The sequence below is a fragment of the Euleptes europaea genome, chromosome 5 (assembly GCF_029931775.1).
Source record: "Euleptes europaea isolate rEulEur1 chromosome 5, rEulEur1.hap1, whole genome shotgun sequence".
Classification (NCBI taxonomy): domain Eukaryota; kingdom Metazoa; phylum Chordata; class Lepidosauria; order Squamata; family Sphaerodactylidae; genus Euleptes; species Euleptes europaea.
The window spans coordinates 101,965,711-102,026,658 of NC_079316.1; the positions used below are offsets into that span (position 1 = coordinate 101,965,711).

Below are 60,948 nucleotides of genomic sequence, written 5' to 3' on the forward strand. Positions count from 1 at the left end.
TGTTTCTTGTAGTGAGGGAGCTGCTTTGTCTCTTCATTACTAAGAAGTCACAGATGTGTGAAAAGTAGGCCACAGGTCGAAGGCTGCCTGCCCCCCTGCGTGGGCAAATTGAAAGTGACAGACGCCCCCTAAGCTCTGCTGGTAATTTGCCTCCATGTTAAATGCTTATGAAGCCCTAATTAAAATGAAAAGTTTTTGGGCCCTGCCAACAGAAAGTTATTTATGGTAGAAGCAGCCACCAGCAGTAATCGTGGCCCAACCTTGAACAAATAAAAGGTTTTTTTTTCATTCAAGAGTAGCGCCAGGCTGACAGGGGTCAAGGGGTCAAGCCCACTTAAACAAGAGGCCAAAGAGGGGCAAAATCAGGGTTCTTGTTAGCTCACAATCTTTGTTATGTATATTAACTGCTTAGGTGTCCAAATTGCTGTTTATTCCTTGGAGACCTAGTTGGTCTTTACTAATCGCTGAAGAAATGGCATCGAAGGGTTGCTACAACCGCTGCATTTTAGTATCGCCATGTTTCCCCCACTGTTCTCTTGAAAGATTATTTGAGTGCAGTTTGGCTGCCTTGCTTGCTTTTGTAAAACGTAACTTTGTAGACTGTCTTGCATTTAAAAGTGAGAGCATTTTCCCTGAGGGTATTTGTCCAGTGTTCAAAACCCTCAATATAATATGTAGATTGGTTTGTTAGAATGGGATGATCATTAATCCTTTGTTGCTATAGCAGTGACAGTTGAAAGTGATGTGTCCTTTCTTAGAAAATCAAGTGGATTCTTAAAAAAGGACCAGTGTATATTTGAAATAAGTGAACGATGCAAGTAACTGTAATTAGAACTACTGAGGTCTGTAACCCCCTGCCGAGGGTTTGGATGGGTGTGAAAGAGAGGGAATGTGTTAATTGCTGGATGCTCTAGAATATTTTCAGCAGTGCACGAAAGAGCAGTAACTTTTCTGGAAGTAGAATAGAGGTGCTGTAATTATTGCATTTAACATATAGCAACTGTAGAGCTGTGTTTGAAATACTTTAAACGTTTACTGCAATCAATATATCTAATATTGTCGAAGGCTTTCACCGTCAGAGTTCATTGGTTCTCGTAGGTTATCCGGGCTGTGTAACCGTGGTCTTGGTATTTTCTTTCCTGACATTTCGCCAGCAGCTGTGGCAGGCATCTTCAGAGGAGTAACACTGAAGGACACTTTGACACTGAGAGACACTGTCCTTCAGTGTTACTCCTCTGAAGATGCCGGCCACAGCTGCTGGCGAAACGTCAGGAAAGAAAATACCAAGACCACGGTTACACAGCCCGGATAACCTACAAGAACCAATATATCTAATGTTCAACATGGCCAAATCTGTGAATCCTCAAATCAAGAGACCGGAGCCATGAACATGCAAAAGAGATGTTTCTACAAATCTGAAAAAGCACCAGATTTGCAGAAAAATCTGGAATCTAAAACAAAAATATATTGCAGGTGTTAACCCACCCCATAATATAAGGAGTGCCTGTAGTGTTCAGAAACCAATGCCCTCTCAGTGGCTGTTGGTGTTGCCAGGCAACCACAACACTATTGGTAGCCTTCAAGCCTTGATTTTGTCAGTAAAAGGCAGGAAGAGTGGGGGGAGGGCCCTTTGCAGGACTGTTTTGGCCTTTGAGGGAGGATTCGTTGGGGCTAGGCTAAAAACAACTACCTGGCTACTTGATTCCATTTGACATGCGTGACTCAGCCAGAATTAGCTGCTTGCTGCTGTTCAACAGCAGCCACCTCACATAAGCCAGTGTGGTGTCATGGTTAGAGTTTCAGACTAGGATCTAGAGACCCAGGTTCAAATCCCCACTCTGCTTTGGAAGCTCACTGTGTGACCTTGGGCCAATCACACATTCTCAGCCCTAACATACTTGATAGGATTGTTTTGAGGATAAGATGGAAAAGAAGAGAATGTAAGCTGCTTTGGGTCCCCATTGTGGAGAAAAGTGGGGTATAAATGGAGTAAATATGGGTGTAAATGGGGCAGGTATAAGGTGGAAAGGAAAGAATGAAGCAAGGAAAAATGAGAATATGGGGGTTGCCAGGGAGATGGAAAGAGGAATGGTGGTGGGGAGGGGTTATACAGGGTCAAGTGAGATGTCTCCTGCAAGTCCTTGCTGGTTCCCAACTGCTCAGCAGGGCCTGGCAGCTGGCATCATGCAACTTGGCCATAGATGGCCATAAAAGGAAGCAGGGGAAAGGGGAAGGCTATGGGGCTTTCAGGGAAGAAAAAGAAGAAATAGTTGGGAGGAGACAAACCCCCCCCCCCATTCGTTGCAGGTCCTTTGCTTGTATTGAATGTGTGTGTGTAAAGTGCCGTCAAGTCGCAGCCGACTTATGGCGACCCCTTTATGGGGTTTTCAAGGCAAGAGACTAACAGAGGTGGTTTGCCAGTGCCTAATACTGACATTTTAATTGCATAATAATCAGCTCTAAACCTGTAAATTTTAAAATGATGCATAATTATAAAATTGGTTAAAAGAACAATTAGTGGACTATAATTTAGTCATGTTAACATACTTGTGTGAATGCAAGTGTTAGGTTTTTTTTGTTTTTGTTTTTTTGCATCTGGTTCCCATGAGATGCTCTTCCAGTTTAAGAATCTGACAGTTGGTCCATCTGTTCAAATATTTAATTTCATTTATTTTTCAGAAAACAAGTTGGAATAATCACTGCTTCAACTGGCCTCCAAATCTGCTATCTGATTTCACTAAACAATCCAGCTTAAAACTTGGCACACAGCAGGGCAGTGTTGGCCAAGGGTGGCAGTGCGGAGGAAGGATATAAATGTGAACAATGACTGGTCTGCAAGTGTACATCAGAGTGCTGGGCTTCTGTGTCCTCGCTGTTTCTCAAATTCAAGGTAAAATCACACTTCTGTAACTTGATTTTTGTTTTATATTTTTAAATGGATAACATGAATGTGTCTAGCCAACGTGTTGTTATAGTTGTTGACTTTTTGAATTGCAGACTGAAATAGATGTTCTCTGTTAACATGTGAACATAAATGAGGACTTGTATAGATAAACAGAACTGTGTAACCTTTCACTTGGGTACTGTTTCACAATTTATTTTGCGGAGGAGGGGGGAGAGAATTTTCTGATTGTGCCACCTACAGTCCTCAAGCTACCACCTACTGATTGTTCCCCTACTGGAGGTAGCCCACCTGATTACCAGAGCCCTCATCTTTTCCATTGTAACTTCAGCTGTTTAGGACAGGCTCCCTGGGGAGGGGAGTGTTGCCTTTAGACACTTTCAGGAGGTAATGCAAGATCATCTTATTTGCCAGGGCTTTTAATGAGGTATAAACTTCGGCTGTCTTTGGGGGGGGGTTATTTGGAGTTTTATGTTGTTGGTATTAAATTGAATAAATAAAAATAAACCAGTACTTTAAGACTTGGTGCATGCCATCAAAGGCAGCCACCAGTTTTGCAAAAGGAATTGAAAGCATTGTGAGTTGAATGCCTCGGTGATTTTCAAACTCCTGACCTTTGAGATTTTTGCAATATACTGACTTGCTCCACATCTATATGACATTTTCCAGCATCAGTTTGAGAATGCCATGCATAAAATAACCAAATTTGATTTAGAATTTTTGTTATTTTTAGAAATTTTAGCAGGATTTAAAATAGTCATAACATTTTCTAAAAAATATATAAAATAATATCCACATGTTAACTTTACAAGGAAAATACAGGAAAACTGATTAGATTAATAAACTGCACAAAAGCATTCCTTCTATTTATAATTATGTCTGTTCCAGCATCTAATAAATGGAATCTACTTCTGGGCCGAACACATTGATGGCAAAAGGCAATTTCTGCAACAAAAATTGTATCTGTTAATATAACCATCGCTACTTATTGTACAACCTTAATCAACTATTTTATAATTGTCATGATTGCTGCCATTTTCCAGTGCCTACCCCAAACAATTTTTGTGACAGAAGATTTTTTAATATCAGTAAGCTAATAATAGCTTGAAAACCTATGATGACAAAAATCAGTAAAACAAGAAGCAGGTCATGTCCAAGTTTAATTAAAATAACTACAGAACTGAGAGCATTTGAAACTAGTAAAGGATATTAGGACAACTCTATTGAAGATCTATGAAATGCCAAACACTACCAACACTTAAATATATCATCTCAGAACATTCTGAGTAAACCTCACTGGAGTCAAATACTATTGACATGATATCTTATACTGTGCCTCTCTTGCAGACAAACTTGCAGACAAAGCAAAACATTCAAATGTGTTATATACATTATTCCAAATTTATCTAGATACAACAAACATGATGTCATTTTCCCATAATAATTTATGTTTTATCTTTCTTAATGCCTTAATGCAATATTAATGAATAAACTGATCCTTGGATCCTGCCTGCTGCTGGATCGTCCCTGGCTGTTCGCTGCTGCATGGAGAGGGTCTCACATGGCCTGCTTTCCCTGGCCTGGCCAAGGTGTCTCCACACTGTTTGCCCAGCCCTTGCAGAGCCCATCACAGCCTGTGGAGACCTGGTAGCAGGAGGAGGACATTGGCAGCAGCCACAGAGGGTTGTCCAGGTTTTGCAGTACCCACATGTAAGGTCTGAGTTCACCTGTCGAATCCCAATCACCAGACGTCCAGACAGGGTAGTCTAAGAAGCAGGTTTATTCAGGAAGCATAAAATGTATAGCAAAAACTTACAGGGAAAGGTACGAGGACTCTAATGGAGGGGAAACGGGCAGGTTGGAACATATACATCACAAAGGTACCAGGCTGAGCCTGGTTCCCATGATAGATTACAGTTATCATGCAAACGGAGAGCAAGCAGTCATAACAAACCTCTAAGCAACACAACCTTGGAGTCCAGCTGCGCTCCCAAGCCTGGAGCTCACATCACAGGAGGCCACCTAAAAGTGATGCCTTGCAATTGACCCCACAGGACTTGCTGCTTTGGATGAGGGCGGGGGCAGAGAGACCGCTCCCGGACAGTCTCATTGCTGCCAGCTCTCTGGCAGGGGCCCGCATTATCCTCTTGTGACCCAGCGGCAGGAGAAGGTTGACTGGTGTCAGTAGCAGCCATAGAGGGCTGCCCACAGCTCTACTGCCTCAGAGGCTGGTGAGGCAATGTTGATGCTTGTGGTGGTGACATTTCTCCCCCCCAGCTCCCCTACCCTCAGTGTTGTTGTGTCACCACCTCAGAGGGTTCTGAGGATAGGTAAGGCTGGTGGCAGTTCTGCGCAGGCACTGAGAGAGGTTTTTGTTTTTTTTTGTTTTTGCAGGGGGATTAAAACCCTCTTATCCGTTTTTGCTAAAAATGGTTTTCCCAGGTTTGTGGAAAAACCTCCTTTCTCTCCGTCTGGCCCTGATCCGTGGATTTAAGCATCTGCAGATCGGGGTAAAGTTAGCTATTACAATACATTATATTCCCACTACGACGGTTTTGTAAATTCAATTGTGGTCCCAATTTTTTTTAAAAAAAATCTGGTCCTGTGGTACCAAAGTATGATCTAGACTTCTGAATGTAAAGCTTTTCAAACCCAGAAGTTTTCACAGTATTTTGAGGTGTGTAGCATGAGAGCTGCTGAAAGGGAAGATTTGTCGTTGTGTCCTCAGTGCAGTTCGGCATAGTAAGTTTCCAGAAGCTTCAGAGCACCATCTCAAGCTGAGAGCGAGGCGGTTTCCCACCCAAACAGTCATGTGACGGAGGCGGGGAGAACGCTCCTTCCTCAGTTCTCTCTTCACCACCGTAGAGAGATGACTTGCTTCGTCAGAGCGCTTCTATTCTCTGAGAGGTTTTTCTTCATCAACATGGCATTGTTTAAAAAGTGCACGAATCTTTGGTTACTTTACAAAAGAAACGCATGTCATTTAGATCTCAACAACAAATTCTATTTGATTTAAATGCTGCTGGTTTGCAGGGCCAGTTGCAGGTTTTTGTAGGCCCTGGGCAAGAGCGTATAACTGGGCTCCACTCTGGGACCTGTCATTCCAGTCCCAAAACACTTCTGCTACTCCCAGGGGCCGTCATTCCATTCTGGGACCTGTCATTCCAGTCCCAAAAAACTCCAGGGGGGCTATCATTCCATTCTGTGGGCTGTCATTCCACCTCCAGAGCAGTCTGTCTGGGCCCAGAGACTTTCCAAAATCCATTCTGCATTACTATTGTAACTTTTTTTGTGCTGTGTTCTATTTCAATGCAGCCGATACAAGTCAGTGGCATTCCTGGCTCCCTCTATATCCAGTGGACCTTCAGACCTGTCCCATTGCTTCCAGTGGGCAATCCTGTCCTTCATTTTAGTACATCCTGTGGTAAATACATGAAATCCTCCCAAGAGTACAGGGGGGGGGAGGCAAGGGGGAGTAGAGAGGAGCAGGGAAGGAGGCAACCCCTCCCCCCTCCTGCAGTTAAATTCCTCCAAACTCTCTCCTGCACTGGCAAGAAGCAACTACTGTGAGTGGGCACACTAGCATCTCTCATTGGTCAACTGGTGCCCACCTATACCCATCCATGATGCCAGCTATGCTGAATGGTATCAGTTGCAAATAACTTTTGTCCATGTCTAGTTTTACACAGTGGGGATTAACAGAAAATATTTGAATTTAACAAATAATTTGGTGTATCTGATATTTCTGGCGAGAGAAGAAAGACAGAAAAATAAACCAGTTAAACGTAAAATTGCTACGGTGTGCTTAAAGAGTTAAGTGGTAAACTAGCTTCCAACTTTGTGTTGGCATATAGATAAATTTGCTAGCTGTATGCATATGCACACACTGTCAGTTAGAGGAGTCCGTTAGTTTTTCTTGGCAAGGACATAGGTATAAATATGGTTGGTTCAAGACAACTTTTTCACTCAGTGTTGCTAAGTTCCCGTTTTTACTGCAGTCTTAGTCCCATGTGGTGTTAGTCCATACAGGTCCCAAGATCCCCAGGACAGCCTTTTAGACAGTCAAAGTGGACTCCTTCCTCCCTTTTTCACCAGTGGAAAAGGTGGTCAGATCCATGCCTCTTTGAGTTACGTGAGTATAGTAGCAACATCATTTTCTAGTATAGACTCAAGTCACTAAAAAATTCCAAAGCTATGAGCTGAGACATTGAGAAGTCAAGGGAAATTTGCAGACATTGAGGACATGGTGATGAGAAAATCTGCATCTCATATAAAATGGTTGATGGATTAATATATTGTTTCAATCATGTAATTTCTAATTTCAGACATGTAGTCTGTAATTATAACTATGGAGAATTTTTGTAATTCTTTTCATTATTGTTGGTTATTCTGCAGCTTTTATCTAAATATTTGGGACTTTTCCAGTGATAGCTGTCTTTCAATGCCAAATTTGCCTTAGTGCATCAGTTCTAGCTAATGATGCAGTTGTGTATCACGTTGCTGTTTCTAATGCATAGGAAGCCGCAACAGGAAGTTGTTGAGATGACTGGAAGGACAGGCATTCTTTTAAAAACATGAATTGCTTCCTGTATAATTCAGTTAGATTGGTTTCATTACTAACCCAACTGAGTCCTGTTTTGAAAAGACAGTGGGTTGGATCTAGCCAGCTTTTCTACTCAGTCTTGCCCAGTTCTCCTTGCCACAACTTCGGTCCCACATGGTTTTTGCACACGCACATCCCATGATCCCCAAGATAACCTTTCTTGGAGCTCAAATGGGACCTCTCTTTTCTTTTTCACCTGCAGAAAAGCTGGTTGAAGCGAACCCAGCAGGCTTTTTTAATGAGCCTGCAAATTATGACATGCGTTGCTCACACAGATATGAATAGCTGCAAAACTCTACAGAATTTTTGAACAGAAATAAATGTAGTTAAAATCATGCCATTAATGTTAAATGCATAATTTTTAAACAAATCAACACTCTGGGTGTTCAATGGGAACGGTTCCACGCATTTCATATTAGGCCTCTGAATCCCACCAAGAAAAAGGTATTAATACTCTTACATCTGAGGCAGCAGTAGAACACTTTAAAAATGTTCACATTTATCCTTGGGATCTAAAAAAATCCAGGTTTTCCTTTAGAGTTATTAAGTGGAAGGGAGCAGGGAAAATGTGTGCTTAACCGTTTTCTCCTTCAGATTGTGGATACTGTAATTTTAATATGCTTGACTGTTTGCTGTAACAGCTTGGATCCGATGCTGAGCCCACCACAGACGATAATTAAAGCGGTGTTATGAATTTTGATTTATAAATATTTAAGCGTTACAGGAAGCTCAGATCGATGGGAGATATATTTAGGTACTTAGGAGTCTGAGAAGTCGCCTGGTTTGCTGTGGGATCAAGAAAGAATCCATATTAGGGTCGCGCCCTACTGATACGTGGGCTGTGCTTTGCCCTTTACTAAAAGGAACACTAATTTTCATTCAGCACTTAGTACGTTTGTGGGACTTAGCTTTTAAGTGGCATCTTATATCTATGGTACACATCCTTGGTTTTCAAACAGTAGTCTAGGACCCAGAAGCAGATTTTGACATGCCCCATTAAAGTGAATCATGAGCCCAGGAGAGAGAGGGTCATGATTGTGGATAAGTTGCCATACAAAGTTTATTTTTGTGCTGAGCATAAAGGCCACGGTGGCTTGTTTAGCTCCTTGTTGGTACTGTTCCTTAAGATAAGGGATAATTCCAAGCGACATTGTGTTCCAAACTGCAGCAAATACTGGGCTTCTTGAACAATCCCAGCACCCTTAAAATACGGGGTGGATGCCTCCCCACACACACACACACACACACACACACTCAATCGCACTGAAGACCTGTTAATTTCAAGCCTGCTTAAATGCTCAATTAATCCCACTGACTTCCTGCGTAGCAAGTACTGAGGCAGGCAGGAGAGGGGGATGTAAGCTAGAATGAGTATTACTGTGAGGCTTTAGGAGAATTTTCAGTTCTCACAGTGTATATTTCTTTGAATGTGCCTTCAAACATTTAATGAAAAGGTATTAGGAGAAAAATAGATCATTATGGGGAAAAGGGGTTCACCTAACCCTTTCCTCTAAAGCGGAAAATCTTGTCAACAGAGTATGGCCACAGAGCATTGATGATTTTAGCTGTCATTGACTTGTCTGTGCCTAGCAAGATATGCATGCAAGATTTGATAGAGGGAGCCATCCACACTTCGATTTCTATTAGCACATTGATATGGAGAAGTCCTGTTTTTTAAATCCAGTTTATTGCAGTGTTCAAGGCTCTTTATACCTGAAAATTGTATCCCTTATTTTTTCATTAATTGAAACTTGTTTGGCAGATGGAGAAAAGATTCTAGGATAGTACTTTACAACGATATTGGATTCATTTTCTCTAAATATCTGTCTGTCTGTCTAATCTATAATCTGTGTATATTACACACACGCAAATAGAGCCAGTACTGGTGTAGTGGTTAAGCTTTTCATATTATTCATGGTAATTGTGGCCTTAATGTCCTGATCACGCAATCCCAAAATCATATTGCAATAGCTTTGGTTTATCTAAGAATCCATGTTGGGGGTGTCCCCCTTAATAAGAGGGGTAGGACAACTATTACTCTTGGCTATTCATAGCATGTTCAACTTTGTTGAGGTATCCCTACCTATATCTTTTTTGCAAAACAATAGATAAAATGGGGGAAGTGTGTTAATTTTGGAGTCTCACAAAAAGCTCTGTAAAGCAGGCATCTTCAACCCAGAGCCTCAATCCTTTTTGGGAGGACCCGCTGACAGTGCGCGTGCATAGAGAGCAGAGGGGCCGTGCCTCGTAACCTCTCTATGCGCAGAGGAGGAACATGGCAAGGCAGGCCCCCACAGCAGTGATGAGGACTCCATCGCAGCACAGGCAGATATAGAAACACTCCCCCCTAACACACATCCTTTTCCTGTCAGGTGACTGACGTCACATGATTTCCTGTCACGTGCTGGCAATTCAGTATGTCCCATGCTGTCCCCTGCAGGATAAAGGTGGGTCCTTGCTCTGGAGAGGTTGCAGACCACTGTTGCGAAGGTTACGGGAATTATCTGCAGGTAAAACAAGGAAGATGGTGTGACCCAGTATGCATCATTAAGCTTCTTTGCAGTCTGATCCCAAAAATATACTTTGAATTCAACTCTGTTGAACTACAATGGGGCTTCTTATTGGTAAATAAGAGTCTCAAGTCAGAGCAACTCACAGTATGCAAGTGAGCAGTCAGATTTTCAGGGAAGGGGGAGTCAGAGCAGAGCAGTAACAGAGGTCTTTGGAGGGGCCACTGCTGCCTAAATTTCTACGTTCTCCGTGCAAGTTAATCGTTCAAAACCAACCATTATGTTCTTTTATCGCGCTGTGCAGGGAAGAATATAGACAGCATGCTGCTTGGGACAGGCATGAAGACGAATCCCAATCAGAACAAGCAGGAAGATGGAGTAACCCTGGCTCCGGAGGACACGTTGCCTTTTTTGGAGTGCTACTGCTCAGGGCACTGTCCAGAAGACGCAGTTAATAACACTTGCAAGTAAGTATAGCCAGAGGAGGAACTGTTTTATATTGATAATAAATGATAAAAATTACACTACGTTGTGTGTGTGAAGGGTCGTCAGCGACCCATCTCTGAGGTCAGACAGTTCCAACTGCTGTCTTGTGAAGAGTGTGGGACATGAATGTTTTAAACAAGTGTTGATCCCTGATCTCCACAAACTCTTGTGAGTCTAAGCTTCACAAGTAAATGGTCTGTCATTGACAAGGAAGTTAACTTCTCTGCCGCTCTTTGTCATTAGCTAGTGTGGAAAACCAGATACACAGATATGTGGGAGACCTTAGATGTGTTCATAAAATAAGAGATCTCAGAATCTTCCCTTGGTTCTTCCCTATTTCTCAGTTCCTCACTCCTTTCTTGTTTTTGTTTTACTCTTTTATTGTCAGTTTAAATGACTTCTTGAGGGTTTGATTTGGTCACTTTTGGTTGCCTTACAACTGCTGCTTTATAGTGCCCCCTAGTGTGCATATTGATGTAGTCTCTAAGTTCGGGTCATGTACTTGATAAAATCCCATTTTAAATGGAAAAACTGCACAATGATTCTGAAAACATGACAAGAATTAGGAAGTGAAAAATATCTACCGTTAAGAATAAAGTGCAATAAACACTAGCCCATAATAGACAACTAGTGATATTATTCCTCACAGTTTCCTCAATCCATATTATAGTTTTATCAATCAATAGGGATAAACAATATCTCAGTTTTCAGCATTCCATCAGCAAAAAGCCCCTCAAAATAGTTTTTTGTAGCCTCGGGAATGCTGAAAACTGATATTTATCCCTGTTGCTTGATGAAACTATAAAATGGATTGTGGAAGATGTGATTGATCAGTATTGCTAGTTGTCTATTATGGGCTAGGTTTTTTAGTATTTTTAATTGCTTGTTGCCCTGAATTTATACTCCCCATTCCAAAAACCGTAAAAATAAATAACAGTTAGTAGTACAAAAGCCTTAATTTTGTACAAGCAAAATGTCAAATATGTCAAGTACTTGAGAGCACTGCATACTTTACCATCTGAGAGGTAGGAAAAAACAAAAGTTGAAATTAGGAGACAACAGAAAAAATTATTTGGACAGAAGTAACCAGTCACCAAGGACTGTCAGTTTATTTGGATATCTGGTTATTTTTTAAAAAACAACAACAACATTTTTTACATAGAAAACACTGAACTCTTTTTTAATGTATTATCGAGGGGAAATAATACATTAGCAATGTGTGTTTGGGTCTGTACCATGAGAAGCTGTCCTTCAAATACATGGGCCCCCGGATCACGAAGGTAATTACCAGCATTTAGGATTGAAACCCTGAAGCAAATTGGAAGCCAGCGTAGTGGTTCAGTTGTTGGTGTTGTATGCTCAGATTGTCCTATCCTATCCCAGTAGTTGCACCAGCTGGTGTTGTATGCTCAGATTGTCCTATCCTATCCCAGTAGTTGCACCAGCTGAATCTTTTGAGTTGTTATGAAGGGCAGATGTTACACTAATCTGGCCTAATGGTCACAGTTGCCTGGATCAGCGTGGCCAGATTGGCTGAGTTGAGCAAGGAGGATAATTTCTTAGCCAACTGAAGGTGGAAAAACCAATCTCTGCTAGAGTTTGTATCTTTTTCTCCAAAGAGCAACTGCAATTCTGAAAGCACCCAAGAGCTCTTGAAATGTTCAGATTTGTTTTTTTTTAAGATAGTTTTAGGCCATTTGAAACAGGAAAGTTAGCCCCATTTCAAACATCAGCTCTACCAACCAGCATCACCTTTGTCTTGACTGGATTCAGTTTTAGCTTGTTTCTGCCCCCCCCCCCGCCCTCCCTGCATCCACTTGATCATTGCATCCAGGTAATAGTTTAAAACAGAGGCAGCTGTATCTAGGGACTCTACTTCAGCCTATGATAACACCTAGCCTCACATTTCCAGAAGATCATGTTTAGTGTCATCATTTAATATTTAGCTAAACTACATGGGTGACAGAATAGAACCCAGAGGCACACCACAGTTTGAGGGGTCCAGCAACTGGTTCAGCATCTCCAATGGAAATTCTTTGACCAGTGGGTCTTATCCTGACAAGACTTAAGCAGCCATGCGGGTCAAGGATCTGGTCTGAATGTGGTGTCCTCTGCAATCCTAAGGTCCCTGTTTACTTCAGTCAAGGAGAGCAAAACTATTCAGGACTCCAAACCACCCTTAATAATTTTGCAGGACAAGGTTTAGCCAGCTCACCAGAGGCAGAGAAGAAAACTTCCTTCACCACCGTCACTGCCTCCTGTAACATGTGCTGGGTCTAATTCAGCATTAATCTTCCCCCTGCTCTGTTCTTCTAGAAGTCTCCCAACTCCATTTTTAAACCATGGCTGGAGATCTCCTGCAGGGATGGAGTCATCTCTGTCTAGGTCCTCTGTCAGCTTGGTGTCCTGAGCCCCAGCCAGGAGTTCTGTAGAGTCACTAGTGCCTCTTAAAACTGGTGACTGCAGCCATGTGAACGGTGTGATGCCAGCTAACTGAAGGGAAGTATGTTCCGTGGACATCAGTGGTATGGGCTTCCGAATAAACATGGCTAGGCTCAGGCTGCAGAAATGGTTTGTTTGCATTCGTAGGCACTATGTTTTAGTGATGTGTTTATATTTGAATAAATGGCAGCTCAGTCTAAATGTAGATCTTGGCATGTATTGGAGACCTTTATTTACATGTGCTTAGGAGAATTTAAAAACCTGTTACAGTTGACTTCTGAAATCTTTGAAGAGTATTGCAGGTATGATGCAATGAAAAGGGTAGACATTCTGGGGGGAAAATGAGTTGAAATCTCCTTAAACTGATTCTCAGTCACGGTCAGGTATTTTATTGTTATTGTGGTAGGCAGTGAAGCGCCGGTTTTCCATGGCAAAATACACTCTCACACAACATGCGGTGCATGTCCCAATCATCTTCACTGTGTGTTTGCAGAGAATGGGAACATGTTTTCTTATTTCCAGGATGCCTAAGAAGGGACTTTCTATGTTAGCAAAACATTCCAAACCACATTCTGTCTGCTGTGAACCAGTCCTTCAGGCTCCCTAGAGTGCCATTTACTCTTCAGAGTTGCTCGAGTCCAGTGTTTCTGTTGAGCCGGAAGGAGCAATAGAAGAATCTATCTTAATAAATAGGTTGGTTGTTGAATGCAGGCCAACTAAAATCAAGTTGCCTAATTTCAGAACTAATGGACATTGCTTTGCCATCATTGAAGAAGATGAAAATGGAGAAACTATGCTTGCTTCAGGCTGCATGAAGTATGAAGGTGCAGACTTCCAGTGCAAGGTACCCCCACCTGTCTTTCAGTGATTTTCAAGGAGAGAGAGAGAGAAGTGCTTGTTTAGTCTGAGCATAAATCTTTTCATCGGGGTATTCATGTAGCAACTGCTAGAATGCTGTGTTACAAATGCCCAGCTATAGTTCCTGATCACTTAAATAAGACTGCACAGCGGGGAGGCTGCAGAATTCTCCCAAAAGGCTTTTCTCAAGAATTAGCTGATTTTAGAGTGGAGGTTTGTTGGGGGGGGGGGTTTGAGGGAGATGGCTTTTCTTTGATTTAATTTGGCAGCTTAAAGAAAGAGAGACACTTGAAGTAAGCCTGAGCACCTTCTTTCCCCTTTTAAATTCCTAACCCTTGACTGATAAAACAGCACTCACTTGCACTAAAGTTTGAGTATGGACTGCATTTGTACCAACCTGCAAGTCACAGAAGCACTATAGACTGAATAGCCACGATAAGACATTGTACTGTATGTTAAGACTGTGGTGTCTTGAACACAACTGTGTGCTCTAGATTTTATGGTATGTAAAAACCCTTGAAGTGAAGATGATTGGGAAATTGGAAAACATATATTCATACTGTTCCTAATAATAATACTTTGTTCTTACATACCACCTTCAAGCATTGAGAGTACTTCCCCATATGTGATCCTTACATAGGATTACATTCCATGCAGTCTAACTGGAAGGAAACCGTGGTTTATCGTTTCAAATGCTGCTGAGAGTTGCACAAAATCAACAAGGGCATATTCCCCCTTGTCACCCTCTTGGCAAAGATCTTGTCATGATAACCTAGGGTGCTTTGGTCCCAAACCAGGCCTGAGTTCAGATTGAAACAGATTGTCGACATCCATCTCGTTCAAGACAGCCAGAAAATACGTAGCCACCATGTGCTCAAGCACCTTGCCCTGAAAAGGAATATTACCCACTAGCCAGTGGTCATTTAAATCACTTAGATCTAGGGGTGCCCTTTGGAGGAGGAGTTTCACAACTTCCTCCTCCAAAGTCGCTGGAACTACCCCTTCCTTTGGACGGGCATTTATAACCTCCTGGACTCACTTGGCCAGGATAAGGTAAGGTAATATCAGCCATAAAGGGCAGGCTTTCTATTTCAGAATTAACCTTTCCATACTGTGGCAGCTTCTGCCACTGCTGGGGAGTTCAGGGAATACCTGCGAGAGAGCAAAGTACAAGTAAACATTTTCTTTTTTGCTACAGGATTCTCGGAAAGCGCAGCTACGGCGGACAATTGAATGCTGTCGGACAGATCTCTGCAATCGAGATTTGCAACCCACATTACCTCCGCCTAGTCCAGGTACAACAGCTGCTATTTTTTCCTATGGGCAGGATTCACAGGAACACACTTGGTGCTTCTGTCTGTGCACTAGGACTTTTCACATAACCCTTCCCACCACACCGCCTTTGCTCTGATACTTAACCCCTGAAAAGCTGCAGGACCCTGCAGAGAAACCTCCTTCCCAACTCAAGAAGCTGCAGCCTGTCCAGCCTTGTCAAAGACGCTTTGGAGGATCACTGAGGGAAGCATCTTTAAAAGTTTATAAAGTTGCTAAGCAGCTGTATGGATCCCTGTGGGAGCCCTTCCTCATCCTCCTCCCACCCGAAACCTTAGGCTGACTTCAGTGACAAGATCGTGATGGGTAGCCGTGTTAATCTGTCTGTAGCGGTAGAAAAGAGCAAGGGTCCAGTAGCACCGTAAAGACTAACAAAATTTCTGGCAGGGTCTTAGCGTTCATGAGCTGTGGCTCATGAAAGCTCATACTCTGCCAGAAATTTTGTTAGTCTTTAAGGTGCTACCGGACCCTTGCTCTTTTCAATGAAAAGAGTCACTGAAGCCTAAGCAGTGATCCCTCCCCATAACTGTGACTTTTTCTTCCCAGATTTTAACTTTTATCATTTGATTCATATTTTTAAGAGTACAAATTCATGGCACGTCAATCAAAAAGAAGCGGGAGCATCATGAAACATACGTTTTCTTAATTTTCTTGTCTCTAGAACTGGTTTCCTTGCTGTCCGTGTGTTCAGCTAGAGAAACTAAACTATGTTGAATGAAGTAGGAACAGAACTGAGAAACTTCCTGGATTTCATAAATTAATGCCTTTTTTTATACTTGGCTTTTACAAATGGCTGGATTCTTTCACAAAAATACAGGCTTTTTTTTTTTTTAATAAAGGATTAGAAAATGACCCGAGGTTGCTTCTCAGAATCGACAAAATCTGTTTCAACTCAAGGCCAGAGTTGCCAGAGTCAGTTGAATTCACAAGATGCATTGAATGCAGGTCTCTTTTTCTCACATACACCAGAAGTCTGCTGACTGGGTGGGGGCACCCATTTGTCACTGTAAATTCAGGAGATGCCTGGTTGAGCAAAATGTTGGCAGGAATCATAAGAATGTTCCCAGTAGTGTTTAATAATATTGGAGAAAGAGGGAACTATCCCTGTTTAATATGAATATAAATTACTGATAAGCAATGATAATTGTATTTTTATTTAGATGGTCTTTTTGACGGCGGCATTCGCTGGATAGCTGTTCTAATTTCTATGGCAATCTGCATAATAGTTATGATCATCTTGTTTAGCTGTTTCTGCTACAGGTAAATAATTTATTTGGAGGTTTCCAGTTTTTCTATGCAACCAAATCTGCAGCGTTTTGATTTCTTATGAATTCCTTAAGCTCAAAATATTGTTGAAGGCTTTCACGGTCAGAGTTCATCAGTTCTTGTAGGTTATCCGGGCTGTGTGACCGTGGTCTTGGTATTTTATTTCCTGATGTTTCGCCAGCAGCTGTGGCAGGCATCTTCAGAGGAGTAACACTGAAGGACACTTTGACACTGAGAGACATTGTCCTTCAGTGTTAGTCCTCTGAAGATGCCTGCCACAGCTGCTGGCGAAAGGTCAGGAAATACTAAGACCACGGTCACACAGCCCGGATAACCTACAAGAACTGATCCTTAAGCTCAGTTTAACGTAGTTAGTTTTCCATCTCTGGCAAACATAAGGAAGCTGCTCAAGAATGAAACTCACTGGGCCAAGACAGACCTCAGTATGCAGGCTGTGCCCAGGAGCAATCTTCCAAGTTTGCACGGCCCGGTTGTAGAATATCCCATGTGTCACCTGGCTCTCTCTATCTGTGCACATGTTCTTGATATGCCCCTTTTTGAGATAGGTAAATTGAACTTACGTGCCACACATGACGCTCTTTGTCCAGGGAGAATAGTGCCGGACAGACTCTCTTGCGCCTACCACAGGTACTGCCTCTACACCAGAGGACTTTGGGAATTCCACCTTCTTTTAATATAGTATGAATGCAACAGGATGGGCTGGATCCAGCACAAAATTTCCACTTGTGCTAGAGTTCTTGCACGAACAGAGACACAAGAAAAAAGACCACGCTAGCTGCTTTCACAAAATTGTATCCCCATTTGCATTTCCATTTGTCTTGCACAACCGGGGGGGGGGGGGCTAGCTGTCGCCCAAGACAGCTAGCCCCCCCCCCCCATATATTATATATTGTGCAGCTGGACCTGCACTAAGCCAGTATATATTCCTGCTTGTGCATCACTGTGCATTGTGCATCCAAGCCAGTGTCTGACATATGTCTGATTTTTGGTAGTCTTTAACCCTGTAATTAAAGTTATCACTTGCCCTGTTGGCTAATCAGCCATTCTTTTTCCACTTGGGAATTTTGTTTATAAAACGTTTGCTTAGAAGGAAACAAAAAAAAAATCCTGCTCAGTCACTTATGGCACAGCTGCTTAAAAGCCTTAGGATGGATTATAGCAGTTGTGCCAACCCACAGTCATGAAATGTGGACAGTTGGCAGCGGCACAGTGATACTTCAATGGCATTGTGAGTGTATTTATTGGCACCAGGAGTTTAGCTTCAGAATGTGACAGCGCTGATTCAGATCCTGCCTTGTTCAACACGTGCATAGAAACAGGAAGACTTTGAGCTTCTGTGCTTGGCTCCCCAGTGTCTCATTCTGCAAAGAAGCCAGCACCAAAATAGAAGACTACTCATTTACTAATGAATGGACGTAGAATATGAAGTGGTTGATAACGATATTACATGAGATCTTACTTCAGATAGCCACCTTGGGCATTTTTAAGGGCATCTGTAGGGTATAAATATTTGAGAATGCAAAAAATAAAATGCGAGATTCCTCAGTTGTTTGTCCTTTTCTGTGTGTGGTAAACATTTGATGGGCTGAGTGGAAAGCTAGAGCATGACAGCAGTTATTTACTGGCAAAATTTGATACATCTTTAGTACCTGCTCAGCTGAGTGATACTCTTCTAGGCCCACTGAAGTCTAAGAAGGCTTAGAAGACCGCTCATCTTCAGATTGTATTGCAAATCCACTCATTGTGTGTGTATTGCAAATCCACTCGTGTGTGTGTGAGAGAGAGAGAGACTACTTGGCACTAATGATATGCTGTTTTACAGGCATTATTGTAAGTGGGTTGCAAAAAGACGGTGTTATAATCGTGATCTGGAGCAAGATGAAGCCTTTATTCCCGTTGGGGAGTCCCTAAAGGATCTTATTGACCAGTCACAGAGCTCAGGCAGTGGTTCAGGTCTTCCTTTATTGGTAAGCCAGTGGTTTAACTACATTCCTGCAGTAGAAAGTTCCTTAATTTAAAATGGGGTGGTGGTGGAAATTAAATCCTTTTAGCAAATCTAATATTAAATGGAGGTAATGCTAATTCCAGTGCAATTTAGTTTGCCACTGACAATTATTCCAAGGTGTGGTATGAATTTTAAAGTATTAGTGTCAATTCCACTGATACAAAATCAAAATTATTTCTGCTTAATCAAGTTATGATTTTGGGTCATAACTTGGGATTTTGAGTCATTTGGTGGAGTCCTATTGACTTCAGCGATAAAGAGATTTTAAAGATTTAAATGGGGAGGGGGGGAGGTCCTTCTTCATGAATTGTGTGAGTTCCCATCATCTCCTATGAAGTAACAGCTTCACAAAGGATTGTGTTACAATGGTAATGAAATCTCCTCACTCTTGAATACTAAGGGCTGCAAAAAAAAGTGTTATTAGAATCACTTAGTGATGTCATATTTCTTCTTAAGGTCCAGCGCACTATTGCCAAACAAATTCAGATGGTGCGACAAGTTGGGAAAGGGCGATACGGAGAAGTCTGGATGGGGAAATGGCGGGGTGAGAAAGTGGCAGTTAAAGTCTTTTTCACCACTGAGGAAGCCAGCTGGTTTCGAGAAACCGAGATTTACCAGACAGTTCTCATGCGCCATGAAAATATACTTGGTGAGTATATATTAAGGTCTGGAGTGTACATTTGCAGGAAAACAAATCTTTACTTTATTATCTGCTCCCCAGTTAAGGTTATGATGTGAAATCCTTCTGCTGTTTTTAGTTGAAGCATTCCCACTATCCTCAGAAGAGTAAGGAATCTGATATTTGTTGCCTGTGTAGTTTATTTATATTACTACTTTATATTCCACTTCTGTGCCAGAACAGGAACCATAGTAACGAAAACATAAAATAGCAGAACAAATGCTAAATATGTCGTATGACAGTGATAAAATCACCTGTTCACGTAATGTTTGTACTAAAAGCCTAGTGGAAATTTTGTTTATTATTTATACCTCATCTTTTTCCCAAGGGCCCCCTGAAGTGGCTTACATTGTTCTCTTCTCCGTTTTATTTTCACAACAACCCTTTGAGGTGGGTTAGGCTGAGAGTGTGTGATAGGCCCAGCAAGCTTCCATGGCAGAGTGGGGATTCGAATCTGGGTGACCCAGATAATAACCTGACACTCTTAACTGCTAAACCATGCTGGCTGTCATAAATGCTCAGTGACTTTGGAGCAGTCAGTCTCCCTTTCAGCCTTGCCTAGCTCAGAGTTGTTGTTCTGAGGAAGATGTCAGCGTGACTGGGTTTGCACATCTCTTGGAAGGAATTGCATGATGGAGAAGGCCACCAGCATGACTTCAGCCTACAGCATTAATCCACAACGTGGCTTTTATTTGTTGATTCACAGCCCTTGCATCTTACTAATCACGTTCCTCAATTCCGCAGGTTTTATAGCGGCAGATATTAAAGGCACAGGATCCTGGACCCAGCTGTACTTGATTACAGATTATCACGAAAATGGGTCTTTGTATGATTTCCTGAAGTGTACCACTCTTGACAACAGAGCTTTGCTCAGACTAGCGTACTCTGCTGCGTGTGGTCTGTGCCATTTGCACACAGAGATATACGGAACGCAAGGCAAGCCCGCAATCGCGCACAGAGATCTGAAGAGTAAAAACATCTTGATAAAGAGAAATGGGACTTGCTGCATTGCTGATTTGGGCCTGGCTGTCAAATTTAACAGGTAAATGGACTAACGATACCCGCTGCAGTGTTTCTGTATTCTTGGAAGAGGTATCGATATGAAATAAACATGATTGCCTCGTTTCTGTGGCTACCAGCACACCAAAGACCAACAAAGTCTGGTCATAAAACAACTTTCTTGAGAAAAACATGCTTCTGTATAGTGGACTTGGGAACTGCTGATCTAAAATGAAATTTGGTTGCCAACTAGCCTTAGATTGAAGATTGAGGACTTTTTAAAAAATCAAATTTATTTTCCGGCCTCCAAAGAAGGGGAGGACAAAAGTTAGTGTTCTTCTTGGTGCTGGGAAGGGCTATCAAGTTGCAGTAAACCCTGTATAGGGTTTTCAAGGCAAGAGACATTGGATATTGGTTGCCTTTGCAGGAGCAACCCTGGACTTCCTTGGTGATCTCCCATCCAAGTACTAACCAGGGCTGACTGTGTAGCTTCTGGGATCTGACAAGATCAGGCTAGCCTGGGCCATCCAAGTCAGGGCAGTGTTGTTTTTAGGCAGGGTCAAAGAAAAACAGCTTCAGTATGCAATCTTCAGTGTATTTAATATGCACTAATCAGAGAGATTAAACCAAGAACTATAAAATTGCATCGTATACACTGCTGTGAGTGAGTAGTGAAAGTCAAGTGTAATATAAATATGCTGTGTAGAACAATTTCTTTCATAAGATGTCCTCATTCAGAATGTTTAAAATACTCATATTGTTGTAGAGCAGTTTATTCTGATTAAATTCATATTAACGTTGGGCATTCTATAGTCATTTTCTGTTTCAGGAGCAAAGGAAACTTGTTGAGGGAAAAAACCTTAATTACCATATATACCCGTGTATAAGCCGACCCGCATATAAGCCGAGGGTCGGCTTATAACTCCTCCCCCCCCCCCCCGCAGGCTTACCTGACCGGCTCCTGGCGGCGAAAAGCGGCACGGACCCGGTGGGGGCGGCTTTCCTGCAGCCGCAGGAGGCCGCCCCCAGGCCGCTCCGGGCGGCGGAAAGCGGCACGGGCCCGGCAGCCTCCCAGGCAGGCCCTGCTGGCTGCTCCCCGGCCGCGGGAAGGGGTGCGGGCCGGCGGCGGGGGTGGGTGGCGGGGGCGGCCGCGAGTCCTGCCTGCTCCCAGGCAGGCCCCGCTGGCCGCTCCCAGGCCGCGGGAAGGGGCGCAGGCTGGCGGCGGGGGGGGGGGCGGCAGCGAGGCCTGCCTGCTCCCAGGCAGGCCCCGCTGGCCGCTCGCAGGCCACGGGAAGGCAAGCGGGGCGGGGGCGGCGGCGAGGCCTGCCTGCTCCCAGGCAGGCCCCGCTGGCTGCTTCCAGGCCGCAGGAAGGCGAGCGGGCCGGCGGGGGGGGGGCGGCAGGGGCGGCGGCGAGGCCTGCCTGCTCCCAGGCAGGCCCCGCTGGCCGCTCCCAGGCCGCGGGAAGGCGAGCGGGCCAGCGGCGAAAGTGGAAAGTTTTCCCTCCTCCCCCCTCCCCTACCCTACTGTATTGACCCGCGTATAAGCCGAGTTGGCTTTTTTCAGCCCTTTTTTTGGGCTGAAAAACTCAGCTTATACGCGAGTATATACGGTATGCTGCTTCTTACATGTTTTTTTCACCATTCAAACAATTTAATTTTTATTTTAATGTAGTGATACAAATGAAGTGGACGTCCCTTTAAATACGAGAGTGGGAACAAAACGTTACATGGCACCAGAAGTCCTTGATGAGAGTCTCAATAAAAATCATTTCCAGCCGTACATCATGGCTGACATCTATAGCTTTGGCTTGATAATCTGGGAAATGGCCCGGCGTTGTGTCACAGGAGGTAAAAATCACAAATCTTGGTCTTCAAACCCTGTAGTTGTGTTTCATGTATCCTAAGCCAATCAACTAAAAAACTCAATAAGGCAAAACTCAAATAAGCTTCATTTCCTTGTCCAAAGATGTTGGATATTGTCCTCCCATCCACTTTTAATTTGCGCTTGTGCCTTGCATTTTCTCTCTCCTTACTAGATTGTCTTCTGCTGATGAGAACAGACTAGCTCATGGCTTGTCAGCTTCACAGCCCGGGGTGGGGGTGGGGCAAAGGGTGTGCATGGTTGGAAGACTGATGGTTTTTGCTTCTTGGGCTCTCTCTCCTTCCCCAACTAAGATTTAACCTCTTCCATCCTCAAACTCCATCTCCTTTCACTCCTTTTGTGGTTCCCTAGAGCTGAGCTGAGCTTGGAGAGAAGGCGGGATAGAAATGTTATAGACTTTGCAGTGGGAAGAGAAGCCTCTCTAAAGCTAGCAGTATGACTTCAGTAAGAAACAGAGCATGGGTTTAAACATTTTCATCAGTAAGAAACAGACTGAGCATAGGTTTAAACATTTTCTGCTTTGCTAAAGAATCATTTTTTATTGTTTCAAAGACTTAAAGAAGTTTTAAAATAATGCAAAAGAAAGGTGTAGCAGGTATAGAATGATTCAGATCTGCTCAAAATGTGAACTGACGAGGGTCTTGTAAAGATGTAGAAGTAACGATATCTATAAGGTATGCCTGTTGTATGTTATATGTTCTGTTTTATGTATTTTGTTTTATGTAACTTTTATTATTAATTTTAATTTTTTTAAAAAAGAAACAGATTGAGTTTTGGAAAGGTGTTAGTCTACCGTCTGTACCACATGGCCTAACATTTTTCAACATTACCCATGATAAAAATTTAAACCCAACGTCACTTGCTTTTGCAGGTATTGTTGAAGAGTACCAATTACCATATTATGATATGGTGCCAAACGATCCTTCATATGAGGATATGAGAGAGGTGGTGTGCGTTAAGCGTCTGCGCCCAGTGGTATCTAATCGATGGAATGGTGATGAGGTAAATATTCCAAAAGAGATCAGAGGTTCCTGTTTCTCAGTTGAGAAAAGAGAGCTTCCCTTCCCGGGGGGCGGAGGATAATGTATCATTGTTTGGATGGGTTTTCCATTGGCTGTCAGTTGGCATTTCTCTACTCATCATGGGTCTAACCCCTCCATGGGGCTCATAGTTTTTGGCTTCCTGACCACACAGGCCTGCTGCCTTGGTGCTTGGCCTTTCATTCTCAGCTTCTGAGCAAAGTAATAAAGATTGTTGTTATTCACACAATCTGAAATCACTAAGATTCACACCCCAGTTGTGCAGTTGTACAGATTACAGAAAAGAGCCAAGTAAACACACAAGTTATAAATTGTGTAATTGTGTAAGCTGTACAATTTGTGATTGTAGTCTCTGGGATATTTTTAGCTCAGACTTTCAGTCATTGAGACCAAGTTTATATGCCTGGTCTCTTTAGTTGTGCCTGCAAATTGTATTGTAAATGTGGAGCAAGAGTATGAATTTTTCAGTTCATGATACATTTCTAGTATGTTTGTTGATAAAACCCCACACACACACAAAAACCCCATTAATTGAAGAACATAAGCTCTGAGAAGAATTGTTGCTACATATAGGGAAGCATAAAATCGATCAGGACAGGCGGTTAAAGTACTTAGGTATAACATTCCAAGCCTCCCAGACGTGGAAGTTGCACTTCAGAGCCACCATTATGGCAGCCCGTCAGACCATGGCGGCCATTTTAAAAAGTTTCTATTCTAAAGGTGGACATTTAGCCCTTCCCACAATCAAAGCATTTGTGGGAAAGGTGCTACCACAGCTCCTTTACGGGGTAGAGATTTGGGGGCAAAACCAGAAATTGTTTAAGGAACTGGAAGTAATCCAAAACAACTTCTTAAGGAAACTTCTCGGGCGACCTCAGTGTGGCCCAGCGGCATATTTTAGACTGGAAGTGGGCTTACCCTCAGTGGCTATGAGAATACACTTAAGACTCCTAAATTATTATTTAAAATTAACCAGGGTCCCAAAAGCACATTTGATTTTTTACAGGTACATGTTTTATTCAAAGGAGAATTTTTGGCATAAAGCTCTTCCCCCAATTTTAAGGCTTTACAATCTGCCCTCGTTGACGATTTTAAAATCCTGGGACCCACAAGAAATCAGGAAATGGGTAGGTGATAGGGAAGCAGCCCAAGACATATTGCAGACACAAAAAGCACAGTTTTCAAAGTGGTATTATTTATTCAAATTGAACAAAGCCCCTTTCAATAACCTTAATAAGTTAGTAGAACCGGAAATGAGGAGAGCCTTTGCAGTGGGTTTCCATCAGCAGTAATCCTAGGCAGATATGGAACTGTTCCATAGAGTCAAAGGTTTTGCCCCTGCTCTGATGGCCAGTTAGAAGACCTGCCACATATCCTCTTTCATTGTTCCCTGTATACTACAATACGACCTAGATTGATTCAGTGCATCCCACAGTACCTGGCTTCAGTAAGATTCTTGTTGGCATATGTAAATTTACCTGTGACACAGAGAGTGGCCTCTGTTTTCACCAAAGCATTCAAACTAAGGAAAAGTTTTTAACAGGCCTGATATAGGCAAACTATGGCTTGATATGGTCTGTAATATGCTGCTAAATTATTTTAACTTGGGGGAGCTTTAGTTGTTGGATGTGTGGCAGTAGACGCTACTGTGATTTTGGATTAACATATGCTGTGGGTTGAATTTTTTTGGGAGTAGCTGGGTTGTTAAGGTCTGTGACCACAACATGAATAAAACTTGATTTGACTCGTTGCTACAACTGGAAGTGAGGGCCTTTTTGGCCAGAGGAAAGCAGCTCTCCTAGCAGAAGGGATCTCCTGGATCCAACCCAGTGTGTCTTTATCTGTTTAGCCAAAGAGTAAATTCTTCTGTTATTATTATTATCAACTCTGTATGCTTAGCAGGAGTTAACTCTGAGAAATCAAATAATATTCTTTTATTGGTTATCCTTTACAAAAGAGTCCCTCTTATTATCGTTTTCAGTGTTTAAGAGCAATATTGAAGTTAATGTGCGAATGCTGGGCCCACAATCCCGCCTCGAGACTTACAGCTTTGAGGATTAAGAAGACACTGGGCAAGATGGTAGAATCGCAAGATGTCAAGATTTGACAAATAGTTGTTACTGACGAGTGAAGTTTGGACTTCTAGAGCTTTTCACTCAAGCAAGTATAGGGTCTGGGGGGAAAGGGGGGGCATCTGAGTTTCAGCCCAGCTCCTCACCACACTTCCACAGGCTGCTAACATTAAATTGAACAGTACTTTGTAGAATATGGTATCCACATACGCTATGTATGGTACACATGTGGCCAGCCTCATTTTACTTTTTGTTTTAAAAGCTTCGTTGAGATTTTCATCACACTTTCAGACTCCCACAAAACTCTTTTGAGTACTGAATTGCACATTCAGAGATATATGTAATGCTTTCTGTGAAAGCCTTAAGTTAAACGAATTCAACAGCAATGAAAAATAAGCTCTCTTTTTTTTGCCTTCTACCTGATGATATCTTACTACGTCCTGGTGAAATCGCCTGTGGTTGTCAGTCTGAGGCAGTTTGTAATTTGACAGTTCCTTATGCCATTTATGGTCTTGCATGCGTGCCAGGATATTTCTGTTGCCATTTGGAGTTCCTAAGAAGCCATTTGAGTTCGTGCAAAGCTACCATTTTCTTCTGCCAATGCCTTTGCAACAAGAGCATGAAAACCTGTTTAAGAACATTGATTTCCACCTTCCTTTTTTTGTGTGTGCCACATGGGGAAAACACAATGTGTTTCATGACCAAAAGTCAGTGGCTGCTACACACTATGCAGTAAGTCACCTTCAAATCTGGCGTGAAAAACCAACCCTGACTCAGTTCATACTTCTAGTGCGATGTATTTTTGGAAGACCGAACACACAATGTGGAACAGTTAAACCTCTCTGATAATTTAAGTGCCTGTAATCTTGTACTGTAAACTGTACCCTAGCTAGCTTTAAAAAGGGAAGTTATTTATATAGTGTTTAATGTACTTTTATTTGCTAAGTACTTGCTGTTTTGTATATGTGCAAATACACCATACACGGACCTGAAATGAACAAGATCACAAATAATGATGCCCAAGTTTGATCAGTAATTCACGCGCTCACAGTGTGACAAGCGAAGTGTTGAACGGTCTGTCAAAATAATGTGCCCAGATACTACAAAGTTGTTTAAATTTCCCTTTCAGAGACATTAAGTCAGATGTTTTATACCATACTAGTGTGAATTCAAAGACCTGTCAAATGTGGGGTTGTGTGTTTTTAAATTTTGCTCTGTAGGTTGCAAAATGCCAATGGTCAGGCAAACTTCCAGTATTTTTTTTTAATTTATATCTTGCTGTACAAATTTTATTTAACATTTCCTTAAGTCATTGCTTTTTCAGTAATGCTTCTTTTAGTATTAGTACCTGTTCACCTGAGCAATTCATGAATATGTAAGCTATGAATTAATTTATTTTGAAAAGCAGCAAGTCATGGACAAATATTGTGCCACAGGTCTCAAGCAAAAAGGATTACACTTTTTCCGTCCATTGCCAAGAAAACTGATCTCAAAATTTTGTTTTTCAAAGGTAGCTGGTAGACATTCGGTACAGACCCTTCCCCCCCCCCATTATTAGTCTAGACCAGTAGCTTTCAGAGAGCCATTTCCACTCTACTCCTGGGTTGAGGAATGCTTGCAACAAGTCTACCACATAATTGCTGAGGACTTTGGAGATGCAGGTATGTTCTAGGGTACATGCTCAGCTCACACAGAGCATTGGCCATAACTAGTTGGGCCTCACAAGATGGAGAGCACATCCCAGAACATAACTTGTTCTTCTGTTGTTCCTGCACATTGTGGAAGTAAGGAAGATCGGTAGTGGTAGGCAGTGTGTCTCAAGGAATCTTGTGTTGCTCCCCTTTATTGCTCTTCTCATTGTGGGGGACCCCCCAAATTTCCCCAGAACACAGATAGAAAGCCTCAGGTGTAGGCGAAGTTCCTTTGTCCAAGTCCCCCCCCCCAAAAAAAAATTTTTTTTGGTGAGGTGTGTGTTTTCCATCTTCCCAGCCAGAATATCTGTGTCCTTGTTTAAGTGCCATGAGAGGTTTGAAGCTTTATTAGTAGTGCACAAAGTGCTGAAATTTAATTTTAACATTTGGCTTGAGACTTTAGAAAGCAGTCCAGCAAATACCAGTACTGGATCAGAGCCATCATACCTAGAATTCAGTGCATGCTCTAATTTTTATTATACCTAAGGGCTATTAGATGTCTTCGGGATTTTTCCCCCGCCTAAGAGACATCTTACTATATAGTACAGTGAATCGCCCGTATTTCAAAACATACCGCATTCCCCAGTAGGGGGTGACAACTCTGGCATTTCACTTTTTTAATTGAAAGTACCACCTTCTTTAAAACTATGCAGTTAGAATATCTTCCCTTAGGAAATCTTGAGATTCAAATATTTTCTATTCCTTGTCAGGATTTTCGTACCAATGATATCATGACCTTTACTCTGGTTTCTGGTTCAGCTGTGCAAATTGCTGAACTGTTGCCATTAATTAGTTCATGTGACAATAAGGTTCAAAATTTCTTGTGATGTGGAATATGGTAATGTGCCCCCTCATACCCACCCCCCGAAACTTTACAGTGATTTATCCTTCATCCTTGTCAGCTGAGCTTGGAAAAAATAGCTTCTGATCTGCCTTCTCCCTGCTACTAACCATTCTATGGGCAGTTAGCCAAATTAGTAAAAGAAAAATATTTTGATAGCTGTTTTAGTCATTCTGAAGCATACTTCGCACGATTTCCAGCGGTTTGCAAAGTTATTCCAACTTTGGGGGCATGAAAGAAGCAGGTGCAATTTTATTAAAATCGCTGAGGAGCCGTAGATGAGCTTAAAAAATGAATCCATATGCTCAGTGTATGCTTCAGAGGGATAAGAACATAGGCAATGTGACTTGCAGTTGAGATGTTCCAAAATGTCAGTCAAATCAGGGGATGCCGCTGGGCCTTTTACATCTTTTTCTGCCATTGTATGGGGTACCTCCACCTAAAATGTCTTTTAGGCCAAGAATGTAGAGTGTTGCTGAAGTATCACCCTTCCAGAAGGGGCCATATTTTTGTTACGAAAGGAGCCCTATTAAAAGAATGGCAGTCTTACCGGTAATAGAGCTTTTGTGGCACCAATAAGAACATTACTATATAGTAGCTTTGTTACACCATTAAATGCCTGTATAAATGCCTTATTTTCTCTAGTAGCTGGGGCTCCCTGTTCCTTGGTATAAATTCTTCATAATCTAATGGACTTTGTCATGAATCCACAAAGCACTGCTTCATCCACCACTATTGTGCTCAGCTTCCCATGCTTGTCTAATTAATTCCTTCGCATGTTTTAGGAACTCCCCACCCCCCGACATGGTGGTTCCATGGTGCCACTGCGGCTGTTTGCCACATTGCATAGTACACGGAGGACATACTCTTTATTTTCCCTGCAAACAGGAGTGCTAGAACCTTTTTAGTTTTGAAGAAGGAGAATAAAAGGAAATTGTAAAAAAAAAAAAAAAAACACCCAACAACAAACCCTTGAGTTCCCATTTCTGCTCCGTAACTACAACTGTAGCTGGGGGCTAACGGCAAACGTAATCTGTCATTCAAGCTCTGAAAGCCAAATTGATTATTTTCATATGGAGTACTAAATTCAGGATTCAGGATTACTCCCAGTGGAGTTTGGAAAGACCTTCCCTTGAACTATTTTCAGTAAAACCGTTAATAACATTTTGAATGGGCATTTTTTCTAATAGTTCCATCTCAAGTAGCCTAGGCAGTCGTGACAATCTCTCAACCCTCGCGATGCCGTTCCAAAACCCACCGGGTTGTCTCCTAGAGATATTCCACAGGCAGAAGTGGATCTTTCCTCACCTTCCGTTTCCTCCAACAACCTCGTGTGACCTCCTCAAAAGCATTGCCAAGGGAAGGAAGACACCTTCTGGGGAAGGCTGAGGTGAGAAGGGGAGTCAGGGCAGGACCATCCTTCCTTCCGCTTCTGTAAGAGGAATAGTGGTAGGGTACCAACCATTATTGTAGACTCCGGAAGTTTATAACAAGAGGGGAGTGGGTTGCTCTTCTCTTACGCACATCTCAACGAAAGGTCTTCTGTATTAGTGAGCACTCCTGTGTGACGCCCATTCATCCTGGGCTTGTGCTAAAGTTCATGCTGGATTGTTTCTAAAATAAAGATGCCTTGGGGGTTGTGACTCGCATCAAATGTATACTAAACAATACACAACTCTTCTCTGAGAAATCATCTCACTGAAAGGTCGCCTTCTCCTGTAGTTCCCCTGAATGCAATAGAGAAGCCTACATGCTGTGTTCATGTTTTGTGCTCTGACCTAATTGTGCCCCAGTATAAAATTGTACTATATTGTATACAAAGAGAATAATGTAGCTAACCTACAGAAAATGTAAATAAAAAAGAAAGGGTGAAACAAGCAGTATGATTATACTCTTTTTGTTTGTAACATATGCCAGAAGTGTAGAATGTTTTTAAATATTAACAGGCTAAAGTGTCTTTTTTTGTACAGCATCTGATTAAAAAGGTGCCTTAAGTTTACCATGAATTGCTTTGTTCTGTACACAAATTTATGTCAATGTATCATTTTTAAGTAAATAATCTTATTTTAGTAAACATTAGTAATTGTTTATTAAGTGAATTCCATATTAATGCTTAAAAACATCTTGTGGGTGGCATGCTGTGCCTTTTTACATGTGCACTGGAAATTATTGTTTAAAGCTCACATCTCTAAAATTATCTGTCCTTTTAACTACAAACATTGCAAAAGTGCATGTTTCAAAGCATGCATGCTTGTTTCAAACACAGAATGCCCTTTTCAGATGCACCGAAATGCGTTCCCCAATCGTTTTTAACATTTCTGTGCATTTGAGAGGCAAAAGAGAAAAGTGGTGTTTGGAAAACATGCACATGGCTTTGACGCTTGTGATACTGCACACATTTGTTTTCGGGTATCCAAACCAGAGTACGAAATACTTAATGAGAAGCAGTCACGGTTCATCTTGATGAGAAAAGGAAGACCTGTGCAGAACAACATAATACTGAGGGAGGGGCTGTGGCTCAATGGCAGAGCATCTGCTTAGCATGCAGAAGGTCCCAGGTTCAATCCCCAGCATTTCCAGTTAAAGGGACTAGGCAGGTAGTTGATATGAAAGACCTCTGCCTGAGACCCTGGAGAGCCGCTGCTGCCGGTCTGAGTAGACAATACTGACTTTGATGGACCAAGGGTCTGATTCAGTATAAGGCAGCTTCATGTGTTCATGTGTTCTCTTTCCTTCATAACATCTAGGATGACTTTCCCCTGTGTATGGCATCCTGTTGTCAGTTTCCTCTGCCCCTCATCAACAGCAGTCAGACTGGAGCAAAGGCAGTACAAACACACATTGATCACAACTCAGCATGGATCTTCCCGATTATATGGGATGGGAAGAACTAGAGATGCACATGTAGTTTTTGTGACGTTCTTCTGTTGTGAATTCTGCCAAAGTTAATATAATGCAACTGATATAGGCAATGATTGTCAAACTTTCTACCTTCAGAGGTCTCTTTTCATATTGATTTTTCAAGCAATGTGGAATGTCTAGCCAGGGAAACCCATTGTGTTGCACACTCCAGACCCAGAACACAACTTCCACTGTTCTTGCATTGTCCTGTGGCTGGGCATGGCATGCGATGGTTGTTGGTGCCCAAACCATCCAGTTGGCTCTAAATCTTCAGGAGTTTCTGCCAATTCCTGAAATCATGGGTGCATATGGATTTCGCAGGGATAGAAGGAGGTGTCTATCTAGTTCTCACATATATCACCCATAATGCAACTCACAGATGCACTTTTAAGTCCACTGAAATGAGTGAGTTTAAGCACAGCAAACTCCTGTGTAGGTTGGTGCCCAGTTCCTTTAAAGAATGTGTAAAGGAGCTGCAAAAATCAAGTAAAGCAAAAACGAAACCTCAAAAATCAATATAAAACAGTAGCCTTTATTAAAAAATAAAGAATAGTTTAATTTTCTAAAAGTACATGTTGATGATGTTAAAACTACTAATCACAGGGGACAGGATTTAGCTTTATGCGTTACTAAAATTGAGCTTGGAAGCATGTTCTGTAAGGATTTAAAGTTTAACAATCCCTACTAATGTAGTCTAGAAGTCAGTATGTTGAAAGTTTTCTGTGCCTCCAGGGAACAGCTTAAATACCGAACAAGAGGAGAGGGTAGTGGAAACCATTATGATTCCTGAGCTTGGGTGAAACACTACAAAGCAAACCACAATCTGGGATATAAAAGACAGTATCAAGTTTGTATTATAAATTCTGTTTCTCTCAATATGTAATTGGGTACAGTGATGCTATCGCATACACTTATTAGGAATAAGAGTGACTGTTTTGTTCACTTGAAATCTTAAACTGGTAAATATTTTGTATTTGTACTCTGATCATTTGGCCAAATTTTTTTTTAGTCCAGCCAGTTTATGACACAAAAAACTCCCATGTTAGTTCTCTTTTAGCAAATGTCAGGAACTACACCAAACACCTATTTTTCTAGCATGCATATTTTGGTCATCCTACACATCTAATGAATGCAATTTGTTTCTATGTGAAGGCACGCAGTTCAAATACTTGATCGTTTCAGTCTCTCCTTCAGTGGCGTCCATAGACTAAACATGGATTGTTCTAGAGTCAGGTCTCGCAGGGTTGCTGGTGTCTTTCAGTTCCTCATGAAGGTGCTCCTCTGAGGTAAGAAGCCAGGAAAGTTGTGTAGAAGATACCGTTAGGAGGGTTCAATTAGCACCGGGCACCCCACCTGCTGTATGCTGGTAGGGGAAGGAAGTTAGGGAATTCCTTGCTTAGTGTTGCCAGAAAACAGGAACAGGGCCCCTAACCTGTGCTGAATTACATAAAAATGCCTATGCTGGGAACTGTTTACCTACTAAAAGCAATTGTTTCCTTCTCTGCAAAGAGTTGATAGCATTTATGGTCCTAAGGCAGGGGGACAGAACCAAAGATGTGGACAGTCGCTGGAACCTGCACTTTATTCGGTGCTTGGAAGAAATGCAGTCAGTTCCATTTCCTCTTTCTAATGCTGCGTGACAGCGCTAAGCAACTACGGGGCTATTTCTAGAAAGCAACACACTGGCCATTTATTCATGGAAGGTTTTGCATTGGATTTGTCACTCTATAGATGCACATTTTCCCCATCTGAATTCTCAAAACTCTGCATGGCGGCTTATTGTTGGGTTTTGAGAATATGGATGGGGGAAAAGTGCATCTAAAGAGTGGCAAATCCAATGCAAAACCTTCCATGAATAAAAGGCGACTGTCAAACCAAGGGCAGGAACTACCTTGAAAAATAGACACACTGGGTAGTTCTGTGAGGCTTATGGGAAGATATCGCTTATGACCCTGGGGCCCCTTTTTTCAAGTTTTGAATATGAGAAATCCAGCCATGCTCATCCCAGCTGGGTTCTGCATCACTGTAGAGCCCTGCAGCAGCTCAAACCACATGTGCTCCCCCCTTTTGAGCTCCACTAATGCAAAAGCTGTCGTGGTGCCTCCTCCATGTCCCTTTCTCTTCTTGCTGCCCATTACTGTCATTCTGTGCCCGTTGCTAAAAACCAGTTGCCCCAGGGCGGTTCCTGGGCTAAACTCCATGCTGATGGCAACCATGTAAACACCACTGTGAGGAGACTTGAAGTAGCCGCGTTCAGGGAAATACCCTTCTCCGTAATTGAGATATGTTCTGTTGAGGCTCAGTCCTTCTCTTCCTTCTGGATACTTCACATAAAATGCCACCAGTGAGTCTGGGTGGGGAAAGGAAATGGGTTACGTAGAGCAACAACATGATGCTGTAAGATCCCTGGATCCTTCCCAAGGAATCAGTAAAGTATGGCTCTCAAATACAGTAGGAAAGACAATGGGACACAGTGTCGCCAACTCCAGGTTGGGAAATTCCTGGAGGTTTGGGGGTGGAGTCTGGGATCAGGGGAGGGGTGGGACCTCTGCAAGGTATAGAATCATAGACTCCACCCTCGAAAGCAGCCATTTTCTCCAGGGGAATTGATCTCTGTCATCTGGAGAGCACTTGTAATTCTGGGCAGCCTCCAGGCCCTGCCTGGAGATAACGGTTGTAAACTCTGGGTTGGGAAATCTCTGGAAATTTGGGGGTGGAGCTTGAGGGTGGGGTTTGGGGAGGAGAGGGACCACAGCAGGGTATAATGCCATGGAGACCACCCTCCAGAGTGGCCATTTTCTCCAGGAATACTGAGAGGGCTGGAGATCTCCCAGAATTATAAATGATCTTCAGACTGCATGAATCATTTAATATATATTTTTTAATTTAAAACATGTATTCCGCTTCTGGAGAAAATGGCTCCTCTCCCTAAACTGGCATCAAATCTTCAGGTATTTCTGAACACTGAGTTGGCTACCCTAGATCCTGATATCTGTTGTCTGGAGATAAGTTGTACTTCCAGGAGATCTCCAGGCACCACCTGGAGGTTAGGAACCCAAGACGCAGTAATAATTGTCTAGTTCGGCCAGCAGTTTCCAGGGAGCTTGTTGCTCACTGAGGTTTCTCCCCCAGGAACATCTATTCATGTAGCTTGAGCTGCTGCTGAAGTTTCGGGGAACCTTCAAATCTGCTTGTTCACTAGAGTGGCAGAGTTGGCTTCTGGGAGAAGGAAGCTTGACGAAGTATTGGCTTATAGTGCAGGAACGGCACAGAAAGGAAAACGAAGTAGATTTCCTACCTGGAGGTGGCACTGCAGTGCAATACAAAACAGCCAAAAAAATTATCCAAGCTCCGTTGAGAATCACACTTTCTCAAAGCAGATGCCTACTTTGGATCACAAGTGACCACCAGTCGCTACCGTCTCATGCAATAAATACTATTTTTAAGGCTTTTAAATTAATTGCAGTGCCAGGCTTTTCCTTGGGGCCAGTCAAAGTGCTGTTGAGGTTTCTTAGAATTATTGTTCCTTTAAAACTTCCTCCTCCTTCTGACTCGTTTCCTGTTTCTTCTGCATCAGGCTGCTTCTCAGGCTTTATTAATTAATTGTAAATTAACAGTTCCTGTTTGGTTGAGCTTTAAGTACCTTTTATCCCCACAGCCAAAGCTGCTGTGCATTTTTTAAAAACATCTTTTCTATTTTTCATAATTTCATTATTACAATCATAGTTTCAGGAGGGTATCTGTGTTGGTCTGCAGTAGAAGAGCTAGATTCGAGTCTGGGTTCTTAGTTTCCCCCTGTTCTTACACCGAGGTCTTGAAAATAAAACCATGAAACTTAAATAAGACCCAGCTCTAAAAACGCCTCCAACTCTTCTCTGCAGCAGCCTCCAAAAAATGAGCAACAAAATTAAGTACACTGAGGGTCAGCGTCCTCTAAGAGGAACTGAACCTTTTGCTTCAAAGTTGCTCGAGAAAATGCGGACCATTTGTTAAAGCATGGTATAATCCATTTTAGCCTAAGTCTGTACACATAAGGACAATGCAAAAGGATCTGTACCAAAGAGGCCACTGATCGTAGATGTTGGAGGGGGGGATAAGCTTTTGAGAGTTGAAGCTCCCTTTGCAATCAAAAACCAGAAATATGACCAGTGACTTTGGTTAAGTGTGTGGATTCAGGTTGATGGAAAGGGCTGTGAAGTCACAGCTGGCTTATGGTGACCCCTGATGGGTTTTTCAAGGCAAGAGGCGAGCAGAGGTGGTTTGCTATTGCCTGCCTCTGTGTAGCAGCCTTGGACTTCCTTGGTGGTGGCCCATTCAAGGACTAACCATGGCCAACCCTGCTTAGCTTCTGAGTGCCGGCATGGTGTAGTGCGTAAGAGTGGTGGTTTGGAGCAGTGGAGTCTGGTCTGGAGAACCAGGTTTGATTCCCCACTCTTCCACATGAGCGGCAGAGGCTAATTTGGTGAACTGGATTTGTGAATTTGTTTCCCTACTCCTACACATGAAGCCAGCTGGGTGACCTTGGGCTATTCACATCTCTCTTAGAACTCTCAGCCCCACCTACCTCACAAGGTATCTGTTGTGGGGAGGGGAAAGGAAGGTGATTGTAAGCCAGTTTGATTCTTCCTTAAGTGGTAGAGAAAGTCAGCATATAAAAACCAACTCTTCTTCATCTGATGAGATCAAGCTAGCCTGGGCCATTTAGATCTATGAGTGCCCCCCCCCCCCAATACACTCGGATAACAGGAAACATTTTAGGGAGATAACACACGTTGCGTTTTTTAACACAGCTAAACCTGGAAAGGGGGGGGCTCTTCAGCAGCACAAAACTGGAACTGCTCTAGATACAATGTCATTATGAAGGCATACTGTCTTCATAAGGGGATGTGTTCTTTTTAAGCATTGACAAACAGCAGCTTGATGGAACCGGAACCTTCCAAGTCGATAGGCTAGAACGGTTCTGGAGAAGGAGGTGGAATTTTGGGACAGAGATGGAAAGTACTGCTCTAGAGTTCCATCAGCCTGAAACTGACAGCCTGTAATTGATGGAGCTGTGTTATCCTTTGGTTAAATCTGTACATGCCCAGTGCCTTTCGCTCAACTATACAGCGGAGAGATTCGCTGCAGCCCCAGTTACTCATACATTGCTGTTAACAGTGCTGTAACTTTTAGTGCTGCGATTATCTGGAGGTGGGAGGCGACTGAAGTTTTGGGTACCTATGGGGCTAGAGGATGCATTACAGGGATCTATCCAAAACGGCCTCCCCATTTTAAAAAATCATTCCTTCCCCCACTGTGACACCTGGAAATACTTGTCCCATAGTTCTGGGCCATTGTGGAAAACCTTCATGCCTAGGCCCCTGCAGAATGTCCCAGCAGGCAGGAGAGTGGGCATAGGAACTCATGAGGAAGAAGTCCTGGTACACGTGATTACTCACAAACTGTTCTGGTACAGGGACAGGATACAATCAGTTGCCAAGTGGAGGCAGTTGATCCCTCTGGGACACACAGCACTTGACCAGTGCAGTGGTTTTTTCTGCAAGCCTATCAGGGAGGTGTGCCACATCGTAGAATAGGGTTACCTTTTTAATAGAAGGGCTGTTGTGTCTTTAATTGCCCAAGCAAGGGGAGAAAATGGATACATTCTTGTTTTCAGTCTTCTACAACTTCATGGGCCTCAACCTGGATGGCCCAGCCTAGCCCAATCTCGTCAGAAGCTAAGCAGGGATTGACCCTGGTTAGTATTTGGATGGGAGACCACCAAGGAAGTCCAGGGTCGCTACACAGAGTCAAGCAATGGCAAACCACCCCTGTTTGTCTCTTGCCTTAAAAACCTTACACAGTCACCATAAGTCGGCTATGACTTGGCAGCACTTTTCCACCACCACCTCATGGATTCCTTAACCTTAATGAGGCCAGTTGCCCTGTGGTCTTTCTTGCCTCCCCCACCTTTCAACTTTGTAATCAGTTAAAGCAGGGGTATCAAACATAAGGCCCATGGGCCGGATCCAGCCCCTTGAGAGCTCTTATCTAGCCCACAAGCCAGCCGAAGCAGCCATTCCCCCATTCTCAATCTGGGCTGGCGAGGCATGGCCCAGCCCAACCAATTGACAGGTCATATCCAGCCCTCGTAACAATTGAGTTCAACACGCCTGAATTAAAGTATCGGAGTCATTTTACCCCAACTGGAGTGGGTTCAGAGGAGGCAAATAAAGATGGTTGGGCGGCCAGAGTGGGGGAGAAGGAAGGAAAACAATGTTAAAGGGACTAGATATATTTAGCCTGGAGAAGACTTGAAATACCTGAAGGACTGGCTCATGGAAAAGGCATGGCTAGATCTAACGGGCTTCAGTTTCTGGAGGGCAGGTCTCTCACTTGACCATTAAGAGACGCTTCCCAATGGTAAGAGCAGGTCGACAATGGAACAAGTTAACTAGGGCACACATGGGTAGGGCTGTTGACAAAAAATTTTTGGAAAAGTTCGGCTTCGGCAAAATTCGGCCCGTTTAATTTCGGGACGTGCTCCCCCGCTTTGGATCCGCGAACTTGGGCGCGAGATCCTGAGTTCGGGGGAAAATTCGCCCCCCCCCCGCAGGCCTTCAGGGAAGCCCCCTGAAGGCGTGGGGGGGCGAACCCGAATTTGCCGAATTTATTCGCCGAACACCCCGAAGTTGGCAAATTCGGCTCCCCCGTTTTCCGCCTTTTTTTGAGTTCGGTTCGTCCCGAACTAAAAACCGCCGAATCGGGGGAAATTTGGCTGTTTTTCGGTTCGGGATGAACCGAATCGACAGCCCTACACGTGGGCTCTCCCTCCTTGGAGGTTTTCAAGCAGTCTGGGGCCACCATCCGTCAGAGATGCTCCAACTTTGGGTTTGAACATTGAACAGGCGGTCAGACTAGCTGCCCCCCCCCCCGCGCAGCGACTTATCGCATAGCATGAAAAGGACAGAATCTAAGAGGACATTGTAAAAGGTAAAGGTCCCCTGTGCAAGCACCGGGTCATTCCTGACCCATGGGATGACATCACATCCCAAAGTTTCCTAGGCAGACTTTGTTTATGTGGTGGTTTGCCATTGCCTTCCACAGTCATCTTCCCTTTACCTCCAGCAAGCTGGGTACTCATTTCACCGACCTCGGAAGGATAGAAGGCTGAGTCAACCTTGAGTCGGCTTCCTGAAACCGACTTCCGTCGGGATCGAACTCAGGTCGTGAGCAGAGCTTTTATCTGGGAGAGGGAAAGCCAAGTGGCCAGTTGCTATCTCACAACTTAATTTACTTCACAGAGGGGTTGCAAGACCAAATGCTTCTCTTACGCTTCTTGGAAAATCATGAGCAGAGCTTGGACTGCAGTACTACAGCTTACCACTCTGCACCATGGGGCTCCTAGATCCAGCATTAAAGGTAAAGATAGTCCCCTGTGCAAGCACCGGGTCATTCCTGACCCATGTGGTGACGTCACAGCCCGATGTTTCCTAGGCAGACTTTGTTTACTGGGTTGTTTGCCATTGCCTTCCCCAGTCATCTTCCCTTTACCCCCAGCAAACTGGGTACTCATTTTACCGACCTCGGAAGGATGGAAGGCTGAGTCAACCTTGAGCCGGCTACCTGCAACCGACTTCCATCAGGATTGAACTCAGGTCGTGAGCAGAGCTTGGACTGCAGTACTGCAGCTTACTACTCTGCGCCACGGGGCTCATAGAGGACATTAAAGGTAAAGGTTCCCTGTGCAAGCACCGGGTCATTCCTGACCCATGGGGTGACGTCACATCCTGACATTTTCTAGGCAGACTTTGTGCACGGGGTGGTTTGCCAGTGCCTTCCCCAGTCATCTTCCCTTTACCCCCAGCAAGCTGGGTACTCATTTTACAGATCTTGGAAGGAGGGAAGGCTGAGTCAACCTTGGGCCGGCTACCTGAAACCAACTTCCGTTGGGATTGAACTCAGGTTGTGAGCAGAGCTTCCGACTGCAGTACTGCAGCTTACCACTCTGCGCCACGGGGCTCATAGAGGACATTGACCAATGCTAAATTTTCTTTATTTTCTTCCCAGCTTTCTACTTCTGTTCAGTTCTTGTACTGTCAAAAAGGAAATATTTAAAAGGGGTTCCCACCCACCCCATGGGGAGCTAGTGGCATACTCAGTGCAATCCCACCCCCCTTTTCTATTTCTATTACTTGTTTGGGGGTCTGTTTGACCCTTTGTACCTGATTAGTAAAGTGCATTTTGGTTTGAGTGAGGGTTAACAGCTTTCCCCAGTAAGGAGAAGTGGAGTTGTGAAAAGACTCACCGGCAGAATTTCTGCCTGTCAAGCAGCTGCTGAAGCCATATGTCAGGGGTGGGGAACCTCCGGCCCGCGGGCCGGATCTGGCCCGCGACATCAATGGCGGCGGCCCGCGGACTCTCCTGCGGAAGCCGCCGCCATTGCCGCCACTGGAGCGGGCGCAGATGGCCGGGCAAGTGGGGAACAGAAGCCAAGCGCCCTCACTCGGCATGGCCGGCGGCTTCTCCAGCGCCCTCTGGGCCTGTGCGAGCGGAGGGCGTGGCTAGCGGGTGGGCGCGAAGGAGGCTCTGCCCCACCCCGCTCGCCTCTCACAAGCCTGAAGCTGCCCCCTCCTAGCAGGGCCCGCTGCCAGTAAAGGAGGGGGGAGGGGGGAGGTGCCCGAGCCTCTGCCCGCCCGACTTCCTGCCCCACGGCTCGCCAGCCCAACCGCCGAACCCTTCGCCTGTGGGCCAGGCCGGGCTGGGCCCCGCCGCCTCCCATGTGCCTGGAGCAAGCAGCAGGAGGAGCATCCCCCGCCTGGCTGTGCCCCACCGCCACATCCCCCTCGCAAGTGGGTAGAAAGGAACCCCCCCTCGGGTCAGGCTGGCCGGTGGGAGATCCCCCCCTGGGCAGGGGGCTTAGGGGCCTGGGCAAGCCAGGCAGGCAGGCAGAGAGGGGTGCTGGGCTGGGCTCCCTCCCTCCGCACCAGACGGGCCTCCTCTGAAAGGGGTGGGTGGAGCAGGTGGCGGTGGGGCCCAGCCAGGCGGGTGATCCTCCTCCTGCTGTTCGCTCCAGGCACATGGGAGGCGGCGGGGCCCGGCCCGGCCCACAGGCGAAGGGTGCGGCGGTTGGGCTGGCGAGCCGCGGGGCAGGAAATCGGGCAGGCGGAGGCTCGGGCACCTCCCCTCCCCCTCCCTCGCTGGCGGTGGGCCCGGCTGGGAGGGGGCAGCTGTCAGCGGGGCAGGACGCCGAGCCTCCGCGGGAAGGGAAAGGTCTCCCGGCGCCCCGCCCCCCGATGCATGGGAGGTGCATCAAAACTCAAAAATAAGTCCCCATGCAGAGTTTTGAGAATTTGGAGGGGGGGAAATGTGCATCTGAAGAGCGGCAAATCCAAGGCAAAACCTCCCGTGCATGAATGGCCAGAGACAGAAAAAGCCTTCCCGCTTTTTCCAAACACACACACGGCCCCCCGCCTCCTCCCCCCTCAGCAGAGTAGTGGGGGGGGCAAAACAGCCCGCAGCGCAAGGGCGCCGGGAGACCCTTCCCGCGGAGGCTCGGCGTCCTGCCCCGCTGACAGCTGCCCCCTCCCAGCCTCTTTCTGTCTCCCTCCGTCCTTTTCTTTCCCTACTTTTCTTTCTTTTTCTCCCTTGCTCCATTTCTTTCTCTCCCTCTCTCCCTTCTTTCCCTCTTTCCGGTGGCTTCTCCAGCACCCTCAGGTGGAGGAGCGTGCAGTCCTATTCCACCTTTGAACTGCCCACAAGCCATCCTCCAAACACCCTTCCATTTGTCTTGATATGTAGAGTAAGGAACTAGGGTTGCCAATCTCCAGGTACTAGCTGGAGATCTGCTATTACAAGTGATCTCCAGCCAACAGAGATCAGTTCCCCTGGATAAAATGGCCACTTTGGCAATTGGACTCTATGGGACTGAAGTCCCTCCCCAAACCCCGTCCTCCTCAGGCGCCACCCAAAAAACCTCCCAATCATGGCGAAGAGGAACTTGGCAACCCTAGCCCCCCCCCAAAGGGAGATCAATGTCCGGTATGGCCCCCGATTGATGTTATAAATATGCAAATGGCCCTTGGCAGGAAAAAGGTTCCCCACCCCTGCCATAAGATATTGCCAGCGGTTGTTCAGTGTTGGCAGCACCTTTCAAGCACTGAGGCCCAGCTCAGTTAAATCGTCTATTTGGTTGATACTGTTATGCACACCTTGTATGTAAAGTCAGCCAAGCCCAGAAAGAAATATTCAAACTGCATTCCATGTTTGTGTGCCTTTACAATCTAAAACATATTTTAATAACAATCTGACATCATAGGCACAAAGTTCATTTGGAATACATCCTTAAATACATTCCTGGGCTGTTATAAAACCGTTTTATCTTATTAATGTGTATGTGTGCATAAGATGTTTTATTAGATCACTAGTGAAGGCCTGTGGGCAGAAACGCATTGGCATGTGATTTTAGACTATCAACCTTGTACTTGTTGCCATATAAGCTTGTTTTTAATACCTGCATGAGCGCTTTATAACAAATATATTTTATACCGTAATTGAGTCATTTCCCACCCAACCTTTGGGTACCCAGCTTTGTCTTTAGGTTGGGTCTCCCCACACCACCCTTTTTTGTCCTGCTTCAGACATGACCAAATACCAAATTATTTGAGAGTGCAGCCCTGTGGACTCACCTTCTTGTATACCACTCTGCTTGCAATTCTGTATGGTTGATAGCAGTCTGGAAGACTTCTAGGTCTCTTAGAAGCTAGTTCTCCACTAACTGCCTCCACTAACTCTCTGTATCTCCAGCTGTACTAAGCTGGGCTTTAGCACAGGCAGGTGGGAACTGCAATGGCTGTAGCTTCTCTTGCTCTTTCAGTAAATAGCTACTCTTTTCTCAGGATGTGCAGTGAGAGAGACAGCTCTCCAGCACACAGAACTAGCAGTGATACCTGAAAGCATCGTTGTGAGCGTCTGTCTCACTAACGGATGTTTCATGGCTGAAGGACAATAAATTGGTCTGGTTCAAATTAACATGGAGCTATAACAGTTAACCCAGCCAAGAAGTCCATCAAAAAGGGTACCATTGACACAAATCTCATGCTTCTGAGATATCCTCAGTCTCAATCTAGGCTGCACTTCGACATAGGAAATGAACACCAGAACAGACTTTTTATGTTCTTGGTTTTTATCGGCTGGGTTTTAATTATTTGTTAATTTTAATTATTTTATTTTCTTTCCACTATTTTCTTTTGGTTTTAATGATGACTTGAGAAGGTCTCTGATTAAACGGCATTTACATTTTCTAAATAAATAAAGCTAGATTAGGGATAAATGCCTGAATAGCCCTTACTAGCCTGATATCAGATTTTGGAAGCCAAGCAAAGTCAGTCATGGTTAGTAGATGAGAAACCACTAGGGAAGACCAGGGTTGGTATCCAAAGGCAGGCAATGGCAAACCACCTTTGCTCATCTCTTGCCTTGAAACCTCAACGTTCCTGGCGTCACTATGAATCAGTTGCAACTTGACAGCACACAATTATTATCATTAGATTAGTGATTCATGCATGCTAAAATTTCACTTTGGGTTCCTTTCCTTTAAAAAAAGATTTGTTTGGGCTTTGTCAAATCCATTATGAAAGCTATTTGTTGTATTTATTGAATTCATGTTCTCACTGTGAGGCAGAGGGCATCTTGAGAGAGATGGGTGATTCCTTTCCGGTGCTAAGGTAGGCAGGAACTGGTTTTTCCCACTTCCTGTTTCCTGCCTGTTTCCACCCTCTGTCTACAGTTTCCTTCCTGCCTTGCTAATTGGTTTCCTTGGAAAACACTTTTCCTGCCATACTATTTTGTCCCACTGTCCAGCCAAACTGGATGAAATTCCCAAGGGTTGGACTTCCCATGCAAATGTCCCTCCTGACCAAATTTCAGACAGATAGGGAGAAAGAATCCCTGTTTGATAGGCAGAACGGGACGCATTTGGCAACGCACCCCAAGAAAGGGAGGGTGTATGATACACCTTGTCTTTGACCACCCAAGAAAGTGAGAAGCACATGAGAATGGGCAACAATGATCTATGCATAGGGTAGGCTTCAGGTTTGGCAGTAACATGAGACCATCTGCATGTGGAGTATGCTCGGACCAGGTCCTGGTAAGGTGCAGCTTACACAGACACAACCTGAGTTTGTACCTAGTCTTGTGGTATTTGTGTGCATGTTCTTTCTCCTTGAATGCAAGCCTTTCTGCTCTTAGTCCAACACTAACCCCTGTCCACACTGGTGCTCACTGCTGGTTACATGGCTCCCATATTGCCCTCTTTCCTATTGTTTTGAATTCCTTCAGCTCTAAGCCAGGCTGCAGAATAATGAATAATTCTCAAGATTTCCAAATATTCTTGACAATTATTAATTTTCCAGTTTAGCCTATTAATAAACAGTGGATTTAGTTGTGATTAGTTACGATCTGAATGTGCATTGCTAAATACAGTCATCATAGATTATGTGAAGAGGTATTTGGGAGAAACTCACCTGTCTCCAAGAGCTCTGCCTGTATCTTGTTTCTTCCATTCAAAGTACCTTCCCTGTGATGGTTGGCCTCGTTCTTGTCCCTCGTTTTTTGCCGCTCCTGAACTTTAAGCTGCTTTCTCACCTGTCTGCCCATCATCGATTGAATCTTTGCAACATCCAAACTTATGTTTGTGGCAGCTAGTTCTTGGTTACTTCCAAACAGCTTTTGAAAGATTTGCAGATGCTCGTCAAAGGTTTGCTTGGTCAAAGCAAGTTCTTCCCTCAAATTCTCCAATGCAACGTTGAGTGGATCCATCACGTCAACCATGGTGTGATTACAGCAGAGATTGGCCTGATCCCTTTGTAATTCATATTTCTTCATTTCCCTGCTAAGGTGTTCAATCTCTTTCTTTAGGATCATGATATCATGGTATGCTGGATTATCCGGGATGTCTTCCATGGCAGCTTCATGGTTTGGCTCCATATGTTCCACACTGCCATGTTGGACATTGGCTTTTTTCACTGTGTTCTCTGTTTGCTTTTCAAGGGTGGGATGCATAAGAGATTTATGGCCATTGGGGGTGTTCTCACGATCCAGCTCCAAAGACTCAGTTTTCTTCATAAGAGATTCTATGGTGATATTCTCCTTCTCAAGGTTGTCCAAAATTAGTCTGAAAGCCTCCTGAAGTTGATCAAGAGATGGTATTAAGGAGCTAGGGTCTTCTTCGGTCAAAAGTTCCATAATTTCTTCTCCAAGCAAGGCCTCTAGTGCTGTCTCATGTCTCATAGCATCTACCAACAAAGAGTTAAAAGAGCTGTTGAGATACTTGATTTGCCAGTGCATTCTCTCGTCAGTTTTTCTCAGGACACCAATATCCTCAGACAATGCTTCCGCCTGGGCCTTAAGAAGAGAGACTTCACCTTCCAGCTCTCGACTCTGTTTTTGCTGGAAATCTAGAGGTTGATGAAAAAGGCGAAAAGCTGTAGCAAGATCATCGATTTCATTCTTGAGAGCTTTTAAACGAGCCTCAAATTTGTTCATTTCCTCTCTGATTGCACGGGTGGTGTTCGCTTGCTCTTCCGCATCAACGTCCGAAGGTAGTTTTACACAATGGCATGCTTTCATAGACCTCTCTAGGTTCAAGTGGTTCTCTCTATTGTTTTCCAGACTATCGTTGAGGGCTAGGATCTTCCTTTCCAAGTCTTCTTTGTATTCCTCTATGATAAGACTTTTCTCTATCAAGGCCACTCTAAGCTCCTCCATTTCACTCTTTGAGCTGGCTTTGAACGCATTAATGGAAACCTGTAACTTGTTAATATCATCGTACAACTCATCAGATTCTTCATAGAGCTCCTTTAGCTGTTGTGCGTGCCCTACTAGGGTTTGATTGAGGATCTGAATGTGGGTTTGGGTAGCTTCCTCATTTAGGTTGTTGTATTGCCCTGGGAATCCTACCAAGTTTCTGTTCAGAGTCTCCAGCTCATTGCGAAGATTGTCTTGTTCTTGTCTCATGTCTGTTAGGCTGTTGTTTAAGGCTAACAAATAAGAGTGTTGTATCTTGTGATATCGCTTCAGCTTTGTGTCAGTGTCTGTTTTGATCATGGTCAGATTGTAGTGCATCGCTGTCTGCCGTAAGTGTAAATGAGTGTCTATTTTTCTCTTCATCTGGTCCACTCTCCATATGTTTTCCTGGATTTTGGATTCAAACTTGGTTCCAAGCTCCTGGAAGTCCTTCTTTGGCACAGTGCTTTCTTGGAATTTCTCAATGCTTTTCCGATTGGCCTCAACATTATGCGAGAGATTTTTCAGCATGGTGGAAAGATCCTGTAGACTTTTATTGAAGCTAGACCAGACTGGGTTAAAATGTTCCTTTAGGAAACTCTCTACATGGGAAACAACCATTTGCTGGAGGAATTGTTCCTGTACTCCTGAAAAAGCATAAAATCAAAAGAATACAAGATAATGCAAGCATGCATTTATTTATAGGCTCAAGCCCCACAACAACAAAAATCCCAAAATTGCATAGGAATAAAAAACAGGAAAATGACACAGGAAAATAAAATATCACATTAAACAACACATACATATTCCTAGCCTTTGTCTATATATTGACCTCAAAAGCCACCACAACATATATCTTACCATCCGTGCTAAAGGTGTTGAGTTTTGAACTTGACCCTCTGCCAATATAACTGGATGTGGAACACAGTGCAGAGTTACACCCTTCTAAGAGGATAGTTTCAGAGGGCCAGCCATGTTGGACTGCAGTCCAACAGTCAGATTCGAGCCCAGAAGCACCTTAGAGGCCAACAAGATTTTCGAAGTATAAGTTTTCAAGAGTCAAAAGTCTGACGAAGGGACATTTGACTCTCAAAAGCTTATACCCTGAAGGTCTCTAAGGGGCTCCTGGCCTCAAATCTAGCTACCCTTCTAAGCCTACCGACATTAGCGGACTTAGAAGGGTGTAATTATAATTAGGATGGCACTGTCAGGCAACTAAAATCAAGAGGCCAGCACCTCTGTGCTGCTGGGGGATCCCCCAGAAGAAAACATCAGAAGGTGCTTCAAAATGTCTTCAATAATTTTTTAATCTTTAGCTGTCCAACACATTTTGAGTCCCTACAGGCTGTTCGTTGGGAAATTACAAAAATACACAAAATAATTTTGCGCCACCGTAAAATCTACTCAGTTGCATTATTAACTGCTATGGAAATATCCACCTTGTATAAAAATACTACACATTATTCCATGGCTTAGTATTTCACTTAAAGTTCCAAACCTTTGCTTAATTTTTTTTTAACTCACACTGAAATGCTGTCAATGGAACAATGTCTTCGATTTCACCTTGTTGCACTTTTATAATATCAAACTCCATGCAGCATTGGTTCTTGTAGGTTATCCATGCAGCATATTTCCCCCTACATTTTGGCTGTCCAATTAAATTCTGTAAGGGTTGTTATTCGTACATCCTCAAGAGATTGAAATGTATTTCTCTTTCACTATTTGCTTCTCTACCTTTTGAAGGAAGAATACTTTCAGCTTGTTAAGTATAGAACAGCACATCACATAGATACTGCTGTTCAGAGTTATATACACTAGAGATGATGCTGGATTTCATTATTTATTTTGTAATATGAATCTGGTCATTTCACAATGCTCAGCTGATATACACAATGGATACCCCACCCCACCCTAAGTTCTTCTCAGTCTTGAAAAGGTTAAATGAATTTCTGGGTTGCACAAAGGGGAAAACTGAGGCTGAGAGGAAGTGCCCTTGCCGAATGCCACTGCAGGCCTTGACTTTGCCTCCTGTGCTGTTCTTGAGGGTCCACTAACCCAGGAATAAAATCTGAGGAGGGGGCTCAGTGGAATTGCAGTAGTTGGGAAGTGGAAGAGTTCCTTCTTTGTGATCTTCACAAGCTGTGCTCCACTCGCAGATCTCATTGGACAAAAGTCATATAGTCCCCATTTCAATGCCATTTTATCCTTAGAACAACCCTGTGATTCAGTTGAAAGACTACCGAGGTCCCCCAGTAAATTTCTTGACTAACACACATGAACACATGATGAACACATGAAGCTGCCTTACACTGAACCAGACCCTTGGTCTATCAAAGTCAGTATTGTCTACGCATACCAACAGCGGCTCTCCAAGGTCTCAGGTAGAGATCTTTCACATTACCAGCATGGTGTAGTGGTTAAGAGCGGTGGTTTGGAGCGGTGGACTCTGATTTGGAGAACCGGGTTTGATTCCCCACTCCACATGAGCCGTGGACTCTGATCTGGAGAACCGGGTTGGTTTCCCCACTCCTCCACATGAAGCTAGCTGGGTGATCTCGGGCTGGTCACAGCTCTCTTAGAGCTCTCTCAGCCCCACCTACCTCACAGGGTGTCTCTACCACTGAGCCACAGCCCCTCCCCTAAACTAACACAGGGCTCCCCATTCAAAATAATCTATGTTCTGCTCCCAGCTTCTGAGTGTAGAGCATATAAGTTCTATTTGTCATAACAGATAGCTTTGAATGATTGGCCTCCATGAATTTAAAAGCCATATATGTTAGGAACCACCAAAGACATCCAGACACCATGCAGAAGAATGCAAGATCCATATTAGCACACTAGAACAACAACAAAAAAGGGGGGGGACTCAACCAAATGTGTAAGGAGAGCTTCAAAGGTTGAGCTACAAACCATACACTATAACAAAATAATTACCAGTGCTAGATTAATCACAGGTTGATACACACACATCTGGAAACATTGTTAATTCTGTATCAGGTTGTGTGATCAACTGTCCATGAGGCAAGACCCACAATTTGAGTTAAGAGTTTGCATCAAGCCACACAAAATATTAGATAAAAATATCTCATAAGGTTTATTTCCGGATGTGTTTTTAACTTTCTGAATTTATGACCACTGAGGAAGGCCTATTCAAGCCAAAACGCGTCTGGTCTAGCATTGGTCATTTACATTGATTGTATATCAACTGTGTATAAGAATTTTATAACTGATATTTTTATACGTAGCCTGTATTCCAGGCCCTGTATTTTTAACATTTTTACAGTGTACACCTTGCAATAAATGTAATTATTTTGTTATAGTGTATAGTTTGTAGCTCAACCTTTGAAACTCTCCCCATATCAGCACACCCCATATCTTCCACAAGTCATATGTGTGCTCAGGGCAGGGCAGGAGATAGTGAGGTAGATTGCTATGGTCATTGTCTGTGTATGCAAGTGAGATTTTACAGGATAATAGGGTCCCGATAGGTCTAATCCCAACTGCCTGGCCACATCAGAAACATTCATTCCTTTCCATTTAGTTGCACGTCACTGGTTTGCGCACATTTTTCTCCGGCTGAATTCTCACCTGTTTGGTTGTGACTCGCCTCTACTCTCGGACGACTGATGTTGTAATGAAATGCCTTCTGCAACACTCCTAAGTTGCTCGTCGCCTGATGGATGTCATTCTGCAGATCCTCCAGCAGTGCTTCCTGGCTCTGGTGAGCTTGCAGGATGTCTTGGGGGTCCAGCGATGTAGTTGCTAGTTGCAAACACACACACACACAAAAAAACCAAACCAAAACAGCAAAGGATAAAACAGTTTCTGGTATACTTTAGTGTGGAAAGTGGTCCTTCTAATGAGGATGGTGTTAATAATAATAATGATGTGCTGTCAAGCCACAACCAGTTGGCATGGTAACCTCTCGTGGGGTTTTCAAGGAAAGAGAAGAGCAGAAGTGGTCTGCCATTGCCTTCCTTGGTGGTCTTCCCATCCAAGTACTAACCATGGCTGACCTTGCTTAGCTTCCAAGCTCTGATGTGTGTGTTGCCATCAAGTCACTTCCGACTCATGGCGACCCTATGAATTGATGTCCTCCAAAACATCCTGTCTTTAACAGCCTTGCTCAGGTCTTGCAAATTGAGGGCTGTGGCTTCCTTTATAGAGTCAATCCATCTCTTGCTGGGTCTTCCTCTTTTCTTGCTGCCTTCAACTTTTCCTAGCATTATTGTCTTCTCCAATGACTCTTGTCGTCTCAATGTGTCCAAAGTACCACAGCCTCAGTTTATTCATTTTAGCTTCTAGAGCCAGTTCAGGCTTGATTTGATTTATAACCCACTTGTCTGAGATCAGGCTAGTCTGGGCTATTCAGGCTGCTGTAAAAGGTGTTAGAACATTGTAATTCAACTTTGCAAATGATATGGAGTGGCCATGCACTGCCTACTCCGTTTGCCTATGCATTTCTTCCTAGTGTTCCTATTTGCCTTGAAGAAACACCAACCATTCTACCACAGTTATCTCTGATTTCCTTCTGCACATACGCCCAAGACTGCCGCTCAGTGGCAGTTCAGCTGTTTGCCTTGCAGCTGGCCTCCAAGTTCAATTCCTGGCTCCTGAAGTCAACAAATTCTAAGGTTGGCGGGCTAGAGAAAAAGCTCTGTATGAACTCAGTATCTTTAGATGGGCTCTGGTCCTTTTATTAGTTTTGCTAAGTGAACTCCGGAGCACCAATGAGAACACCCAGATCTTAATTCCGATGGGGTAGTCGTGTTAGTCTACTGCAGCTCCGGGTCGGGAAATACCTGGAGATCTGGGGGGCAGAGCCTGAGGAGGGCGGGGTTCGGCGAGGGGAGGGACTTCAATGCCACAGAGTCCAATTGCCAAAGTGGCCATTTTCTCCAGGTGAACTGATCTCTATTTGCTGGAGATCAGTTGTAATTGCAGGAAATCTCCAGCCACCACCTGGAGGTTGGCAACCCTAAAAATAAAGCAGGGGTAAAAGATGAACACTGGTTATTCCAGCATATGCTTTGGTGAATCTGACTGCACTTCACCAGAAGCACATGGTGTGGAAAATCCTTTCTCTAAGATTTTTATAACCAACATTACAGAAAACAGATGGGGAGAACCAGGAGGAGTTCTGTCTGCTACAACTCACAAAATATAAACTTGGTTAGTCTTTAAGGTGCAACTAGGCCTCTGTTTTTAGGGTTGCCAGCCTCCAGGTGGTGGCTGGAGATCTCCTGCTATTACAACTGATCTCTAGCCGATATAGATCAGTTCACCTGGAGAAAATGGCCACTTTGCCAATTGGACTCTATGACACTGAAGTCCCTCCCCTCCCCAAACCCTCCCCTCCTCAGGCTGCGCCCCCAAAATCTCCCATTGGATGTGAAGAGGGACCTGGCAACCCTATCTGTTTTACAACATCCAGAAATGGAAAGGAAGGAGGTTGCATATTTCATTTATTTGCATTATTAATAGTCTGCTTTTCTCTCTGGGCCTCAAGGTGAATTACACAGTGTTAATACAACCAACAGGATGGGACATTCAATAAACAACGACATAGGATTTGGGTCGTAGAACAAAGCAAAAGCAAAGCATAAGTGTTAACGTGACACATTAAATGGTGTGAAATTACATAGGATCCAAATTACAGTAAAGTATAAGTAAAGGTGGTCAGCCCTGGTTAGTATTTGGATGGGAGTCCCACTTGTTCCATCCCACCAACACCATCCTCAGGAATAGAGTTTTTAATGGAACTAAAGAAAAGGAAGTTAGCAGGATCTATTCCATCTAGGGTTGCCAACCTCTGGGTGGGGTGTGGCAATCTCCCAAAACTATATCAGATCTTCAGACTACAAAGAACAGTCCCCCTGAAGGAAATGGCAATTTCAACTCCTTGGCATTATACCTGTCGAGGTCCCTCCTCTCCCCAAGCTCCAACCCCAAATCTCCAAGAATTTCCTACCCTGGAGTTGGCAACTGCAGCAGCGGGTCTCTGTTTGCAATACTTCGGATCCAACTCATACAATTTTGATTTTCCAGTATGCTGTTCACTACTGAGAGTTTTATAAGGAAAACCATGTATTAATAAATTATTTGTTAATGTTAAAATACTGGGTGCATCGATTAGCATAATGGGCCTTCTACATTAGGAAAACATTCCGTCGAGAAGCAGTGGAGAAGAATAAGCATTAGCTAGAATTTTAAGCAAGATGGAAGAGTGTTATTCAGAAGGCAGGAGGAATGTAAACCTTACCTCGGCCTAAGAGTGCCTCCTTTTCTTCTTCCCAACCTCCTGGTTCAGTGGTGGGCACTGGAAAGAAATTAGGGTCTGCAAACAAAAGTTGATAAATTAGTGGAATTTTTCCTTCTGCCATTCTTTCTGTAGGTGGAAAAATATTTTCATGGAGTACAACTAGGGTTGCCAACCTCCAGGTACTAGCTGGAGATCTCCTGCTATTACAACTGATCTCCAGCTGATAGAGATCAGTTCACCTGGAGAAAATGGCCGCTTTGGCAATTGGACTCTGTGGCACTGAAGTCCCTCCCCTCCCCAAACCTTGCCCTCCTCAGGCTCCACCCCAAAATCTCCAGCTCTCAGCCCAGAGCTGGCAACCCTAATTAAGGAGAATTGGGGGGTATAAATGAAGTAAGTAAATAAATAAATAAAATTTCTGTACTGCAGGCTCTTCCCTGCTACCAAGATAATGTCCAAAAGGGCCCTCATGTGCATTTTCTGCTTGCACAAACAGAACACGCACCCCTGCACAAACTGAGAGGGTTCCCTCCAGACCTTACATTGTTTTCCCATCCCAAGCCTTTCTTACCGTGGTGTTCACAGTTCTTGCCAGTGTAGCCGGGGCAACACTTCCAGTGTACAGAGCTCAGGACTTTTTGCTTTATCTGATAGACTGGCTTTAAAGCTGTTCTGTACCTAGAGAATAAACAATTTTAAAAAACCCATTTAGAAATTTCAGGTCAGCAACATTTTCGATATTGACAGTTTGTGTGTATTGATATCCTGGTGTCTTCATAAAGCAATGCCTCCGCTTGGAAGAGATAACAAAATAGCTTTTGAATATGTGGTAGAGGTTTTAAAGAACTACTTTAGGCTGCAGTCTGAAAAACAGTTTCCTGGGAGTAAGCTCCATTGAATAACATGGGACTTACTGCTTAGTAGACCTGCTTAAGATCGACCCTGCTCCGTTTACTTTTTAATATGCCTATTTAGAATGAAGAAGAAGAAGAGTTGGTTTTTATCTGCCAACTTTCTCTACCACTTAAGGACGAATCAAACCAGCTTACAATCACCTTCTCTTCCCCACCCCACAACAGACACCCTGTAAGGTAGATGGAGCTGAGAGAGCTCTAAGAGCGCTGTGACTAGCCCAAGATGGCTACATGTGTAGGAGTGGGGAAACCAACTTGGTTCACCAGATTAGAGTCTGCCGCTCACACGGAGGAGTGGGGAATTGAACCCGGTTCAGCAGATTAGAATCTGCTGCTCATGTGGAGGAGTGGGGAATCAAACCTTCAGATTAGAGTCCACTGCTCCTAACCACCGCTCTTAACCACTACCCCAGGCTAAGTTGTGTTAGTAGATATCGTAACACAGCTGAGGTTGGAGACTTTCCCTGATCTGTCATTATTAGGCAGACTTACAGGGCACCACGAGGCCTTGCAGCTGAACTCTCAGGTAAATTTCGGTAAGAGTTCACTGAATATTCCCTATCGAGACAACCCCTAACGGCTTTATTCTGTTTCAGACACCGTTTGACTGCAATTTTTTTTAACAGTATTGAAACAGCAACAAGCTGACCACAATGTCGAACCAAGCTTGTGACCACAATCAAATGGTCAATCAAACTTGAATAGTTTGTTTAATCTGATCGTATACGTGACGACCTTGTTGAACTTGATTTTCCTGGTTGTAACTCTCCATGAATTTGTATTTGTTCTTCACGTTTCCAGTGCCGTGATTAGCAAAGAGGGCACGCAAGGGCATTTCCTTGATACTTGAACTGGTTTCACAATCTGTCCTTCTTTCCAGGGAATCCTACAAATGTCAGTTCCCAGGATTCCTTTATGGAAGCCACGATGAACAGTCTGAAACCAATAGGGTATATAAGCAGGGCCTTAAGAAACCTTAAGCAGAAGGCCTTATTAAAACCAAGAGCCAGTGTGGGGCAGCGATTCGAGCGTCAGACTATGATCAGGATTTGAATCCCCACTCTGCCATGGAAGCTTGCTGGGCGACCTTGGGCCAGACACACCCTCTCAACCTAGCCTACCCCAGAGGGTTGTTGTGAGGATAAAATAGAGGAAAGGAGAACCATGTAAGCCAGTTTCAGTCCCCATTTGGGAGAGAGGTGGGGTGTAAATGAAGTAAGTAAATAAAGAAATACTTACATGATCTTCTGGCAATCTGGAGTCCCATGTGGACATGGTTGCTGTGATTTGACAACGTACTTCTCTGTTGTGCAAACGCCTACGTACGTCACCAGCCGAGACTGCATGAAGGAGCACCAGTTTCTAGTGGAGGAGAGGAAAGCTATGAAAATATCCATCACTAGGGTTGCCAGGTCCAGGTTGGGAAATACCTGGAGACTTTTGGGGTGGAGCCTGGGGAGGATGGGGTTTGGGGAGGGGAGGGACTTCAATGCCATAGAGTCCAATGGCCAAAGCGGCCATTTTCTCCAGGTGAACTGATCTCTATCGGCTGGAGATCAGTTGTAATAGCGGGAGATCTCCAGCTAGTCCCTGGAGATTGGCAGTCCTATCCATCGCTGACCTCTATTTCAATCTAGCATAATTTTTCAAGCCGATGCTCTGCCTTTCAGTGAGAATATAACACACAGAAATCCAGAGAGGACACTTTTTCCTATCACTGCATCTCTGTGGTTTGCCTTACTTGATTTCTGTCAAGCACAACAGACACAACAGCCCTGTGACTGTAGCCACCTTCCGTACCTGCTGCTAAGCCAAGGATGTATCACACCCTCTTATCATTAGGTTTACCAACCGTTTTTTAATTCATCTAGTCAGAAAAGCAGTGCTCTATCAGTTCTCCAGCACCGAAATCTAGAAACATCTGGATTCTGCCCAGCTCTCTGCAAGATTTTTGTTTACCCATAGCTAGGTTGTCCTGACCTGGATAACCCAGGCTAGTCCGATCTCATCAGATCTTGGTAGCTTAAGCAGAGTTGGCCCCGGTCTGTATTTGGATGGGAGACCACCAAGGAATGCCAGACGCAGGCAATGGCAAACCACCTCTGAATGTCTCCTGCCTTGAAAACCCCACCAGGGGTTGCCATAAGTCAGCTGTGACTTGTTGGGGGGGGAGGGGGGAGGCTGGGTTCTCCTAGCTTCATCCTTGAAGTGTCAGATTCTTCAGGAGGTCTTTCCCAGGCACTCCAAATTCCATCCTGCCTCCACCCCAATCTGCTAGATTCTTCTAGGCATCCATCCTGGATTTGCCTGCACTGCCTTGGCCTCACTTCTGCCAACAGTTTTTTTCTCAATGAAACAGTCCATAAAGCACAACTTGTGGGACTCACTCAGGCTGAGCCCAAGACAAGGGTCGTTTACGCTTGGGAGTTTTACCTGAGGTTCGTTGCTCGCTGGACCCACACTTTCCTGTTGGGAAACTCTGCACCAGCAGTCTCCAAGCTCAAATCAAGTCCCGCCCCTTTAAATGCTGCTTTGAAATTGGCTTACTTGTAGTGCTTACTGTGAGAGAAAATTCCCCCCAACCCAACTGCCACATAAAAAAGCATTTTAAGAACAACAACAAAAATGGAGCAATCTGAAAGGGGGGGGGGAGAAATCCAAGCCTCAGTTTTAAAAAGCTTTCCTTCTGCTCAGAAACAGCTCCGAGGAAGCAGGAAGGCTTTGAATCCCCACCTCTTTACATGCTGCTTTGTAATTGGCTGTGAGTGAAACCAAGCTTGCATGCCCTGCGCTTTGCCTCATGCACGGGGATTTCACCTGGGCTGAGCTCAGAGGAGAGGGTAGAGCCGGGTTAACAGAGGAATGGGAAGACCTGGTCATTGCGAGGGCTGGGCACGAGGTCATCTCTATTGGACAGAAAACTCATGCAGAACTCTAAGGAACAACCAAGTCAAACCAGGGTTGAATGTGAGTGAAAGTACCCATGCATAATCGACCCAAGACAAGCATTCAGTAGCACACAGTATGCAAATAAACACAATTCAGAATCAAAAGTTTACATAATAAAAGGATGGAGGTTTAACAGATGGGAATCCACTGGGCGGGCTGGAAAGGTAACCATAAGAGGAGCCAACTTATTAGCTCTTTGCTCGGCATATATCTTACAGGAAAACAGAAAGTGTGTAATAAATTCAACAGCTTGAGCTCCACAGGGCCATAACCTCTGCTCATGTGGGATTTCCCTAAATCTACCAATTGGCTCTGTTAAAGGGAGCATTTAAAACAGGGTAAAGAGAACAACTTACTATAAGCAGGAACCATGTGGGAAACGGGATAATGAAGGCACAAAACCCAGATAAATAGGGCCCCACCGATGTTGTGATTGTTAAAAGGGGTGGTGCTCACCATATGGTATTGTGCTTTTGTGAACATGGAAAAGATGCTGCCGACCCTGTACAATGTTACAAAGTGTTACAAGATGAAGCAGTCCCCCATCTATTTCTGCAAATAATGGTGTTGGCGATGCATTGGGCACTAACTAAGGCCAATCAGTTATTTTAAGGTGGCGGGGGGGGAATGTCATTCCCTTCACATTATGTGGCTATAAATGCAGGTTTCTCAGGGAAAGGCAGGTCTGTAAACAACACAATAAAACATAAAAAGGAACACAATGTCGCTAGCGTCATGTAGAGAATTTGGAAAGGTCATGAGATCTTTTTATTCTGATAGTTTCAGTAGATTTGTATTGAAATAGGGTGCGGTTTGCCTGGAGCTATGCTTGCACTTTCTAAAGAATGGCCAAACTTTCTGAAATCTTACATGGGCTGAGTGAGAACAGAGGAACTAAAATGCTGATAAATGCCATTCAGGGGGACCTTTTTTTTGTTTTGTTTTGTTTTGATGACTGAGAGAGAAATAATGGAAAAGTAAGGGAAATACCCAGAGAGCTAAACTGGAGTCTGAGGGGAGCCAAGTTGATGGGGTAGGGGGAAGCGTAATGACAAGCGTGGGAGGAAAAGCGCTCAGTTAGCCAAAGTATGGGATATTTGTTACAGAAAAAACCAAACCATCAAAGAGTAGTAAATTCAGGTAAATGCAAGCCAGATTATGGGAGATTGATGCCAGTTTATAGATTGTCAGAAAACCAGATACACATATCTCAGTATCATTTATTTTGTGAGAGCTAAATTTGAGTCCAGTAGCACCTTACAGACCAACAAGATAAGCTTTCAAGAGTCAAAACTCCCTTCTATACCCAAAAAAATCTTGTTGGGCTCTAAGGTGCTACTGCTTCAGAGGGTAGCCATGTTGATCTGCAGTAGATTCAAGTCCAGGAGCACCTTAGGGACCAACAAAACCTGAGCTTTCAAGAGTCAAAGCTCTCCCATTGTCAGATGACTCTTGAAAGCTCAAAATCCCATTGTCAGATGACTCTTGAAAGCTCAAAATCCTGAAAATCCTGTAGGTTTCTACTGGATTTGAATCTAGCTCTTTTACTGCAGACCAACACTGCTACCCTTTGAAACTATTTATGTTGTGGTTATTGATCTCTATTGATTTTGTAATATTCTTGTAAACAGGTGGATGATAGCTGTATCACAGGGGTCCCCAACAGGGATGCCAGCCTCCAGGTGAGACCTGGAGACACTCCGGAATTACAGCTTATCTCCGGCTACAGAGATCAGTCCCCCTGGAGAAAATGGATGCTCTGGAGGGTGGACCCCACTAAGGTCCCTGTCCTCCCCAGTCTCCATCCCCAAACCTCCAGGAGTTCCCAACCTGGATCTTGCAACCCTACCAGATGGCCAGAGGGACCTGGCAACCCTAGACCCGAATGTGGTGCCGTGACACCTGCCAACACCTGTGTGGCACCCACCAAGTGTTTTTAGGAAGTGGGTGGGGCCAGGTAGGGTTTTTGCCCAGCAAGGCTTGTGACTGACTACTGGAGCTTTGATTGGCTGTGCAGATGTTGCTTTGGCAGCAGCTGCCACCACAGCACAAGGATCTACACTGTGTTACTGAAGTTAAGCTGTGGCAGTCATTTTGTGGTGAGCTCTGTCTCCTGCAGCAGCTATTTTGTTGATGAGCCCACCGTGCCATGTCAGAATTCCAAATGTGCCCACAGGCTCAAAAAAACGTTGGGGATCCCTGCTGTATAATTATCACTTGTGATTGTTGCTGGATTCACCTTTCGGGCTAAATTAGCACAGAAGTGTTAATTTTTTCATCATCACTATTAACAACTACAGCAACAACAATAATACTTTCCCCCATACAGGCTAGGAAAGGAAGAAGTAGGGTTGTGTGTATCTATATATCTGAACCGAAATAAACCTGAAATTAGCTATTTCAGCAATATTCGGATTTCAGATTGACCGAATACCAAAACCTGGGAATCTGCCCAAAGCCAAATAGGCGATTCCCGAAAAAGCCGAATAGGAGCTTTGAAAAAATCCCTAAAGACTATAATGGATCTGATTTTTTTGGTAAACCCGCAAATAAAGCCGAAATACCCCTTTACTGGATTGGTTATTGGTTTACCAGAAAAAAAGTGGGCCCAATAAACCTGAACCTGAAATTTACCCAAACTTTTTTTGCACAACTCTAGGAAGAAGTGAGCCACAATGTGCCACAGCAGGAGAGCCCAAATATTAACATGAGTGCTTTCGGTGTGATGTGGGGCCAACCACATGAGAGGCCCTGCACTGAGTCATGGTAAGCCTTTAAAGAACCCTAGGGAAGGAGGATGGGGGTAGACTCGCACATCCACTAGGGTCAGTGAGTGGTAAGCTTATGCATCCACCACTACCAGTACTGTCATTGCTCTGGAAGGAAGGCTACAGAGCTGAGTACTTTCTCTCAGAAGGAGGATAACTGTCCACGGACAAAAATAAAAAATAAATAAAGAGGAGGGAGCATGTGACTGAGGTAGGGGAGGCATCTATGCCCCAGAGAATGGGCCTTATCACCGGCTTTAAAAAATTTATTCATTTAGATATTTATGCTTTGCTTCCCCCCCTAATGGGGACTCCAAATCATTTCGAGCTGTTCCTCATTGTGGAAGTCTTATCTGTGACCCCAGAAATGTTACATGGTGTAACTTGACTCTGTGCATGTTTACTCAGAGAGAAGTGCTACCATTAGGGTTGCCAGCCAGCAGACTTCTGTGAGCGGGAGTATTTGGTGGGGCATTGGGAGGGGAGCAACACGAGACATGGCATTCCACCTGTCTCTATGTTATTTACCATAGAGATTGGAGGGATTCCTATAACGTCACTTGTCGTGGCGATGTAATTTCCATCACCACATTATTGTTCCCACTGTTACAACAAGCATCAGTAGGGGCCAGAAGCTCAGTAGCAGGAGGTTGCCAGCAAACTATGACTCATTGGGCTTGCTAGCTTTAGCTTGCATTTGGGCTTCCCCTGCAGCCCCACCTACCTTACAGGGTGTCTGTTGTGGGGAGGGGAAGGGAAGGTGATTGTAAGCCGGTTTGATTCTGCCTTAAGTGGGAGAGAAAGTCGGCATGTAAAAACCAACTTTCCTCCTCCTCCTTCCTCCCAAACCCCACCTTCCCCAGGCTCCACCCCCAAATTCCCAGGAATTTCCCAACCTAGAGTTGGGAACGCTAGGACAGGATAGAACGTGATAGCTTTGGAAGTCGTAGCAGAAACACTTCTTTATGAAAAGGCTCCATCGGGAAAAGTTCTATCAGGGCCAAAGGCATCATTTCTGAAGCATTAACAGAAACAGAGGTCAGAAGATGGCAGACTGAAATGGATATTTTATTTCTGAAATGAGTCCAAGGCTTCCCCAGCACTAGAACAGTGCAATTATATAAGGGGTTACCCCCCCTCTTCTGAAAGCATCTTTAGTTCCTACTTACTTCACATTATCATCACCACAGCGGAAATACAGCAGCCAATTCAGAGAAGCAGTTTGCATTTTGCTTTCATCTCTATACAAAGGGCCGACCCCCTGGAGTAGGGGTTATATTTGCTTATATTTCAGATTTCCCTTATTTAAACAACAAACGAGTGTGTTCCAAGCCCCTGTTTATTAAGTTCATTCCCCCTTCTAACTCAAGTGAACCTCCATCACTTCTGTGCTTGCCAACTTTGTGTGTGTCAATTGCCTACTTATGGTGACCCTGTGAATGAATATCCTCCAAAATGTCCTATCATCAATAGCCTGCAGACTGAGGTCTGTGACTTCCTTTATAAAGTTAAGCCATCTCACATTGGGTCTTCCTCTTCTCCTGCTCCCTTCAACTTTTCCTAGCATGATTATCTTTTTCAGTGACTCTTGAGTTCTCATAATGTGACCAAAGTACGATAGCCTCAGTTTGCCTGCTACTTGGCCAAAAAATGTTCTGTCCCTTGAATAGAGATTTAATGGGATGTTATTTAACCAGGTGATGTTACTGACCTCCTGTGATGGCCAGGTGCTTTCTCAGCTCCCCCCGCCCCCGGGTCACACCTTCCTGTAGCAGTGACCGAGTTGATTTTAGTTATGGCATGGGATTGCAAGTGGTCAGTAAGGCAATTTTGATGAAAAACTGCACTGGATTACGTGCTGCTACTATACAGGAAGCCTGGGGGCGTTAGGATAGGAATCTGAGGTACTCCCTACTACTTCCCTTCCCCTGAAGTGATTCACACCAACATCTTCTTTTTACAACACACATGAAAAAAATAACGTTATTGCCTCTTCTTTAGAAGGGCTCACTGCTTAGTAGCTTGGTGGATAAGAACAGGATTGTAACACGTTGTGGTTCTTTACAGCAAAGGACAGCAGAGCTCTGCTTTAAACAGACTTTCATGCACCCACAACTTTGCTGAACTGATAGATGTTATTTCTGTCAGAGAAAAAGGAAGGATTATTAAATTTGGAACTCCTCATTAAACCCAAGTACCGTATATACTCGGGTATAAGCCGACCCGAGTATAAGCCGATCCCCCAAATTTGAGGCCAGAAAAGGGAATTTCTTATTGACCCGCATATAAGCCGAGGGTCAATAAGAAATTCCCTTTACCGGCAATGCTGCGCTCTAAAATGGCGGCCGCCATTTTAGAGCGCAGGGCCCCTGCCCCAGGCTGCCCTCCCGCCGCCTCCCAGGCCCTCCCAACCCCCCCAACCCACCCCGACCCCAGTGCCATCCAAGGGGGGGAGGGGGAAGAGCCCCTGAACCCCCTACGTACCTGAAGAGGCGGCGAATCGGTGGTGGCGGCGGCGGTGCGGCCTTCCTGGGCTGGCAGGAGGCCCCTCCCGGCCGGAGGAAGGCGCCCAGGCGCGTGGTCGTCGTCAGCGCAGCCGGCAGGGGCCTCCTGCCTGTGCAGGCAGGCCCCTCCCGGCCAGAGGAAGGCGGCCAGGCGCGCGGCCGGCGGCGGCGCGGCCGGCGGGGGCCTCCGCAAGGCTTCTCCCGGCCAGAGGAAGGTGGCCAGGCGCACAGCCGGCGGTGGCGCGGCCGACGGGGGCCTCCTGCCTGCGCAGGCAGGCCCCTCCCGGCCAGAGGAAGGCGGCCAGGCGCGCGGCCGGTGGCGGCGCGGCCGGCGGGGGCCTCCGCAAGGCCCCTCCCGGCCAGAGGAAGGCGGCCAGGCGCGCGGCCGGTGGCGGCGCGGCCGGCGGGGGCCTCCGCAAGGCCCCTCCCGGCCAGAGGAAGGCAGCCAGGCGCGTGGCCAGCGGCGGCGTGGCCGGCGGGGGCCTCCTGCCTGCGCAGGAAGGCCCCTCCCGGCCAGAGGAAGGCGGCTGGGCCCGGCGGGGGCGGTGATGGAGGTAAGTTCCCCCCTCCCTCCTCCCTCCTCCCTCCTCCCCCCTCTACCGTATTGACCCGCGTATAAGCCGAGTTCGGCTTTTTCAGCCCTTTTTTTGGGCTGAAAAACTCGGCTTATAAGCGAGTATATACGGTATCTCAGCCTATTGAAGCAGGGTCAACTTGTTTCTTGGGATATTTTCCTCAATCTTCTCACAAACCTCTAACCTACTATTTCCCTCAGATAACACAGGGTATCTGCTCTAGTCCTGCCTCTTTGTCAACCCCTGATCCCTATGTACCTGTACTATAGATCGGGGTGTCAAAGATGCTGAGGGCTTTTCTCTGGCCTGCAGAGCTGAGGCAGCCAGCCCCTGCTTCCCTCTCCTCCAACCCTTTCTGGGCTTCCCGGGGCCGTAGCGGCCCCACATGCCCAGCCAGCATCCCTTCCCCATCACCCTTTCTCTTTCTCTCCCCCTCTCCCTCGCTTTCTTTCTCTTTTTCTTTGGGCGAAAACGCACGGTCGCTTTAGCCTCCTTTCTTCCCTGTTCCAGCCAGGATTCAGCCAGGATCGAACGCACGGCCGTGCGTTCGATCCTGGCTGAATCCTGGCTGGAACAGGGAAGAAAGGAGGCTAAAGCGACCGTGCGTTTTCGCCCTTTCTCTCCTCTCACTTTCTCTTTCTCCCTCTTTCTGTCTCTCCCTTTTTCTCTTTCTCCTTCTTTC

General features: G+C 44.5%; 2 protein-coding genes across 2 annotated transcripts; one reads left to right on the forward strand and one right to left on the reverse strand.

The window, feature by feature from the left end:
• Window positions 1-10,323: 10,323 nt before the first annotated feature.
• BMPR1A (bone morphogenetic protein receptor type 1A) lies at window positions 10,324-25,227 on the forward strand. Its single transcript, XM_056850283.1, has 10 exons — window positions 10,324-10,482; window positions 13,685-13,787; window positions 15,000-15,096; window positions 16,294-16,393; window positions 18,243-18,387; window positions 18,882-19,074; window positions 19,849-20,146; window positions 21,776-21,951; window positions 22,857-22,987; window positions 25,007-25,227. Exons 1-10 carry the CDS (start codon window positions 10,337-10,339, stop codon window positions 25,130-25,132), a joined length of 1,515 nt encoding a protein of 504 aa, XP_056706261.1. The 5' UTR covers window positions 10,324-10,336; the 3' UTR covers window positions 25,133-25,227.
• A 7,269-nt stretch (window positions 25,228-32,496) lies between these two features.
• MMRN2 (multimerin 2) lies at window positions 32,497-52,867 on the reverse strand. Its single transcript, XM_056850526.1, has 6 exons — window positions 52,710-52,867; window positions 51,128-51,234; window positions 50,557-50,631; window positions 47,883-48,056; window positions 43,034-44,941; window positions 32,497-32,880 (listed from the first exon to the last, which is right to left on the reverse strand). Exons 1-6 carry the CDS (start codon window positions 52,865-52,867, stop codon window positions 32,498-32,500), a joined length of 2,805 nt encoding a protein of 934 aa, XP_056706504.1. The 3' UTR covers window position 32,497.
• Between the last annotated feature and the right edge of the window lie 8,081 nt (window positions 52,868-60,948).

Coding starts and splice junctions, on each gene's coding strand:
- BMPR1A (XM_056850283.1), top strand. CDS start 10,337: ATGCTGCTTGGGACAGGCATGAAGACGAATCCCAATCAGAACAAGCAG. Junction 15,097..16,293: donor ATTACCTCCGCCTAGTCCAG/GTACAACAGCTG, acceptor ATTTTTATTTAG/ATGGTCTTTTTGACGGCGGC. Junction 16,394..18,242: donor TTTAGCTGTTTCTGCTACAG/GTAAATAATTTA, acceptor GCTGTTTTACAG/GCATTATTGTAAGTGGGTTG.
- MMRN2 (XM_056850526.1), bottom strand. CDS start 52,867: ATGGATATTTTCATAGCTTTCCTCTCCTCCACTAGAAACTGGTGCTCC. Junction 51,235..52,709: donor CCAGATTGCCAGAAGATCAT/GTAAGTATTTCT, acceptor TTTATTCTCTAG/GTACAGAACAGCTTTAAAGC. Junction 32,881..43,033: donor GGCAGAGCTCTTGGAGACAG/GTGAGTTTCTCC, acceptor TTCCCCACCCAG/ACTCACTGGTGGCATTTTAT.